The sequence below is a fragment of the Cupressus sempervirens genome, chromosome 7 (assembly GCF_028749045.1).
Source record: "Cupressus sempervirens isolate cs-2001-9-10 chromosome 7, ASM2874904v1, whole genome shotgun sequence".
NCBI classification, from domain to species: domain Eukaryota; kingdom Viridiplantae; phylum Streptophyta; class Pinopsida; order Cupressales; family Cupressaceae; genus Cupressus; species Cupressus sempervirens.
In genome coordinates, this window is record NC_143124.1 from 378,384,540 (window position 1) to 378,456,628 (window position 72,089).

Here is a 72,089-nt window from a genome sequence, read left to right on the forward strand (position 1 = left end):
CTACAGAGGAGACTCAAGCTACATTCTAGGGAGTGTCATCACATGGCTGCTTGAGTTACCCTAGACTGGTCTCTCATTAGACCCCAGACCCTCAAGCATTGAGTTACCCTAGACTGGTTACTCTGAACTCTGAGCCCTCTCATGAAGATGAGGCAATGATCCCATTCCCATCCTTAGTCTATACAAGTACTTAAGGCATGGGTGGGTCAAATATCTCTAACTTATCTTTTTAGTGTGTTTCTCCAAAATTATTAATTACTAGATTATCACTTATTACATAACTTGCAATAGGTTACCCTAGTATTGACCACTTTGGGCCCCGGACCCCTACTGCAAGCCACTCCCAAAGACATGTACCTAGACAACCTCTTTTAAGAACATAAAACACAGTTGTTTCCCATACCACAACATTCACAATAATCAAACTCGGTTATTTAACAAGCAACTTGAAAATATGCTAGTACTTCTACCCAAGTACACATAAATGCTCCACAAAGTAAACCTCGTAGATATAATTTCCAATTTGAATCACAGGACATATCATGACATCCAACCACATAAACAGTATAAAGGATATCTCACAAAACCTCAGGTGTATACCCTAGTTTGGCCAAGTTTCATAAAAATCACAAATCAAAGAGCCATATAAAATCATCTCAGTTCTAAAAAAATGACTGGAAAACATCAAAAGATAATCCACAATATTCACATAAGCTCTCCATGAGTAACTAAAATGCAACAAAACACAATCATAATTCTCACAACAGTTCTTTACAAGCAACTGAAAGGCATTAAATGATAATCCATAATATTCATCGGTTCTTCACGAGCAACCAAAAAATATCTCAAAATAATACTGATTGAAAACTCCACAATGGTCAAGTCAAACATGTCATAACATGACATCATCAAGATAAAAAACAAACACTTTAGTCCCATCAAGGCGACCGAAAAGTAATCCAAGTACAACTGATTGATGACTCAAAAATGGTTAAGTCATGCATCTCAAATACATACACCTTAGCTTCACACAAGAAGACTAGAAAGCAATAACAATCAGTAAATACAAACATCTCATAGAGCACACCATCACATTACCATGGTTGGATTTAGAAAGATCGAGATCAAATAACATCAACATGCCATCACTAACACATAACCCCCGAGCCTTTGGTAACAACCTAAGATTAGTCAATAATCTAGTCAACCCCAAAATCCCAAAACACAAACAATATACCTACCATAATGTAAGTTTCATGTTTGGGTTTAGCTCTAAACACACAATGTCAATTTACGGTAAAGTTCCAATTTTCACTTCAGTGTGAGCTTTCAAATTTAAAGAGGTACATCTTACTCAATATGGCTTAACTCATTCGATTGCTCAAATATAATACAAATTACCCCATTCAATTTCCAAAGATAATCAAGATGAAAATACATGGTTATGACAAGTAAGAGGTTTCAATTTTCATTTCAAAGTATATTCTAGGTAAAAGTATTCTTCATTCACCCCAATAATTAAACCCATCTGGATATTCAACTAACAAACATCATAGAGGAACAAACACATGCTTTAGTTTGCTTTTGCAATCACATGGTTAAGCCAAACATGAGGTTTTTAGATTTTATTTCAAGCATATAAGATTCTCCATTTAATCTGCAAGTCAACCCATTTATCTTTTCGAATAAAACATAGAATTATCCCTCCATTATTTTAAACAATTGTCTAAAATAGTCAAAAGATAATTATTTACTTATTTAAATCATTAAACTAATTCCCATTGAATTTTAATAAAATTATTGCATTATTTTACTAAAATCAATGTTACTAATAATTAAATGAAACTCCCTTAATTTCAAGAGCATCTCCTATTATTCAAATCTCTAGAATAATACTTATCTTCTTTTAAATAATTGATTTGCAAATTCCTTAAAACACTCCAAGGCAATCATTTATTTAAAATAATCTTCATTGATTTTTAAGTAAAATCAATCTCATTAATAATTCAATTATTTAATTCCACTAAACACTTATTAATTTTTCTTTTAATTTGCCCTCATTTAAAAAATCCATTTATTTAAATTGACTAATAATTAATTACACTTCTTCTACTATTAACTAATCTTAATTAAATTAAATTAAATTAGATTAGTTAATAAATCATAAAACTAATGCATAATAATAAGATTCTATTTTAATTTGAACCCAAACCCGAATCAATTTCCAAATCTTGATTCTACTAGGGGAGATTGCAATAATATTTTTAATTCCTATAACTGGATGAAACAATATGCATGCCCAAATTCCAATTTACAAAATTAAAGATTCATTCATAGAGAATTATTCAGACACGATGAAGATAGGAAGGGAAAGAGCGTAATAAAATATGTGAAATAATCATGAGTACCTACCTGGACACTGATGCTAATTTGCTATGCCTCAAAAAATTGTAGAGAAGCTCCTCCTTTTAGAACCTTCTCCTTTCTAAAAAATCTTTCCTTCTCCAACATTCGCAATTCCTCCAAGAACCAAAACCTCATCCAAGTGACTAGGAGTGCTTGTAGAAGCATATGAGGATGTCCATACACACTAGGAGAGCCTCTATATAAAGGCTTCTAAGATGCATCTAGAATGTGTCTAGAAAGAACTAAAAGATAAGCATGACAACTAAGCACATAACTTACATGATAAGAAGATAAATATGATGAGGTGTCTAGAATGTTGTAGACACCATGTGCTCAAATAATGTGCTAACTCCTAGGTGTAGACAACATGTGCATAATTAGAGTGCAAACCCTTGTGTTGTCAACATGACAACTCACAAGAGTTTGCATACTCCTATGTGGATAAGTAATGCACATTAATTTATTTAATATTCACTTGACTCCTTTTTAAATTAATTTATTAATTTTAAATCTCATGCACTCACTTTATTAAATCCACTTGTTTTATCTTAATATATTTTAATCACATGCACACATCATGCAATCTAGAATCTTTTAATAATTTTAATATCTTTTCCACTTTTAAATTTACTTTTTAAACTTAATTGATAAAATATTTATTAACTTAAATAATAATATTATTTAACATTTATTTTAAAATGTACTCTAAATATATTAGTATTAAATTAAATAAATATTATCACGTTCCAAATTTAAACTTATAACTTTTATCTTCAAATTTAATTATTTTTATTTAATTAATTTCTCAATTAATTAAATAAAAATAAATATTAAAATATCATATTAATTTTCATTTAATTACATCATTAGTTAAATCTTTTAATTAGACTTAATTAATAGAAAATACACCAAGAAAGAGTTCGGCAACAATAACAAAATGCAAACTAGGGTAGGCACTATACTAGAAAATAAATGTGGGCCTAGTACTAAAAATAATGTTTGGTGGTCATAAATGAGTGTCAACCCAAAAAAAAAACCTTAGGATTTTATGCAAAAACCACTAAAATCCAAAAAATACCTCCCTTTTGCCTAAAAACCACCATAGATGTTTGGAAAAGGTGCCTAGATGTGCTAAAAAAATGGTGGGTTTTAATGACAAAGTTGCCCATGTAATCCAAAAAAAATTCCAATACATTGAAGAAATTGTTGATCAATAACAATCAAGTGGCTGAAGAGATGCCAATATGGCCCAAAAATAACTAACACATTCCACAAAAATGGGTTTATTCTAAGGAGTTGATTTGGCACTTTGGAAAAATTGTGAGGCTGAAGATATAAGCACCTACAAGGGCTGACAATGGGTGAGCACACCTAAGTTTCAAATTCTAAGCTTTCAACCTATTGAGGTCAATACACTATAACGTTCACCTTAGGAGTAACACACTCATCCCATCAACATGGGAGACTAACCTACACATGCAAGTACTAGGGCTACTCCCTTAATAAACTACGATCAACAAAATAAACACTTCAGTGCATGCCCATCAATAAAATATTTGAGAAATTAAATGTTTACATTATTTAGCAATAATTAAAGAAGCACCCTGAGTTGGGCATACCTCTAGTATTCGATATCTCTTTTCACCAAGCTTGATTGTGACATTGCATGGTTTGGATTCATACACTCCATGTCTTTGATACATGTATGGTTGTCCTAGAAAAACATCACATACATCTAAAGGTGGTACATCACAGATTATTTCATCCTTGAATGGTTTGATTGAGTATGATAGCCGACACTACTAATTTACTTATATATTTTCTCCTTCACTAACCCATCCCATAAAGTATGGTTGCGGGTGTCTTGTCATTTTTAAACTTAATCTCTTGATTGTCTCCATAGAAATTAAGTTCTTTTGGCTCCCACTATCAACAATAAAATGTAGAGGCTTCCAATCAACCCCCATCTGTGAATGAAAAAATCTCTCCTCATCTTCTCGTGGAACTCCTTTAGTTGTTGCAACAATGGCATATGGGTCTTCTTCTATTACTGAATTAGTTTAAGAAGTTTCCATTAGGGTGGATTCAAGCTTAACTTCCTCTCCTCATATTTCTGTCATCAAATTCTTAGTTCTTCAATAGTCATTTTTGTTATGAGTTGGATTATTATGTATCTCACACCACATGCCTATATCTAGTTGTGTCTTTTTGGTAGCCCACTATGTATTCTTGGGTGGATTTGAAGGAGGGTCCTTCCCCACTAGTTTTCCCTTGAATTTATTACTACCTTCACCCCTTGGCTTATTATTTGAAAAGTAATCCCTTTTTCCTTTCTATTTTAACTCAATTTTTGTCACATATTTGTAAGCAGTTACCAATGTTTCAATATTCAAGAATTCCATTCTAGTTCGAATGTATCTATGAAGCTCACTACGATATTTTAGAACTCGATGCTTCTCTAAATCTTCTATACCAAGTTTTGCAGAGAGTGCATGGAATGTATTGGTGTAGTCTTGCACAGATTGGTCCCTCTTTTGTCAAAGCAATTGTCATTCTATATATTTCTATTCATATACATCTTTAGGCAAGTATGCTTCTTTTATGTATTCCAAAAATCCCCCCCAAGTGGGTTTGTTATCAAAGAGTATTTCCAACTCTTCTCCTGCCTCACTTTCTTTATTTGATACTCTGATTTCCAATGCTAGTTTAACATGAATTTCAACTTTCAAGAGGGAAAATGTTATTTTTTCCACATTAGAAAATTTATTTATAGAGAAATATCATTCTAACTTGGATAGCCAATTATCAATAGCATTAGCATTGACTTTTCCTTCAAAATTTGGGATATCAAAGTTTGCTTGTACTTTAAAAGGGATATTCCCATGAAACGGTGCAACTGAATTCAGCACTTGTTGGGTCTTCAAAATTTCTAAAAACTTACTCATCATATCTTCTCGCTATCTGGCCAAAGCCTCTTCCACCATCTTCTTCACATAGTCTACCAAAGTATCTGACATCTTTGGTTTTGTGTGCCACAGAGGAAGGTATTCCAATATATTTCTTATAGCCAATCCCAGTCTTTGATATGAGGTTCTTGTATTAGTTGACAAATATGAGTGTTACTACTGTAATACCACTAATTTGAATTAATGAAGTGGACTATAAACATGATATTTGGTGAATCAATTACTTGCAATACCAATGAAAAATCTTACAAAACTCAAAAGAGTTGTATGCAAACCAAAAGCCATCTTATTCATTAAGATTGAAAGAATATATACAATAATGGAATATCAACAACCACCATAACAATGAATTTGAAATGTTTAAGTGGCTAAAATAAAATAAATAAAAACTTAAACTAAACTATTCAAAACTAGGTGTCTAATTACCCCAACTTGTCAGAGTCATAACTTTTGACTCAGCTTAGAATTTTCTAACTACCCCAACTTATTGAGGTAATAACTTTTTATTCGTAGCTTGGAATTTGAAACCACTTACGTCATTGGAAACAAGAACTAAAAGTCTAATGCAATCCCTAAAATAGGGAGCCTATTGCTGATAGATTATAGTTTTGGCTTGAAATTTTGAGCAGAAGACCTTCAAAAAAACCAAACAAAAAGATATATAAAAACTTTTTAAAAAAATATGGAAAGTACTTTTAAAAAGATTAAATATTTTATATAATTTGGATCAAATGTTGAATGCTACTATTGTCATAAGTATGGGCATTATGCTAGTGAATGCTAAAAGAAGCAAGGTGATTAGCTAAAGTAGAGTGCAAATGTGGTTGATGTGAATATGAGAAATGCACAACCTTCATCATGTGTAACATTGGGGAAGAATGCAGCCCTAAGGTATGGTACTGAGACAATGGTTGTAGCAACCACATGAGTGGTAATGAAATTTTTTTTTTTTTCATTGATAAGACTTTCAAGTCTAAAATTAAGATGGGAAATAATGGAACCATTCCCATAGTGGGAAAAGTTCTTATATCTATCATGGTTTGCACCAAGCAAGGTGAGAAGAAGGAGATACAGAATATATATTTTTCCCCTCGTATGAACCATAATTTGCAGTAATCCAAATGACAAAAAACTAGATGTTCCCTTTGAGGATAGAGATATGATTCTCTTCTCAAGTCATTGTTACACCTCCCAAGCATGCATGTACATTAGTACATCAGCAATAAACTCTTAGGAGCATGATTGAAGACCCCTCCAAGATTTGGAATCTTAGGTATGGACATCTCACCCTTGCTGGTTTAAATTTGTTGTCCAAGAAAAGAATGGTAGATGGTTTTCCAAGCATAGTAGATTCATATGACAAGTGTGAGGCTTTTATTTTGGGTAAGCAACATAGGCTTCCCTTTAATTTTGGAAATTCTAAAAGGGTTAAAGCACCATTAGAATTGGTGCATTATTATTTAATAGGCCCTATGCAAACTACTTCTATTGGGGGAGTACATATTTCATGACATTCATAGATGATTTTAGTGGTAGGACATTGGTGTATTTTTTGAAGAACAAATCTGAGGCATTTGATAAATTTGTTGAATTTGAAGCCCTAGCTGAAAGGGAATGTGGACACTATGTAAAAGTCCTTAGATCAGATAGAGGAGGGGAGTATACCTCCAATTTGTTTATAATTTTTTCTAGGCAGAATGACATAAAGAAAGAGCTTACAACCAATTATACTCCACAACAAAATGGATTGGCTAAGAGGAAGAACATGACCATTGTTGAAATGGCTAGAAGCATGTTGAAAGAAAAAGGGCTCCAACTGAATATTGGGGAGAGGTTGTAGCAACATTAGTGTACTTGATCAATAAGTGTCCTACAAAGTTACTTCATGACAAGATTCCTCTTGAGGATTGTTCAAAGAATAGATGGATAGCTGAATACTTGAGAGTGTTTAGATGTGTAGCATATGCACATGTGCATAAGGAAAAAAGGTACAAGCTATATGAAAAAAGTGTGAAATGTATCTTCATGTGCTATAGCTCATAATCAAAGACTTATAGATTGTATGATCCAATCACCAAGAAGATCATCATTTTGAAAGAGATGTAGAGTTTCTTGAAAATCAGTCATGGGATGGCTCAGTTGATGAATCTTCAAGCACTGAACAAGAAAAGTTTTGAGTATTGATGAGGAAGAGGAAGACATTGGTGATGAGTAAGAAGACGAAGCAACAAACATGGATTGTAGAAAAAGGCAAAAAGGAAAGCAACCCCTTACATGCTGAGTGATAGCCCCAACACCTTCTAGACATTTTTGAGCTAGTATGCAAAATAGTAGCATCAACAATACTCATAATTTAGATCCTACTATCACCTCCCTATTGCTAAGAAAGACTAAAAGTCTAAGCAAGATATACCAAGAATAAAGGTATGAGAAAGATTATGATGAGAGTGTTAATTTTGTATTATTTTTTCATAGTGATCTAATTTACTTTGAAGAAGCTATAAAGGGAGAGAAAATGTGTAATGTCATGGATGAGGAAATAGATGCCATTGAAAGAAATGAGACATGGGAGTTGAGTACTTTTCCTCCCAAGAAGCAAGTAATTGGAGTGAAATGGGTTTACAAGATCAAGTGCAATGATAAAGGAAAAATAGATAGGCATAAGGCACATTTAGTGGTCAAGGGGTACAAGTAGTAGTATGGCAGATATTATGATGAGACATATGCCCCAATTGCAAGAATGAAAATATTGTGTACTATCATAGTAATTGTAGCCCAACACAAATGGAAGGTATATCAAATAGATGTGAAGTCTACCTTCTTGAATGGTGTATTGAAGGAAGAATTTTATGTCAAGTACCCACTTGGTTATGAAGTTGCAAGTGAAGAACACAAATTGTATAGATTAAAGAGAGCCTTATATGGACTCAAGCAAGCTCCACAAATATGGTACAACATGATTCACTCATATTTGATGAGCAATGACTTTAGAAAAAGTATTGTGAGCCCACTCTTTACATCAAGGCAACAAATGGTAAAGTGTTGATTGTTTTCTTGTATGTTGATGACTTAATCTTCACTGGAAATGACAATTTTCTAATTGATGAGTTCAAATAGGCCATGAAGAATAAATTTGAAATGACATATCTAGGTCTCTTGAAGTACTTTCTAGGCATAGAAATTAAAAAATGCATGATGGCATCTTCATCTCTCAAGAAAAATATGCAAGACAGATCTTGGAGAGATTCAAAATGTAGAATAGTAAGGCAGCCCCTACACCAATAGAAATAGGTCTAAAGTTGAGCAAGGAAGATTGCAACAAAGCGGTGAATCCAACATTAAAAAAGAGTATGGTTGGAAGCTTGATGTATTTGATAGAAACTCAACCTGATATGATGCATGCAGTAAGTCTAATTTCTAGATTTATGGAAACACCAAATATTCCAATTGCCAAGTGGGAAAGAGGATCCTAAGGTATGTGAATGGTATCTAGGGATTTGAAATTTTGTATACTACAGATAATGATTTTAAATTGGTTGGTTACACTAATAGTTATTGGGTTAGAAGTTTAGATTATAGGAAGGGCACTTCCAAATCTAGATGTTTTATATGGGATTGGGTGCAATTTCATGGGCATCCAACAAGCAACCTATTATTTCTCAATCTATAGCAGAGGTTGAATATATAGCAGTGAATGTGACAACATGTCAAGCTATTTGGTTAAGAACGATCTTGACAGGTTTGAATGAAAGGCAAGAGGATGAAATCACAATATTCTGTGACAACATCTCCTCAACTACATTGTCTAAGAATCCAATCTTCCATGGGAGAAGCAAGAACACTAAGATCAGATATCAACTGATTAAAGAGTTGGCAAAGAATGGATATATCAAAATGGAATTTTGTAAGTTTGAGTAGTAGCTAGCGAACATTTTTACAAAGACCTTGGCCATTGGAACATTTGTACAACTAAGAACAAGTCTTGGTGTAGTTGATTTCGATCAGGAGTGATCCTTCTTTTATTTGGCTCAAGACAAAGAGGGAGTGTCAAAAATTTAATGTGTTTGGTTGGTTTCCCTTGGAGCCAAACACACACCTACCTACCTAACAACATTCAACTTGGTAGATGAATTCAAATTCGAAAATGAGCAGGAACATTTTTTGTTGGAAAACAAAAGAAATGAATCTAATTTATGTGATGAGTTAGAGAGACCAAAGATCAAAAGAAAAATGCAAAGCAAAGCATAGAGAAAAGAAGGAAGATGATCAGCAAATCAAGTCAAAAGTCAAAGAATAGAAGGAAGGTTTAGGAAGAAGACAGTGTTTGCAATAGCATAGATCTTGACTACCTTGTTCTCTTTGAGTTTGTATTATTTTGTCTTGTGAAGTAGTGATTGCTCCAAGCTCATTGTATGTAACCTTTATTGTTGTAGGTTTAAGTTTGAGTTTAGTTTTATTAGTTTGAAGTTTCTAGTAGTTTTTGGTTGAAGCCGAATGCTCCCAAATTTTGTAATAGTTTAACCTAGTTGAATAGAAAATAAGCAAGAAAGTAAGCATACAGATCATTGTTGTCCCCTCTCTATTTCTTATTGTATGGTATTTTGTATTTTAGAAGTTCATACTTGGAAGCTTCATTGAACTATGCTCTCTATGCTTAAATGGTGGAAATGTTTAGACAAGAAGTTTGTTAAAAGATCACTCAGTTTGTGTAAGATGTGTTGTCTTTACCAAGTCCACCAAGTTTATCTCTATAGTATGTACTGAGTTCACTCGATTCTCTTGTTAATTGAGCTCACTCAACATCCTCTATGTTGAGCTCCACTTTGGAATAGTGACCAAGCTCACTTGGCATACACTATGGAGTAAAAGTACAAAGTTGTGTCACCTTTTGAGTTGACTTATCAAAATGACTGAATTTGATGTTTTCTATCTAAAAAACAATGTTTTTTAAACATATGATCTTGATAAATTTTTTCTAGCTAAGTTATATATGGTCTCAAACTTTTCCAATTGGAAATGTCTATTAAATCCATGTTTTATACTAGTTAGTATCCAATTACTAAAGAAATACAATTATTGTAGAAAATTGATGTTTCACTAACTCTTACTATTTGTCATGATATTTTTTTAATAACATATTAACACCATTTTATAGAGCTCAAACTTAAGAATATTCTCATATAGAGTTCATAGTGTTTTAATTAGATATAGTATATTATAATTAAAAAATTCTATATGTATTTTAACACTCAAGAACATGTCAATTTTGAGATAGAAAAAAATACTAAATCATTTTTTAAAAAATTAAAATTTATGACATTCTAGAGGAGAGAGTCCTCTTCTAGAATCTATAATTTTTCTTTTGGTTGGAATAGATTTATTTTGAAAAATGTGATGGGAGATGAAAACTATTGATTTGAATAAGTTGGAATTTGAATCATTATAAAAGAAAAAATATAGATCTAAAGCTAATTTTTATTTTTTATTGTTCTAGCTACATATGTTATCTATAACATAATCTAAGATCAAAGGGAAATAAGTGTATTTCCATGTAGTTTTGTGCTGGGAACTAGACCCCTAATTTATAGCATTTTTTAGCAACTAAAAGTTATCTTTAAAACATAGAAATATATATAATTTCTTATTCCAAATAATTATTAAAAATTATAATCCTAAACTTCATCCATTTCTACACATTTCATTCATTTACTTTATTTTCAAATTCTAAATAATAATGCCAATTTTATGTCATTTAAGGGGAACAACTATACTTTTGTTAGCCTTTTCCTTTGTAAGAGGGTGACTCGGGTTTGTGCTTTTACCCTATGTTGAGTTGCCCCCATTGCTGTGAAGCTCACTTGGCTCCTTCACATGCCAAATAACTCGACAACATCTCCCTGTCACTCGGCACCCTCTTGTGTCAAGCAAAACTATCACTCGGTACTTTTCGTTGACAAGAGAAATTTGTGAAGTTTGTGATTTATTATTCATAGGAAAACCATTCCATGCTCATACTCCTTTCGAAGTGCAAATAGATTTTGACATTTCAAAAATTTGATAGTAAAATTAATGAAGATCATTGAAAACCATTTACAACTCTTTATTCAAATTAAGAATAGAAGGCAGATCCTTAACTTCTCTAATTCCAATTGTAATTGAAATTGTTAAAATCTCTTGATCCTTCTCTAATTACAATTATAATTGTAAATGTTACAATCTTTTGATCATTTAACTTCTCTAATTTCAAAAGTTGTTAAATTTGTAATCTGATATTTGTATGTTTCAATAAAGAAAGTGTCCATTTAAACAATATTATAATCATTTTCAATTATTTAAATTACTAACCAATCTATGTATAAGAAAAATTTATTTGTGGAATACGGTGTTTTTAGCAATACGTGTTATGGACCAGAATTATCGCAATAGAAATTCTAAAGAATTTTGGATAGAAATTAGAGTGCAAATCAGTAATATAACAATGGGTACTATTTACTTTCTAGTTTTATGTGGTAATACTGAAGGACTTCTATTTAACTTCTTTAGTGTCCCTCGGAGGGAGTTGGGTTGTATAATTTTTTTAATTTCAATATTGCTTTTGACTTCGACCTTTTGACTTCTTGTTTATAAATAACAAAAAAATAGAACATATATAAAAAAAAAATTTATAAAGCTTAGTTATTTTATCTTTTTATTTTAAGATGTATAAACTACATTTTCCTTGATTATGAGTTATTATTGAATTTGATATGAAATAGTAAGTTATGTTTTTCTCAAATAACTATAATAGACTTACTATAAACAATGAAAATATTTTATTTAGTCATTATGTAATTGGCCATGTTGGATACAACACATTATTACATCCTAGTCATACTAGTTTTATAGTTTATCTTGATTATTCTATTTAGATAAGTTAAAACAATAATTGTGGCATCATACCAGCCTCACACTCTAAATCTATGTTTCATTATTGAGTTTTTTAATAAAATTAATCTATTTACAAAAAATTATCACTAATGAATGTAGTTTATATAACTTATGATTCTGTACTTTCTAAGATATTATTCAAATTATATAAGATTATTTGTGTAACTATTGCACTTTTGAAATCCAACTACTAGTTTTTAGATTATATTATGTAGTATATTTCAATTAGATTTATGAAAATAAGAGAAGATAATATATTACATCTTGATAATGAACAATAGTAGACATTACTTTCAAAATATAGATTTCATTAAGAACTCACAACAAATTATATATTTAGATTTAAGTCTTAGTAGATAACATGTGCATGGAAATGAATATAAGATGATAAACAAGTGAATAGTGTGAAAGAAGGATGTGACTATCCTTCATCCAAACTCTATAGTTGACCAATTTTTAAAAGATCGAAAACTTCATGGATTTTTCTTTAAAAATTAGCATTTGATCTTCATGATTTGCATAGTTTGTATTCGAAAACAACAAAAAAATTGGAAAAAAAATTACATTTTAGTGAATCTGGAAGGAAAAAAGTGTTTGACATTATTTTGTCTTTAATACTTTTTGGATGGAGATTAGCATGTCCCATGAAAATATGAGGATGAGTGAAGGTACATTCTTTGACAAGCAGATCACTGAATATTAACTTAACAACTTTACATCTGTACTTGTGATAAAGAAGAGCTGTCAAGCATACATCAAATACAACAAAGTAATTTACTATAGATGCTCTAGAGCATAGTCCAAAGAAAGGAAAAAAAAGAAATTTGACTTTATTTTGTCTTTAATACATTTTGGATGGAGATTAGCATGTCTTATAAAAATATGAGGATGAGTGAAGGTACATTCTTTGACAATAGAGTTACCACCTTACATATTTACATGCAATAAAGAAGAGATGTCGAGCATACATCAAATATGAAAAAATAATTTACTATAGATGCTCTAGAGCATAGTCCAGAGAAAGGAAATTAAGTTACAATCGATGCGAAAATAATATAACAAGTAGTCATGATGATAATAAAAAAAAATTATTTCTTCAAATTACTTGAAGAGAGACATTGATTGCAACGTAAAGTCATTGTCATAAAGAAAATGATATGTTTAGAGACGTTGTCCATATGAAAGAAGACGTGATTAGGGCACGTGCACAACGCTATTATTCCCAACAACCATCAGTGTTCCACATTTGTCCTCCTCCACTATTTAGGACATCTTGAAAATTATGCCAGAATTCAAGGTGGAAAGAGGCCAAATTTATTCGTACTGACAAAAGTAAATCAAAGTAAAATTGCTCAAGTATGTCTTATTTCTTTACCACTTGCACCAGTATTCTTATTCCCATAGCTTATGCTATTGTGCGAAATTGGTACGATTCATGCGGATCATAAAGTAATTTTTTTTTAATGGAAATATCTATGAATGATAATGGGTTTGTACTTTGGTTTTAGGTTGAAAACTATATTGATTTTCATTAGTGGTGGTATGTGTAAGGGGCTGGTGATTCATAAATGAGACCGAGAGGCCAGATGGGCTTGTGCTGCAAAGTTGGGTGCACACAGGTGTGGTGTAGGCAAGACATGGGTCAAGCCGAGGTGTAAATGGGAATATATCGTGTGCTGGGTAGACATGGTTGTGGTGTGGGATCTTGTCCTAGACATGATCTGAGGTGTATGCTTGGGACTGTGTTGCGAGTTGTTCCCTCCAACATAGTTGTGGTGTAGGCACAGTGTTTGATCTAGGCCGAGGTGTGATCTTGGGGCTGTGCTACAAGATGTTCCCTCTAGCATAGTTGTGGTGTAGGCGAGGCTTGGAGCCGAGCTGAGGTGTATCCGTGGAGGGTAGTGCCAGTGTGCATGATGGGTGACTTGGAGAGTTGACCTCCCTCAAGAGAGATGAAATAGAGTAGTCTCTCCCTCTAGTCTCAGGATGAGATAGAGGTGACACATAGTCATTAGGAGTGAAGTAGAGTAGCTCTGCCATTCTATAAATTGGTAAGGTTTGGTGTATTGGCTAGGTGGTGTGCCAACAGTTGGGTGTCGCACCGAGTGCACATCCAGGGTGCTTGGTTGAGTGGGTTTGCATTGAGATTGGATCTCAATGGCCAAGGTGGTTCAGTGTGGCAAATGGGATGAAGTGTTCCAGGTTAGGTTCATGGTGAGCCGAGTCATGAGGAAGATCCATATCAAGTATCAAAAGAGGTAGTCTTTGGGTATGGCTTAGAGAGGTGAGTCATGTTGGAAGGCTAGGAACAAGGTTTGTGGTGCATGATTGAAACGGGTGACATAGATGGGTGAAATGGTTCAGAGGTGAAGCTACAGAGTGGTAACTGAGTTGGCTTAAGAAGTCCAGCGTCCAACAAGGTTGGGTGGATCATGGAGCTATGGTGTTGAAGTGGTTCAGAGGTGCTAGCTGAGTTGGCCTTGATAGCCAGCATCCAACAGGGTTGATTGGATCATGGAGCTAGGGTGTGGAACTCAAGTAGGTTGTGCAATGCAAAAGGGATCTGGAGTGAGTTAGGTGATTGCATGGATGCATGAAGGGGTTGGTTTGAGTGCACTGGGTGTACGAGAGCAAGAGAGCCACCAACAAGGCATGTAGACATAGAATTGGGTGTCGAAGAACTTAGGGCTCAGTGTGAGGATCCAGAGTTGGCTAAGGTAGTTAGTTGTTCCGTGGGGAAAAAGGGTTGGGCTTCAGTGGTTCAATGGGGAGCTAGGGAGACCAACAAGAGGTGGAATTTCGTGGAGACATAGTCATGTTGAGATAGCATGAGGAGTTGGACTAGAGGACTCTAGGAAGTTCAGAGAGGTGCCATAAGGGTGTCGAGTACACTGTGGAGGTGTGCGTATTAGCCAGGAAGTTTAGAGAGGTGCCATGGAGGTGTTGAGTATGCTCTGAGAGTATGTGTATTGATCTAGGATGTTCAAAGAGGTGTTGAAGTGGTGTCGAGTGTTCTTGAGAAGGATGCGTATGAGCTAGGGAGTACTCATGGGGGTCTAAGTTAGCCAGTGTGGATGCAGTGTTCAGCAAGGGAGTCTAGGTGGTTCTCGATGCATGGTTGCAGTGGTGCAGCGTGGGGCTTGGGGAGCCAGGTGAGTTGAACAAGGGGAGCTCTGGGAGCTCAATGCATTCCAAGAGTGGCGTAGGTGATCATAGAGGATCTGGAGGTGGTCAAGAGGCTCGGGGAGTTGAGATCACATATAGCTGATGTTGGAGCATGGTGGTCTTATTGGAGACACCATGGCGAAGATATCAGAAGGGCTAAGTAGGGGTTCAGCGTGGAGGTTGAACAGGAGTAGAGCTAGAAGCTCGAGGATGCGTGCGTGGGGCACCTAAGGAAGAGAGAACCAAGAGTAAGGATGGTTTGGCATGTGCTTCTATTTTGTAGGAGTGTGTGTTTAGGCAGTTAGGTGTGGAGGTACTTGATGAAGAAAGGGGAGGCGTAGTTTGGGTGAACGAAAATGGTCGCATCTTACAGTGGATCAGAAGTAGGGATCACCAGTGCCGCGCGAAGTTTGGAGATTCTCAAGGAGAAGGCTTAACCTAGACATAAGCATAAAATCCAACCCCGTGACAGTATACATGTTGGCTTAACAGTTTCCTTCAAGACCAAGAAAGCTACGCAATCATAAAGCTTTTAATATAATACTTTTAGAAGGGATAGGGTAGAAGGATGAGGATAAATTCTTCTCATATATCCTTCAATAGGCTTTTCTAAAATAGGCTATACTACTTAATTATATTAGCATGCCTCAAATGTACATGCAGTGAGAAAAGAAAGGTACATCTAATGCTTGGTCGATAATTCGTTTTAACATGTTAAAAGCCACATAATCTTTTTATCAGCTCCAAAATTTACAGCTGCTACACTTCAAAGGGTCCAGAGGATGACAATTGGGCTACAAACGATGTGCATTCCACCTTGAATGCATTCCCACACAATCTCTCCGGACTCCCCATCTTCTTTCTCTTTCACTTTTCTTTCGAATGTCACATTATAACTTGCCTGCTCATTCCTTTTCTCGAACACCAATGTATCTAGCTCCACGCTTACCTTAACGTTTGGACTGCTTTTCACCCGCACTTTGTACACCGCATTGTCACTGCTCACGTTGGTCACCGTCCTCCTCCTCACCTGAGCACGCTCTCCGTACTCCAATATCATAGAGAAAGATGGGTAATTAAGATCGGCACCTGATGCGATCGATTTGGGGCAAGGGGGCCATTTGTGGGTGAGTAGTGCTATTTGCTTATTGGTGTACATGTTCTGTCCGCACAGATAGTTGATGTAGTCCTAAGGCCCCAAATTGTACTTGAGCCCCGACTCCAATGTCGCCCTTGGATTTAACGGCACTGGCTACGTAGGGACGAAAATGCACCCGGCCGTTTGGTTGCCATCAGTGCATTTTCGTCAGCCTCGTCAATCATCATGAAAAGAAATCACAAATTTCAAAGCAGTTGAACAGTGGAGGAAAGGTGTCAGTGTCTTGAAATCACCGTCACATTGCAGTCAATTGCTCTTTGTATTTAATGTGTGATGTGACTAAGAGCCAGCCATTGTTGAATCTTCTCCCATGTTGCCCATTGGTTAGAGAACTAGTTTCTCTACCAAAGATCCACAATTTTTAAGTCAATTAGAGTGTTTTCGATTCGATTCAATAATGGAATTTCTTTTAAATGTGACCAATTTAATGATAATAGTTGAACATATAAATTTTTTTTATTTTCTTTAAATGAATATTGACTTTGTAAGTCATTTGAGTTGTTTATTTGTAGGATTCATTAATGTAAATTTTTCTTTAACATATAGAGATTTGAGCGGACATTTTATTACTATTATTATAATGTGATGTATAATGTCTTATAAATATTTATCCATTAATTATTATTATATGTACAAAATTTTATATGTATGCTTTTTTTTTTTAGTTTTATGCATTATATCAATTGTTATGTCTTTGCCATTTACCAATGAACATGATTCTATAGATGTATTTTGGTTTCAAGTCTTGATAGTCTTGTCTTAGGTTATTATCAGGACATATAAAAAATATTTATAAATGATGTAAATCTAACTCAAAATTGTGTCAATTCTCACCATTTCCTAAGGGTGTAGTATTTTGATTAGATCTTTGGATGGAGATGTGTAGTGATTCTTGTAATTGGATTGATATCCACGCATTCCAGTGTCAATGCTCTAGTAATTTTCAAAGTAGTTGCAACTTAGTTGGGGACTCCCAACCTTTTATTCCAATTTTTGTTTTTCATACTACATTTGCGGGTACATATATACCTTCAAAGATTCTTATTAATCTCCTTGATCTTGTTCATATTTGTTGTCCTCCTTACTATGGCCACTTGTTCTACATCTAGGGTTGATCATTATGTATATCTTCGTCTCCTCCTTTTCTAGGATCAACGAGGTTTTATTCAAGTAGAACTTTGTGCATTGGTGTGATTTTGACATAGTGGTGCCCATTCAATTTTAATACAATGGTGCTTATTTGGTGCATATTCATTTTTAGGATGGCAAGCTTATTTGGTATTACATGTGATTTCTAATAAGAGTATATTGATAAAAGTGTCACCAACTCTTCAAGTTAGATGACGAAGAAGTATGGTAGGTCATTTCCTATGTAGTGCAATATTTAGTGTTGGTGATTCTCATACTCATGATGGGTTAATTTATGAGCTTTTAATTAAACAGAAATAAAATAATCTTATTTAATATTCATAAATTTAATTTCATATATAACATCATTTTAGTCTTATAAGAAATAATAATTGATTTCATTAGTTTTAGTTTAAAAAATAATATTATTAAATATTATAGATAGCAAAAAAAATTATTATTCTTAAATAAATAAGATAAAAAATATTTTGACAAATTTATAAAAATTTTAAATTATTTAGATAAAAATATTAATTAATATATTTATCAAAAATTTAAATTATATATAATATTACTTTAATATAAAAGGAATAATAATTAATTTTATTAGTTTTAATTTTAAAAATATAATTCTAAAGTATTTATTAAACTTATTTAATGACAACAAACTAAGCAAGTATCAATTTCTGATATTCCTCTCAAGATTTAAGTGTGTGATTTTGAGTCAAACTCATTGACCCATGTTTCATGAGTAGTGATTCAACATGAATCCATCTCTCATGAGTATAAATGTAACACTTAGCACTCATTGGATCTAGGTGATGCTCATAGGGGTGAAGCACCAAGACTTTCTGAGAGATCACCCATCCTAGTACTACTCCAGCTTGAGTGCACTTAATTACAGAGTTTCCTCGATCGAAATGATCTCCTACTTATCAAGTATCAATTTTTTGTACAAAATAATTCATAAGAAAACCATGTTGAATATAATTTCTTAGACAGTTAACCTACTTAATCATTTCATTTTATATATTCTATATCTTGTCATCTTATTTTCTTCTAAGTAAGAATGAGAAAAATTACGTGATTCTTAACCATATAAAATGTTACAAAAAAATTTCTTAATTTGACCATGTTATTCATAACCATACACATATATGTTATTTCAACATTTGTGTTATTGCAATACTAAAGTTGGATCAAACGTTACATGCTAACTTTAATCAAATAACACATGCAAAGTTCAAGACAACATAAATATATGAAGATGATGAACAACTATTTTACCAAAATATAACTCAAAGCATCATAATGCTTTCACTACGAGACAAAATCAAATCCCTTGTAAAAGCACAAAATCAAGGATGTAATATTTGGATGATAAAATAATACAATATGTTTTGAAAATCCTTCATAATGAAGCTCTTAGTCTTGACTTATATTGACCTCTCTTCTAATTAGAACCAATTTTATCACTTTGATAAATTTACAAAAAAGTGTTGATCACCATCCTCCATATAAACATCATCAACACCTGCAAATATATTGTGTTAATAATAAAATTCATTTTCAAACTAAAGACACAATTGATTGAAGTTCATTTCTTATTTTCCTTACCATCTCTACTTTGCATTGTGTTCGTTCTTGCTATTGTTTGATTAAGATCAATAAAGTATGGTTGCATGCTTTTTTGAATTTTTTGTTGATCATCTAATTCAAAAAAAGCATTAACATTTAATATATATCATCAACAAATTTAAAATATAGTTGTCAATTTAATACTCATAATTATGTTTATTTCATAACTTCATTACCATATCTGGCTTCTGTTGCATCATTTTTTGTTGATGCCTGATTAGATTCAATGGAATCTAGTTGCATGTATTCTTGATTTTTTTGTTCATCATCTAATCCTGCAATAATATGAACATTTCGTATGTAAACTTTGGCAAAATAAATTTACAAACTAAAGACTCATAATTCATTGATTTATATAATGTCATTACCTTGTCTAGTATTTATCACATCCATTTTTTTTAATGTTTGGTTAAGATCAATAGAGAAGGGCAACGTAAGTTGTTGAACATCTTGTTGATCGTCCAAATCTACATAAAAACTTATATTTAACATTTTAACTTATATAAAATGTTCAAGTATAAAATTAATTTATGTAAATAATCTAAACAATATTAAAATTACTATCTACCTACAATAACTTGTTCAAAGGTATGGACAGGGATACTATTGGTCATTGACGGTTGATCTCTAATAATTGTATATTGTACATAAAGAAGTGGTTAGAACTACGAACCAAGTATTTTATTATAAAAGTAACAAAGACACTTAATAGCTAAAAGCTTACCATTTGGAAACTTCACTTCACCAATTGTTTTATGGTTTAGATCAATGGAGAAAGGTAATTGACGTCGTGGAATACTTTCTCGATCACCCAAACCTACAATGACATATGATTAATACATGAAATGAAAATAAGAATTATTGCTATGTAATTACAAAAATACTTTTTCTTAAAAATACACTCACCTTGTTGCCTGATAATATCTCTTTCTTCTTGAATAGCTATATTTGAGCGATTTGTGACCTTTTTCTTTTTCTTTTTCTTTTTGCATCCTATAGAGGGGAACTAGAAATTTTCATTCTCCTCAACTCTACTATTTAAGTTTCTAGAGAGGGATTTACGTTTTTTGTGAATGGAACGACTTTTTTTCATTTTACTTGGACTAAACCATGGTCTTATTCGTCTCATAGATATGTTATCTGAGCCAGGGATTGGTTTAAATTTGGAAGATGAAGCAAGAGATGAATGAATTTCTCTAAATTTGTCAACAGATTGACTAAAGATGTCTTTGTCATAATCACTAGTTGGTAAATTTTTCAGCAATGAATTTAAATAATCAACAGATTTTTGAAACTTATCATTGATAGTAGTAGATAAATTCCAACTATCTGCAATACAAATGTAATGACAAAGTCAAAATTACTGATAAATATTGAAATTTCATTAAAAATGATAGTTTTGAAATTTACCAGTTTTGTCACCTTCACCAACATTAACCTCAAGCACATCTTGATTTCCAGAAAGTATACATCCATCTACAATTGAAATATTATGTAATTAATGTTGAGAATCATAAAATCATTTAATATTTAACTATAGAGATCATATTGATTATTACCAATGACATTAATGTCATGACTCGATCTTTCTATGACTTCCTCATCATCAACGACCAATGGAGTAGAAGCTTCTGTAATTTTAAATGAGACTAATATAGTTAACATAGATTTTTTTTAATAAAATGTAAATAAATTAATGCTAGATTTTAAATGATACTTACCAACAACTTTATCGTGTGTGTTTCTCTTTAGAATATATAAGATCTTCAACACATGCTTGCATGTGTTTCCTCTTTTTGCCCATTCACAATCACATACATGCAAATTTTGTCCAAAATTCCTTACGAAATACCATTTTGCTGGAATAGTTTGACTTCTAACTTTATATGTGTTTGGTAGCTGGTCATCTTGATAGCAATCAGCATCTGGTATTAATTTTGATCTTTCTAATGCAGTTATGTAATATATTTCCTTTTTGAAGTTGGTTAAAAATCCAGATTGTTGCAAATATCTTTTATTTTTATAGAATGGCTCTACCCTATGAAGAAGTGTATAGATGAGCCAATCCATTCTTCTTGTGCCTTTCCTAGAACGATCACTTAGATGTTGACTCTTGATGTGGGAGTGATATGACTCTATCGAAGCATTAGTTTCTTGATTTGCATGAGGGAAGCTTCGAAAGTTTTTTGCCCACATCGCTAGAAAAACAAACATGACATCTTAGCATATAGAATAATTAATTTAAATTATATAAATTCATAATAAAATATAAAAGATAATCTTGATGGTCGTACCAACGCAACTCTCATCATGGCACCAATAATTCTGAAAGTAATTAATGAATTCCTTCTCTTCTTTGAATTCCTCTATGAACTTCATTGTCAAATCAGTAATGGCATCTTCATTTTCATGCATTGCATACATTATCTCACCCAGTCTACCAAATATTCTTGTTCCAACATCTTGATTTTTAACAAATCTGGATTATATACAACAATATAGAGTTATGATGTTATGTATGTGATTTTTCATATATTTTAATAAAATATGTACTTACTTGTACACATTCTTCAGCCACACCCTACGCACATGCCAAATGCATAACAAGACTCGACACTTAAAGGATAATCTACAAGATAATTTATTATCAAAGTTCATAAGTAGTATTCTAAAAAAAAATTCTTAAATTGAAACTTTTTTATGCTAAAAATTGGAAAACATATATCTGTATAAACTAAACATTAAAAATTTTCATTCTTCTAACTATAAACTAAGGTTGGAGAAAACCTTATTGCTTCAATCTCGGCACTAGCATCATCTGTCATGAATGCGTTGACATGCCAATCTTCTCTATATTGTTTTCCTCTTTTATAAATCTCTATTAGCCATTCATTTATATCCTCAACTTTATTTCTTGAGGATATGGCCCATGCAACCGGTACACCGGCTTCTTGTTCATCAAATACAAGCAAAGTATAAAGTTGATAGTACGCATGAAAAAAACAACGATATATTAATTTTTTAGACAAATAAAACTAATGGCTAAATTAAAATCCATAAATAAAATTAAAATCGTTCTACTCACACAGTATTTGTTTGTTGAGAATGTGGAGTCCATCGCAATAATTGAATCATGTGAATGTTTCACCATCATCTCTTGCATCCATGGTGTTTGGATGCCTATGATAAATGGAATATTTTCTTTATTTTTTGGTGTTTTATAAAAAAATTTCTCTTTCTCCTCTATATGCCACAAACATACACTTTTTGCATCATCCTCATTTTTTTGTGAATGTAGGGAACTTACTCTTTTCCATGCATTTAACACATCCTTTCTTAGCAAACAAGTATCCCTCTTATTCATCAACTTTGTCAAACCAGAATCTAAGTAATGTCATTCACATATTGTGTCAATCCCCATGCCCATCAATAGTAAGGATTCAATATATGATTTACATTCAGTTGATAACCTTGGTGCAAAACTACTCCTTGGATCACTAGAAGAGTCATTTTTTCCATGACAAAATTCACCATTGGCATCTTGATGACTAAATTCATTATATATACTTATTGCAACATCTGGTCTACCATACATAACCTTAACAATAAAATGAGTTTGACAACCCCTTTTTTGAGTAAAATTGTGACTTCTTTCCTTGCTTTTTGGTGCATTTCTTTTATCTTCTGGCCCAAAAGCACAATGATAACTGTTTAAACATGTGAAAAAATATAAGTTAATGGATATAAAAAAAAAGTGACATGCTTAATCAATTTATAAAGCTAGACAAACCTTGAATACATCTTTGTGGCTTGATTAGTAGGTTCTATCAAATTATTCTCCAAAATCCTTTTACATATAAATGTTATTTCAGTACTATCCAATAAACCTTCCCCTTTGACAAAGTGAGGAAGCCTCTCAAGAGGGATAGCAGCACACCGATCATCTCCAGTAAGTTTCCATTCAAGTTCACAACTTGAGAAATGACTTCCTTCATTTGGGATGTCTTTCACATCTAACTTGATAACTGATTCCCACTTATTCTTTCTACCCATCCTGAAATTTTTTAATATTGTTAGTGACAACCTATCAACAAAAAAATAGAATGACATATCCCATGATTGAAATGTTTTTTTATTGTTATTGCAAGAGATATATGAAGATGTTATGATGGCATAAGTGATTCCCTAATGTATGACATAAATATTTTTGTAGATGCCATATGAGTATGGATACTATATGTGATGGTGCCCAAGAGATATAAATGTTCATAAAAGCATGTTAATATAGATCGTAGACAAAAGAATAATTTTCTTAGTATAAGTGTGGACTAAAAAGAGAGACGACATTGGCCCCACTAGGCAAAGCTAATACCTTTTTCAAGTATAAGTTAAAATAAATAAATAGTTATTGTATTTTTCACAAAATTTTGAACTTTTTAAAATTAATACATGACTTTTTTGAAGTACGCAAAAGTAAATGTAATTTGAAGATTTAAAAAAAATACCAAGATGAGTCTAAATAAAACAAAAACTTTATGAAAACAGAGGTATTCAATTCCATTTCTTACTTCAAGGAAGTACAAATTTATGAAAGTAGAATGGATGTAAAATTTATATATATCTTAAGTATCTTAGTAATTCTACATGGATGTAAATATACCAACATGTGTCAAAATGAAATAGTTAAAAAGCTTTTGGAATAAACTTTGTATATATTTTCATTTGTCATGTTTTATTATGCTCTAATTATTTTCATTTGGCAACCCCTTTTTTGTATAAACTTTTGTATCATTTTCATCTTTTTAATGTCTTTAGGTTTTTTTCTATTATCCTTGGGCCCAAAAGCACAATGATATCTATTTAAGGACATGTAGAAAACAATATATTAATCAACATGATAAATTGTGTGTGTGTGTGTGTGTGTGTGTGTGTGTGTGTGTGTGACATGCTTAATTATATGGAAAATGTTAAGCATACTTTGAAATCATTATGGTACTATGGTCAGTAGGGTTTTCAAATTTGGGCTCTCTATGAGCTTTACATAGAAATGTTGTCTCTATGCCATCCTGCAATATACCTTCTCCTTTGATAAAGTGAGCAAGTCTCCCAAGAGGGATAGCAACACATAAGTCAAGCTCTTGGATATTTTCATTTCCGATAGGTGTCCATTCAAGATCATTCATTGAAAAAAGATTTTCTTTTTTTGGAATGTCTTGGACATCTAATCGAATGAGTGATTCCCATTTCAATACCCTACTCATTCTGTACAATATTTGGCTAATTACTTCAAAGATTTCAGGTATTTCTGTAACTAGAAATGTCCCTAATATAACTCATCAACAGTATGCAGATGATACCATCCTACCAGGTAAAAGTTCAATCTAAGAGGCTGTGGGATATAAATATATCTTGCAAACCTATATGGATGCATCTGGACAAAAAGTGAACAAAGAAAAATCAGAGATTTTCTTTTCAAATACCAGTACAGAAATGGAAAATTCGATATGTAGGATCATGGGTTTTAAAAAGGGCCTGTTTCCTTGCAAATATCTAGGAATCTCTTTAGAGAAAGGCACAAAACACTGCAAAATTTGGAAGGACATAATTGAAAAAATAGATAAACGGATTGGGAATTGGAAAAATAAATGGCTATCTAAGGTAGGTAAAATCACTAAGATAAGATCAGTTCTCTCAGCCATTCCAATATTTCCTATGGCCTATTTGCCCCTTTCTAATTGGATGTCTTCGTCATTTGAATCCAAATTGAGGAACTTCTTATGGAAAGATAAAGAAGATAAGAAGCTAGCACTTATAAAATGGGATAACATATGTAAATCCAAAGAATATGGGGGCTTAGGTATTAAAAAACCTCAATGGAAAAATGACGCCTCTGGGGCAAAATTAATTCGGAGATTATACAAAGAATCTAATAAAAAATGGGCTAAAATCTTATTTAACAAATACCTCAACCCTTCAGACCTGAAATCCCTGTTCAGAATGGATAGTCTCCCTAAAGGATCGAAATGTTGGAACTTTATGACTAAATGTTGGAGTCTTATCAGCAAATTATGAAGAAAAGGTGTAGATACGTGTTCTAGCATCATATGGTGGTTAGTTGTTGGATAGTTTCTGTGGTAGGGATATTGTGTTGTAGGTTGCAGGTTACTGATCATTCTGAAGACAGAAGCATTGATATGGAACTGGAAGTAAAGAGGTGGACCTCTTTCATAAAATAACTATTTCCTGTAAAATGGTTGGTATAAATTGTAAAGAGTTCTACCTGTATTGATATTAATGATATTAAATAGCTAGTACGTAGGTCACTGGGGTATGTCTCTTTTATAAGATGTAATAATATAGGACTTTTGTCCCGAGCAAGAGTGGAGGTTTTCTTCTTCGTTCTTTCCTACCAGTGCTCGTTTGAATGGAGAAAGTTGTATTTACTTATGTTATTAATAGAAATATCATGGCCTTGGCCGTTTATCGATATAAAAAAAAACTAAGATCAATTTCAGATTTATAAATAATAATCAGGCACATATAACAATAATCAGGGATTTCAAGCAAACGTCTACAAGCAATGGGCAAGGGACAAAGCAACCTTGCGCATGAACAAAAATAGTGTCGTAGTATGAATCTAATCCCTAAAACCACTACTATGTATGTTCTCAAAATATTTTTCAATCACGCACATAGTCTTAAAAAAGAAAATTTGGCAGCACTAAGGTTCTTAGTAATGGTCAACTGTACAGCTTTTGCAATCTAGAGTGGGTGAAATCCAATCCTGGTGTACCAGGGTTTTGACATATTCTGAGAATTTAATCAATCAGAGATGCTGAGGAGATCCGACAACCCAACAAAAGACTACACCCGTGAGGATTTCCCCCACAAGGACATTTATATAGTGGTTGCTACTACCATGTCAAAAATGGCTATTACCGCTTGAGGTACCATCCACATGGTTGACCCAATAAAGGGAATGTCCATTATGGTTTAACCCTCTCTAATCAAGAAAGACTCACAAAATCTTACCACATGGGGACTTGGTTTGGATTCAAGGGTTCCAAGTTTCTGATGTGCCCAAAAGGGAACAGAGCATACTCCTCTAGCCTCTTCACCTTACCCAAACATAGCAAACACAATTTTTTGACACACTAATTTGAAATCACCCCACTAACTTTTTGAAAAATCCAACAACAAACACCACTAGTCTCAAAAGAGAAAGTACTAATGGATGTTGAGGACAAACCCAACCAGAATAGTGAGACAATGACAAATATCCTTCCCTACCTACAAGGGGATCCATTATCAAGAGGAGCTTCACATGTAAAGCAAGCGAATGAAGCTCAATCTCTCAAGATCTCCCAAATAGTGTTCATAGGGCCTAATTACTATGTGAAACATATATGCGTGAAAGAAAATCTAGATCCAATTTAAGCACCAAATGAAGTGTGAATCTATGAAAGCATGTAAAAACACTCAAGCCAAACACATGAGATGTTCATTTTAGTTCCAAATCCAAATGTTATAGAGATCCAGCAAAATACCTAGTAATCCTTGCAACGCATTTTTCTCTGTTGTACCTTTCGTTTATGCTTGAACGCTCGCTCGCAATGAAAAAAGCAACAAGAAAAACAAACAAACACAAGATATGTAATATATATACCAAAGCCAAGAGGCATTTCCAAATTAGAGAAAATTTAAACCTTATTATAGCACTAAAATTTAAACTTTATATGCACTAAATATTTAATTTGAATTAATCTAACTATTACATTAAATAGTATACAATAGATCTAAACTATAAATCATGTATAATTAAAATTTAATATTATTTATAAAATAAAAATAAAAATTATTTAAATGTATATTGTATGATTCAATGTATGATTTGCACTCATTTGATAACCTTGGTGCAACACTAGTTCTTGGATTACCAGAAAGGTCATCCTTTCCATGACAAAATTCACCATGAACATCCTGATGGCTAAATTCATTATATGTAATTATTGCAACATTAGGTCTACCATACATTAACCTAACATTAAAGTGGGTTTGACAACCCCTTTTTTGAGTAAACCTATGTATTATTTCTTTAGTTTTTGGTGCATTTCTTCTATCCACTAGTCCAAAAGCACATTGATAACTGTTTATACATGTACAAAAATATATATATTAATCAATAAAATAAATGAATAAATTGACATTCTTAAAAAAATTATTAAATCTAGGCAAACCTTGAATACATCTTTGTGTCATGGTCATTAGATTCTGTCAAATTATTCTCCATAAATTTTCTACGGCTAAATAAATATTGTTTCTGTACTATCCAATAAACCTTCTCCTTTCACAAAGTGAGGCAATCTCTCAAGAGGGATAGCAGCACACCGGTCTATCTGTTGGCTACTATCATCTCCAATAGGTGTCCATTCAAGTTCAAAACTTGAGAAATGACTTCCTTCGTTCGGGAGATCTTGCACTTCTAACTTGAAAAGTGATTCCCATTTATTCTTTCTACCCATCCTAAATAATATTAATATTGTTAGTCAAATATTATTTAAATATGTACAATTTTTTTTATAGTGATACCATTATATCTATATCTTAATATCCTCAACAAAATATTTGGCTAGTATCAAAATCATATAAACACCATCATATCAAGAATAAAATAGAATGACATATTCCATGGTTGAAATGTTTGTTTGATGTTATTGCAAGAGGATCTATATGAGGATTTTATGGTGATATAAGTGATTCAATAATGTAGGACAAGGATGCATTTGAATGTGTTATGTGACTATGGATACTATTGTGGTGGTGTAGACCTAGGATCAAGTCCCTATTTGGCTTCGAGTGGGGTGGTTGCAATCTAACATGACCAATGCATATATGAAACAAAAACAACCCTATAATTATTCAAGTGGGAGTGACTCCTAATATGGGCCCACTAGGTGAAGCTAATACCCTTTTCAAGTATACTAAAATACTTAATAAAATATTCAAGTAAAATACTTAATAAAAAAAGGCCAATCAACATCAAATACCTATGCAAATACTTCAACACATTAATTAACTATTTAAGTGCTTTGTTATGTGCTAGATTATCTAATTTTTAAAGGTTGACCTTCTATAGTAAAATTTTCTAGTGCAACACCTAAATTAATTTGGAACTAGATTTATGTATGGATGATAGGACCCACTTTAATTGTTCTAGATAAATAGAACACAAGTCTAATGAAGTTCCATAATAATAGAAGAACATAAATTAATATGATCATTTTATTATTATTATTTAGAATGGTTTGATTTTAGATATTGTGGGTGACATAACAACACAATTTAGAATCAGTCAATATATACCTACAATAAAAATGAAAGGAAAATGGGGAGATAATTGTACTTGAAATTTGAAGTTAAGTATTATCTAAATTTCAAGAATTGATTGTGAAGTAGTCATCTTAAAATCATACTCATGATAGAAAAGTCTATGAAAGTAAAATAGATGTATAAATTATATACATCTTAAATATCTTAAAAATCGTATAGGAATGTAAGACATCATGTGACAAAATGGATAATTAAATCAAACTTTTGGAAGGTATATAAACAAAGATGAGTTTTGTAATAGATAATTAAAAATTACATTAAATAAAAGTATCCAATGGATTTTTTGTTTATTATTTGGAAGAATTTGATTAAGATATGTGGATAACATGACACAATTTAATTAGGTAGTTTTCAAAATTTAGTCAACTCAAGATTAGTGATTCTATAAATTTTAGAATATATTTTTTATTTTCCAATTCATATCGCACTCTAATTACCCTAAAAATTAATTTAGTTAAGTTATATACGAAAAATACGACTTTCATAATAAGAAAAATTAAAGATTAAAACAAATAAAGGTATTTGATAGTTTTTGTTTATAATTTAGAATAGTTTGCTTTTAGATGTATGTTAGTGACATAATGACATATTTTACATTTTGTTGTTCTAAAATTTTGTTAACTCAAACTTAAGAAAAATGGTGGGATAGTTATACTTGAAATTACAAGTTAGGTATTATTTAAATTCAAATTGATTGTGACATAACCATAATAATAGAAGAATATAAATTAAAATGATCAATTTATTATTATTATTTAGAATGGTTTGGTTTTAGATATTATGGGTAACATAATAACACAATTTAGATTTAGTCATATGTGGGTAGCATAATGGAGGAAATTTTAATTTGTTTCAAAAGGTTATTTGTAAGATTGTATATTTTTACATTGATATAGAAATTGATTTCTAAAAGATAATTTTATAAAGATAGTAAAGTGTATGTGATATTAATATTTTTATCAACATAATATAAATAGAATTATATCCTCAATACAATAGAAATAGAATTACAAGTAGATCTAATAAGTTTTGTTCTATTTTTCTAATCTTGTGATCTAATAATGAGTGACATGTAATGTAAGCCTAGGACAGATGATGTATATGGTAAGATTGCAAGTTATGGTATATCATTAAGCTTCAAAATTTATTGTGTCCTTAGATCTAATTTTTTTAAAATTAAATTTAATATAAAGGTAATTAAGAAATATTGTAATATATCTTTACATTAAATTGAAATAATAAATATTCATTAAATTATTTATTTCAAATTATTTTAAATACAATATTGAAATTTATATTAATACATTAATTTATAAGCAATTATAAATTTGATATATAATATAATATAATAAAAGTATTTAAATAAAAGTTGTAATTCAGAAATAATATTAATATATGTATACATTTAATTTAAATTATATGTCAAGAATTTTATAGAGGATAATCTTAAAATTAAATTAGTTGGTAATCAATTTATTTAATTTATAAAAAAAATAGAATAAATAGGTTGTCAATTTTTATGTTGATATTCTTTATTTAAATATATATATATAATGGGTTTCTTTATGCACGGGTTCGAATCTCTACATTAGGATTTTTAATTACAGTCTCCACAAATTTTCTATGGCTAAATATTGTTTCTATAGTATAAATATTGTTTCTACAGCTAAAAAATTTGGAGGCTACTGAGAGGCATTATTTACATTGCAGAAACAATATTTAGCCGTAGAAAATTTGTGGATTTTTCAATCTGCATTAGTCTATGGTTTATCTGCATTAGGTTGCTAAAAAAAATTTGGTTTACAACGACAGATAACCAAGATTGTGTGGTTTTCCATAAAACAATATGCATTTTACATTTGTAAAACCTACAATTATTTTATGTAACAATTCCATAATTTAAATACACTAGCAAACAACTAGATGTGCATATGTGCAATCCTATTAATCCTCTGAAGAAAATATTTTGTACTAACCTGTGTGTGTGCTACTGAAATTTTGCTCACAAAAAATTGATAGTTTCTCTCTGACGAAGCTTGAAGATTGCAGTTGCAGATGTGCTTTTCCACACTCCAGATTGCCACCAAATTCATTACAGACAGCAACATCAGTTTCACCCGCCAAGAATAAATAGATTGTTTCTCCCGCCATAAAAAAAAATTGTTTCTCCCGCTGTAAATAAAGATAGGTGAAGTGTTTAATGGAACATTAATTTGGAGAGCACATAAGGCAGGCACGGCAAATTTGATAACTCTGTCCAAAGATTTGACTTTCGCAGCACATAACGCACGGCAAATAAACTTCGGCGCTGACATTGCAGTGATTTGACGTTGATTGACTGCCATTGCCATGATTGACAAGGCTGACGGAAATGCACTGACGGCAACCAAACGGCCGGGTGCATTTTCGTCCCTGCGTAGCCAGTGCCGGATTTAACTGACCTGCACCCATCGCAAAGGGGTCCGCGGCTCGCAGGGTGAGCGCATCTTTGATGGGCTGCTTTGCATTGTCAAGCGTAGAGGCCGTCGTGAGGAAAGCCGATTTCATAGCCGTAGGACTCCACATTGGATGCGCAGCTCGGATGAGCGCAGCAGTGCTGCTGACGTGGGGGCACGCCATTGAAGTCCCAGAAAGTATCTTGAAGGCACCGTCAACAGCCGCGAAGATATTAACACCGGCGCAATTATATCGGGCTTAAGAACTTCCGGGAAATTAAGGCTCGGACCTCTCAAAGTAAACACGGGCACGATAGAAGCCATCTTTTTTCCCACGGAGGTCAACCCCGTGGGATTGATCATGGCCGTGGGCGCAGCGGTGCTGTTGACATATGCTTTTATCTTTTTCGCCGCTGTAGAACTCACCTTCGTAGCCGACAAATATGGCTGATCGATGGGCTTATCATTGTCGCCCACAGCGATCAATGCTGCTGCACCCGCCTTCTTCACAAGCCTCACTTTTTCCGTCGAATTATCGCTTTGCAAAGTACAGAGCACAAGTTTACCTTTGAAAATGTGAGGATCGAGACCTCGGTCACCGTAGAAATCGTAGAGTAGAGACAAATTTTGAGTCCCAGGTCCTCTGTTAAAAGACAACCCCTTGAAGTGCTCCCCGTTGCCGAGGCTTAGAAAAGAGAGAAACTCTTGGTCCATACTGCTGGCGCCCACTGTGGTCATCCACGATGCCGTGTTTTTAACAGAAGATGAATTTGGCCCATCATTTCCAGCAGAGGCGAAAAGGAATGCACCCTTCTTCATCGCCCCGAATGCTGCCAGCGCAGTGTGATCCGCGTAAAATGGTTTCTCCAACAGGGGGCCAATCGACAGAGAAATAATGTCAACACCATCTTGGACAGCTTTTTCCATTGCAGCAACTATGTTGCTCGCATCGCACTGGCCCTTCTCTCCCCAGCAGACCTTATAAACAGCCAGTCTCGCCGTAGGAGCGATCCCCATAGCCGTTCCCTTGCCAAAGCCATTGTAGTTGGCTCCCCTTACAGCGGAACCCACAGTAGTAGAAGCAGTACGTGTGCCGTGGCCTTGCCTGTCTCTTGGAGATATGAAATTCTTGCCCACATGCGATTTGTAGCCCACCGAGAAATTGAATCTTGCTCCGATGAGTTTTCTGTTGCACATGGACGAATCGAATCGATCTCCGCTTTCACACTCGCGCTTCCATCTAGAGGGAACGGGGCCGAGACCCTCGTCATGGAAGATCTCACTCTCCGGCCATATTCCCGTGTCCAACACGCCCACTATCACATCTTCACCCCGATTCAAATGCTTCGCCCACAGTCCTCTATCATCGGCAAGGCCGAGAAAGTGAGGTGAGTGTGGTATGAAGTTTAATTAGAGCTGATGGAATCACTGCGAGACAGCCATTAACGCTCTCCAAAGCTGCTGCCTCCGCACTGGTCAGTTTGGCCGCAAAGCCATGAAGGACTGTGTGATAGGTGTACAAGAGCACACCTGGATCTAATTTGGAGGCATTGGAAGTGGCCTGGGTGAGGATTGAATGGTACCAGTGCTCGTGCAAACTGAAGTGCGGGGGTTTCATGGATTTCAACATATGGACGATGTATGGCTTTTTTCCGTTGACACTTGTTGCGATGGATAGGAAGAGCAGCAGAAACGCTAGAAGCGCGGAGAGGGGGGAGGTCGGGCTACTCATTTTGAGTATTGAAGAAAAACGTTGGGTGTAGGGAATTAACAGGAGTAGCAGGCTCTAGTGGGCCGAAGCAAAGTCTTGGTGGAGAAGAAAATGTGGAGATAATTGTACTCTCCTTTTTCTCTTTTTTTTTCCTATTTTTTTTAAAGGTTGAGTGGACAGTCTGACGATAACAAATGAGCTGCAAATTGAGCATCCGAGAAAATGATAAAGTCTACAATCTGACAGTAAGGAACGAGGAAATTGAGCATCCGACGAAAGCGGGAAGCAAATAATTAATATACTGTCAGTGCGAAATAAGATATATTGCAAACGCGCAAGGCAGAAGTCGAGAATTTTCAAAAATTAGACGAACGCGGAATCATGGATTATTTTGCTTCGACTTTCAAAGAGAAACTTCGTGATGATGAAAAGTGAGAAAAATCACGATAGAAAAACCAGGGCAACGTAATAAGACTTCTTCGCCTCGAGGTTTCCGAGAAAAGATGGAAAAGAGTTCGAATCTTAGCGCTCAAAAAATGGTTTCTTTTAAGTAATTTTGTTTAAAGTAAATAAAAGTGAGTCAAGTGTGATGCATGTAAAGCATATTTGGTTTTGCGGAAAGTTCATGTTGGGGTGTAAGCATCAAAGTTCGTGCTTCTAGTCTGAGGTAAGATTCAAGTGAAAATTTCATTATAATTTTTTTTAAACGAGTAAAGATTATTTTCTCTGTGGTAGAAAGAGGGTTCTTCATGTTGAATTAGCTATAGTAATACAAGAGGAATAGAAGCTCTTGTTCCAATATATTATTTTATTAAATTTTGGTGAAGCCAAATAGCTATAGAAACTACATGGAACCATTTGAAATGTATAAAAGAGGTACACACATAACACTTCTGTATAAGAGAGATAAATTACAATAAGAACACTACTTTGCTCTGCAATGACAATTATTCAGCATACTTGCATTGGTATGTGCACTAGAGGTACTTGTTCTCACTAGCCTTTTTATATAACTTGTGGATTACTTGTGTGCAGATGAACCTTAATGCTTCCTCAACACTCTAATCCTAGCATACAACATAACTTTCCTTCAGCTCCTAACTATTTGAAACTACCATATTTTCTTAAATGGCATGTAAAACTCATTCTATAGCAGGTTTGCATGAAATTTAACACAACCCATACGATATTTATTTTTTGCTAAGTTGGATGATTAGAGTGCCATTTCCAACTCCAATCCCCTATTTCACCATTACACAACATTCCATGCACCATTAAGACTCACAGGTATGAAAATGGACAAGCAATGATTAGGTATGAAAATGGACAGGGAGTGATTTTCTCACAGATGTTTGTCATTCCCAAAGAGACAATTCTCATACAAAACATATAAGACAATGAGAACTATGGTATGATCAATCTCCACACAATGTTTCTCTTCACAAACTGATTTTCCTAGCAACCAATCTAATTTACTAGCTTCTCAAACAATATGTGGAGAGGCCCAAAATTCCATATTCCTTGGAGCCATTTTCTTAGACAATCCATGTGTCATGCTTGTGCTTCCAATGTTTCAAACGTTTCAAACATGTAAATGCAAATCTGGAATGAGAAAACAAGTAGGTAGAAAATATTTGTGTTGTTTGTTAGAAACATAAAAACAACTTGAGCAATGAAAAGTTGTCTATTTCCTCATTAGAATATGGATTTGAAACAAGATGGAGTCTTTAGGGCAACTTGTGACATATTTAAGTAGAATGCAAAAATTTACAAAATAGACAAATAAGAATGTAAAGCTTGTGATAAAATGATTAATATTTGTTTGTATTTTGACAAAAATTTATATCTGTCATATTATTTTTGAATTGTCTTCATCCATTTCACCAAAATTAATATTCAACCCCACTCTAATCATCTAGGATAGTTGAAACCAAACCTTATTATGATTTTTGATGAATAGTTAAGGCAAAGGGGACATCTAACGGAAATAGATATATTTTAGTACATTTTTTTTGAAAATTTTATATCTTAATATACAGTTATGAAAAGAGTGAAAAGATATATATCCATGCACAGTTTTAAGTTAGTTATATATCTCTCCTTCCTTCATATTTCTCTTTCCTCTAATTTTCTCTCCTATCATCATTTTTTCCTCTCCTCCCTTCCTCTTCCTCTCTCCTCAATTTCTCTCTCCTACAGGTCATCTTTCTCACTCCTCCCTTCCTCTTTCTCTCTCATACCATCATCTTTCTCACTCCTCCCTCTCTTTTTTCTCTCCCTTTCTCTTTCCTCCCTCTCTTTTCTCTATATACTCCCTCTCTCTCCCATCCTTTTTTCTTTCTCTCTCCTCCCTACCTAGGACCTATTATTAGTGATGAACTTCTCACATAAGTCCATGTATAGAAATGAATAAATTCACTTGTCATAACCATTCATTAAGATGAATTTATCTTACAATCTCGTTGCTTTTAAATTAAATAGTATGTTAATGCTTCTTTAAACAATATAGATCAATAAACATATAAGATTGATGTTCATTTAATTATATAGTTAATCATAGTTTAATCTCTCTTCTGCCCTTTTTGACATATTTGCAGTTAAAGACATATTAGATGTTTAATGGTTTTAAAGATGTAATTATATTTATATTTTAGATTTAGAGATGAATTAAATATAACTTAATCCTAGTTTGGACCCTAAGTAATACATAATCCCAAACTTTACCCTAATTCTAAAACTAACCCTAAACCTTAAATGCATAGAACTAGATAATAATCCTACCATCATCTTTCTCTCTCCTCCCATCCTCTTTCTCTTTCCTCTATTTCTCTATCCTGCCATCATCTTTCTCTCTCCTACCATCATCTTTCTCACTCCTCCCTTCCTCTTTCTCTCTCCAAACATCTTCTTTCTCTCTACTCCCTCTCTTTTTCTCTCTGTCTCCTTTTTTTTGTCTCCTCCCTTTCTCTCTTCTCCCCATATTCTTTTTCTCTTTTTTCTCTCTCCTCCCTCCCTATCTCCTACCTTCATCTTTATCTCTCCTACCATCGTCTTTCTCTCTAGAATATATGCAAGATCATGGTGTGCCAAAAAGTGGTGATGTGAAAAAAATAGAGTTTGAAAACGTCTAAAAGCGTTTCAAAATCTGCTCTAACTTTTTTTCACCTATCCAGGTACCAAACCTGGAAAGTAAGGCCCAACCCTTATTGGGTATCCGATTTAATATCGGATACTTGATATTATATCAGATACCCAATATCTGCCAGTGTTATTAAGAAAAAAAACACAACCCGTGGGTTGTTTTCACAGTCTTATTTCGTGAACAACCCACAGGTTATCTCTCTTTTTTTTTAATAGCCACAAATATCAAATATCTAATATTATATCAGATACTCAATATTTGACAATGTTAATAAATAAATAAAAAGACAACCCACAGGTTGTTTTCACAGTGTTATTTCATGCTCAGTGGCTCGGATAGCAGGTTTTATATCGGATACACGATATAAGGTAGGTTTTATTTTTATTTTAAAAAAACCAATTTTAATATAAATTTAACAAATTTTATCATAAATTTGTTAGTTTTAGTTGAATTTGTTAGAATTTAGGGTTTTTTTGATAGAAATTGTAAAAATTTTGGTTTTTTAAAATATAAATTATGTTTTGCAAATTAATAAGAATGGCTAATCAAAATGATGACCATGAGGCAAGGAATACTATTACTGGTAACCCCCCACCAAACAATCCAGTGCCCTTGCAAAATCGTCCACCAAATGATCCTTTACCCCCTCAAAACCCTCCTCGAATCGAGGATTTGATAATTGAAAATCTCACCCAATTAAGGGCTTTGTGAAGAACATGTAATAATGTACCTGTATTGGCTCCTATATTATCTATGTTAAACAGCATAGTGGATAACATTGAAACCCTTACCAACCAACAAAATGTTGCTCTTCATTGGCATGACTAAATGCAGGAGATGTTTGATAATGGCTTGGACTAAGATGAGGTTGCAACCCTCAATATAACCAAAGATGATTTGGCTAGCCTTTTTGCAAACCCAAAAGGTGGCATACAAGTTGACCGCAAAAAACCCAAATTATCGACTAAATGGTGCACAAATGATGCCATACGTACAAACTTTTGGGATCGTTGGTGGATAGTTTTTGATATCCCTCCACATAGCAATTTAGAGGTGCCATTTTATTTCCTTAGAAAACTACATGCAGAATTTGTGTTGAAACTCAAAGTGAACTATTGGAGCATGAAGCCCAACTTGGGTGTAGGACTAGGAGCTCCTTAGGATAGACCCCCTTCCTAGTGGAAGAAAGCTGGCACTTTTCCCCCCCTACTAATATCTCCCCCCCTCCTTGAGTGCAACATCCTTATATTATGGTAGAGGCTAGCTCTTAGACCATTAGAGCCATTCATAGACTAAGTAGCCTATTGATATCTTAGACTAGGTCAATCTGACCTACCCATGTTGATGATGCTAGTGCCAGTTTATCATCGGCTAGCTCATCACATGTTTGTGTGCCTCACAGTTGCATTACATGCAATAATATTTTCCTAGGTCCCATAGGTGATCTTCCTGAGTATCATTTTGTATTAGACAAGGATACACCAGACACACATGCAGAGGCTACAAAGCCTAATGTGAGAGAGGAGGGGAATGCAGAGGCATGGACTCCTTCTGTGTCGGTATGTGTATACATTTTTTAGTTATGAAATATAAGATTTAAAGTTAATTTTTATAATAGAATAATTTTAATTTTAAAGCCATACTAACTTATACATTTATGTGATCTTCATTCATGTTTAGTTGATGACCAAGGAGGAGCTTAGACAGGTTGATGATGCCATGTTCTCGGCCATTTCATTTGGCCTTGAGACATCTACGGCACATTATGTTGTGTTCTCATTATTTTTTCTATTTGATATTGTAGCATATATGGTTGCTAATCTTGATTTTATCTTGTAGGTACCACCTGTCCCTAGGGGACAAAGTGCAGGGGATGAGCCAACACCCATTGACAAAGGAAAGGTAATTAGGTGCTTTCTATTTGATTAAATATCGATGCATTCTTGTAAAATGTTTGAGGTAATAAAATTTAATTACAGTCTTTATTGTATATAGGGTGTGACTACTGCCGATGAGCCCATACAGATTTTGCGTCGTAGATTCTTAAGCATTTCCATTCACACAGAGAGCCCCATTGTATGTATAAGTATCATTTATTTTTTTGTGAGGCCTCACTCCGACCCATCCTAGCACTGAGGATACATTATTATTTTGATGCTCATGCTTTGTTATGTCAGAACATTATTGGATACATTGAACATTGTTAAGCTATTTTTATGAAGTGTGATGCTTACTTCAGTTATTTGATTTTGTCATTTAATACTTAAAAATATGTATAACGATGAGGAAAATGTATGCAACACTAATACATTTGGTTATGCAAGTCGAAAGGTTAGGAATATGAGTAGAATTAGATAAAAAACTATTTAATTGAGAAATGGATGCTTTAATTTATATAATTCCTCTAATATGTAATTCACATTATGCATGTGGTTTTGGACCTACTGATGTGTGAAATGAGTGTGCAGGAAAATTAGCCAAGACAACTCAACGGAAAAGCAGAGCTAAACTACTTGTGAATTTTGTGCTAATCTTATATTGTAATTCTTTAAAGGTTGTAATTTGATCTTACTATTCTCCTAACTTTTAATTGTTCCTAATAAGCCTTTAAAGGCTTAGAGACATTAAATTTAAGTACCCCTATGGGTAAGGGTATGGGTGGGCGTACTTTCCAACCCTTTAGCCTCCTAGGTTGACTCTTAGGGTCTCTTAAAAACCCTGTTATAGGCTGATTTCGAAAATGGGTTGCTCTTTACTTGGGTTAGTGAAACCAAACCTCCATCTTGAGTTACTTGAAGCTTGGTGGAGTCAAGGACCATACTTAGAGGCTTTTTGGGGGGGAGTTTAGTTTTTTCACCCAATCCTCTAGTTTTGGAGAAAGTCTTGAAGATTGAAGGAAGAAAAAGGGAAGCTCTTCTCAAACCACCATTACCATAACTCTTTTAAGAAGGTAGGAGTTCTTCACTCCATGAATGGTTCTTCATGTGTGTTCATATTTGAATCTTGCTTGAATCATGTTGGAGACATTATATAGTTTTGCATTTCTTGTTGTATGTTGGGGGTGGATTTGGGAGGGATTTTATCTTGTTTTCTTTTGAGGTTTTTCATATGCCTTCTTGGTGTGTTGATTGTTTTTGAGAGATTTTCATGGGGATATTTTTTGGCAACACTCACCCTTGGATAGGGAAGAAGTGGCCATGCTTGGGGAAAGGGCATTAGTTGGACCTCAATAGTGTAGAGTCTCCTCTCATGGAGAGAGGAGGGAGAAAGGGTAGGGCCCCTACTTGTCATCCCATACCTTGTTGTTATTGAGAATTTTTGAATTTGGAATAGAATGAAAATCCTTGTGGATATAGCCTCAAAAGGGCCTTGTGAAAGAATGGAAGTTCTTGAAGTTTTAGCCCCGAAAGGGCTAAGTGAAGGTATGGTGATTGACTTCTCCTATTGAGAAAATCTACCTTTCCCCTATATTGGTCCATTGTTGGACCTATTGTGCAACCAGGTGGGAATGCATGTGCAATTTGCTTATCTCCTTGTGTTGTTATCTCCATGTTGGTTCTTGTCTCTTTCATATTTTTCCTTGTTGCAATGAAGACATTTGATAAAAGATTTCTTGTGAAAGGTTTGAAGAATACTCAATGAATTGTAATATTATGCAAATTGTAATTGGATTTGATGTAGTGGCAGAGACATCCGGTTTTCTTACTAGTTCTTTCCCGATGGAGCCTTGAACCAGGATGAATAATAGAGAAAAGAAAAGATTATGAAATTTTCCTTGCAATGCTCTCATGAGGTTCCAAATTTTGGCATATGTATGTGAGAAATTAGAATGATAGATAATGTCTTGAATTGGGAAATTTTAAGTTTCAATTATGATAGTGAAAGACAATTTATGTTTCGAAGTTTTCAATTTGATGTTTTGAATATTAGCATGTAATAATAATCCTACATGGCGATCACCAAGTTATCACATTCATTGTTAAGTTTCATTAGTAATACAATTAAATTTGATAAAAATTATTCATCACCTTTTTGAATTTTGAATATAGGATCATAATTCCTTGTTAAGTTTCATAAAGAACAAAATCAATATGATTAAGAGGATTATATTACTTTGCATGCTTTTGTATCAATTTGATTAAGAAGATTATAATCCTTTGCATGCTTTTGTATCAATTTGATTAAGAAGACTATAATCCTTTTCATGCTTTTGTATCAATTTGATTAAGAAGATTATAATCCTTTGCATGCTTTTGTATCAATTTGATTAAGAGGATTATCACTCCATAATGCCTCTAGAAATGTTTAAACTCATCTTGCATATCAAAGAACTTAAGCAAGAAAGCATGCCAACACTTAGTCAAAATTGGCTTTAAAAAAACAAATGTGCACCTCCAGGTCTAAAAGGGCCCTCTGGAAAATGTATGGAAGAAATTCTAATTTCCCCTAGTCACAGAGAATATTCTCTGTATTATTCTCTTAGATTTCAAATAAACATCATTATTAAATCTTTAAAATATATATATATCAACTACCTTTGAAATTTAAAATATTATTTAGAAAATCTTAGTGACATTTTTTTTCACCAATAAAACTTTTGCATTAAACTCTTAGTGGCTAAGGAGTCAGAGTACTTGCTTAGGCTATCATCTCCATTGTTTTATAAATAAATAAAAAAATCCAAACTTAACCTCCAATTCAAGTCCCCCTACACCAAGTACAAAGGTCAAATCGCATGGGAGGGCAAGCAAGTGTTTTTAATATTAAATAAACCTAACTCATTGCACCCCCATTTATTTTTCCTCCCCCAACTCCATGCGTTGACCTTGCAATGTTTTTGGAAAGGGGCAAGTGAAAACTTTACACAAAACACATTTAATACTCTTTTCCCCACACCATATATGTTCCCAAATGCATGTCTTGCGTTTCATCTCGCCCACGCAAGGACAGGGACAAGCCTGCCACGTGCAGGGTTTGGTCCGCACGAGGGGCAGGCCTAGGGAGGGGTCGGTGTTGTTGGTAGTTGTAGGGGGTAGGTGTAGGTAGTGTATAATTTTTTTTTTATATATTGTTTTTTTTGTTGTTTAGTATGTAAGTTGCAGTTTAGGTTAGTAAGATTAGTTAGTATGTAGTTAGGTGTTATTCAATTTAGTTAGTTTTGTTTAACTAGTATTAGTTAATATTTCTTTTATTATTGGGTCAATTAGAATTAATTGTATTAGTAGAATGAGCTAAGATTCTTAGTCTAAGTTAGTTGGTTTATTTATCAATTAGTGAATTTCAGTTTAGCATATTATTGATTTATATTATCATCATTTGTTTGTAATTTATTTAGGTGGTAAGAACGAATATAATAAATTTGGTTAAATTAATGTTAGGATTATAGTTCCTATTTTAATCAATTATATTGATTATTTAATTATAGTTTTATCAAAAAGATGTCTTTTAGGTTAGATTTAATAAAGTTTAGTTATGTGAATGTTTGATGATTATATTATTTAGTTAAGTCCTTTGGACTTCTAATTTAAAAAGGTTTTAACGTAAAATAATTTTAAGTGTGTTACTAATTAGTTTTATACCATTGTGAACATTGTTAGATTGAGTTACTGGGCTTATTAATGTAGATTTACATTTATGATAGTTTCAATTGAAGTGTAGATTAAATTATAGATTTTGAATTTAATTTAAACTTCATTTTCAAATGTAAGTGGTAAGATAATGAGTTAGTTTAGGTTTTGATCAAATTATATTCGTAGTTAGCTTGGTGGTATAGTAAAATTTTATTCGGCCTTCCTTAGTTTCGGATTCTTTTTTTGTTTAGTGGGTTAGATTGTAATGTTGATCAAGTTATTAAGTTAATTAGAGGGGCTAGCCAATTAAACCATCTTTAGGGTTAGGGGTTTTATTCTCGTAATTAAATTGTATCATTAAAATTAATTGATGGATTATGACTTTAGTTTAATGGAATTATTTGTTTTATTTAATTAATTGATTTATTAGAAACTTTCAGTTCAGGCTAAATATAACCCTCTTATGTAGCATTCACTGAGTTGTAACCTTCTAGGGAACTTGTATCTATCTCCAAAGTATCTATGGTAATCCAAATTTTAAGCTTCTCGAACAATTGTTTCCATTATAGTTAAACTGTAAAATCTCTTGTGACCATTGTTATCTTATCTAATCATTGTTCCTTAAAAAAAAATTTGTGTGTGTTTATGCCCTTATATTTTGGGCATGACATTTTTATTTTCCTTATCTTCATAAATAAATTTAAAACTGATTTCCGTGATATTGACTACTATTTTGTATAGGAGACTCCTAGTGCACACGAGGTTCGACAGGAGAGTTTTATAGATTTGATGATGCACCCACTATATCCTAAGGAGGAGCCTACACTAGTAAGTTGTAGTTTGAATTCATAATTAAATATGTTATAAATTTAGCATGATATGAATCATAATGTTATATTTTAAGTTGTAGATTCATCTGACAAACATATTTGAACATACACAGGCCACAATCAACGATGTACAAGCATTGCCAAGGGCATACAATAGGACTCCTAACCGATGCAGGAGGTCGATAAGAGAAGTATTTATTATAAAATTTTAATAGTATAAATCTTCATAAAAAAAAAAGGATCATTATGCATTTGAGTAATTCAATATAAGATACAAAGAATCATATAAATTTAGTAGTCTCAGTTCAATAGGTTTTCCTTTTTTGTTTATGTAGAAGGCATCCAATCCACCTAGGGTAGCGAAGAGGCTACATTTTGATCATCCACCAACAGCCTAAGATAGTATAGTTTTCATAGGATGCATCATGAGACATTTTTAGATGGCATATGCCACATTGTTTACAGAAGCATTGATATTATACACATTTTGATGGCATGATCAACCACATCTTGTATATGTATCTATGTATTTTGATATATATTTGTGTATTTTGTCTATGGGTACATGATCTTTGATATATATTTGTGTTATTTGTCTATGAATACATGTTTTTTGGTATATATTTTTTTCATTTATGTGCACAATGATATACATATTAATTTAGTATCTATTATTGTTCAATTTATCATGGATCATGTGTATTGTTCATGTTTATGGAATATCATTAATTTTGATTATGTTTGTTACATTTGATTCAAATGCAATAATTTTTGAATAACATTTTAACAACTTTTATTATCAAATTTGGATGCAATGTTTAATTTGAAGTACTATCATGACATAAACACACTTGTTAATCTCCTAAACAAGGTTCACATAACCCTGAATCTGATTTTAAACTACACTTTCAACCTTGAAACTAGATCTTGGCTTCAAATCTAATCTCAACACACTTAAGGACTCCACTCCTCAACCATGGATTCTATTCCCAACCACGAACTCATTCTTAGACTCATAATCTTTGATAACTAGCACTTCACTTTGTTACTATCCTCATACTACAACTTTTTAATTTCAACATAACCTCAAAATATCCCAACTTAAGAGACTTGATTGGATCAAACCTTTTTAACTTGGTTCCCCAATACCATATCCATATGAATAACATCTATACATTTCTCACATTGATCATATTACCCATACTGATCAACTTAACAAAACTAGCCTCGTTAATGCATGTTATCATTTCACACCTTATATAGGTGTTTCTAATTTTGTATGGTCATGCTCAAACCCCTAACTGACTCTTTGTACTCATTTTCACTTTGCAAGAAAAATTTATGGCTCATTTTCCTTTAGCATTCGACGGTTCATTGATAGCCCTCATGAGCTTCAAGTTACGACCCTCGGAAGATCAAACTTAAAACACACTTAGAGTACCTTGGAGTCTCCTCGGTACGAGGTGGCCGTGGATGATGGATGATCTCCATGGCTAGAATAATTGTGTCACTAGGGTTCACCCACCCATCTGGAGCTAATGGCCTTGATGATTCGATGCCAAGATCAATGGTTTCAAAGTTATGCTATGGTGCATCTATGAACTAAGGCACACTACGAGTTTTGGCATCGAGTGAGATCACTGTGCCGAATCCAAATAGAATGTGATCTCTCAAAAATGAGATAGGTTATTTTAGGCCTTGGCATCATCATGATATAACATTTGATGGTTCATCGATAGCCCTCATGAGCTCTGAGTTATGACCCTCAAAAGATCGAACTCAAAATGCACTTAGAGCACCTTGGAGACTCCTCGGTATGGAGTGGCCGCAGATGATGGAGGGCCTCCATGGTTAGAGCAAGGGTGTCACTAGGGTTCACCCACCCATCCAAAGCTAATGGCACTGACGATTCAATGCCAAGATCAGCAGTTTCAAAGTTACGTTGTGGTGCACCTATGAACTGAGGCACACTACAAGTTTTGGCATTGAGCAAGATCGCTATGCCAAATCCAAACAGAATATGATTTCTCAAGAATGACATACATTATTTTAAGCCTTAGCATCATTATCCTATAGCATTCAACTATTCATTGATAGCCGTCACGAGCTCCAAGTTACGACCCTCAGAAGATCGACCTCAAAATGCACTTACAACACATTGGAGACTCATCGATACAGGGTGGCTACAAATGATGGAGGATCTTTGCAATTGAAACACAGGTGTCACTAAGATTCACTCACCCATTTGAAGCTAATAGCACTAATGATTCGATGCCAAGATCAACGATTTCAAAGTTATGTTGTGGTGCACCTATGAACAAGGCACACTATGAGTTTTGGCATTAAGCAAGATCACTGTGCCGAATCCAAATAGAATGTGATCTCTTGAAAATGAGATAGGTTATTTTATGGCTTGAAATCATTGTCCTATAGCATTTGATGGTTCATTGATAGCCCTCAAGAGCTCTGAGTTATAACCCTTAGAAGATTGACCTCAAAATGCACTTAGAGCACCTTGGAGACTCCTTGATATAGGATGCCCGAAGATGATCGAGGGTCTCTGCTACTAGAACAAGGGTTTCACTAGGGTTCACCCACCCATCTGGAGCTAATAGCACTAATGATTCAATGCCAAGATCAATGGTTTTAAAGTTACACTGTGGTGCACCTATGAATTGAGACACGCTATGAGTTTTGGCATCGAGCAAGATCGTTGTGCTGGATCCAAATAGAATGTGATCTCTCAAAAATGAGATAGTATATTTTAGGCCTCGGCATCATTATCCTATAGCATTCAATAGTTCATCGATAGCCCTCACTAGCTCCGAGTTACGATCCTTGAAAGATTGACCTCGAAATGCTCTTAGAGCACCTTGGAGACTCCTTGGTACGAGGTGGCCATGGATGATGGATGGTCTCCATGGCTAGAAAAAGGGTGCCACTAGGGCTCACCCACCCAATCAAAGCTAACGGTGCTGACAATTTGATGCCAAGATCAACGGTTTCAAAGTTACATTGTGGTGCACCTATGAATTGAGGCACACTACAAGTTTTGGCATCGAGCAAGATCGATGTGCCAAATCTAAATGGAAGGTGATTTCTTAAAAATGAGATAGTTTATCTTAGGCATTGGCATCACCTTCCTATAGCATTTGATAGTTCATTGATAGCCATCACTAGCTCTGAGTTACGACCCTCAAAAGATTGACCTAGAAATGCACTTAGAGCACCTTGGAGACTCCTTAGTATGGGGTGGCTGCAAATAATGGTTGGTCTCTATGGCTAGAACAAGGGTGTCACTAGGGTTTACCCACCCATTTGGAGCTAATGGTGCTGATGATTCAATGCCAAGATCAACGGTTTCAAAGTTATGTTGTGGTGCACCTATGAACTAAGGCACACTACGAGTTTTGGCATCAAGCGAGATCGCTTTGCCAAATCCAAACAGAATGTGACCTCTCAAAAATGAGATAGGTTATTTTAGGCCTCAACATCACCATCCTATAGCTCGATAGCCCTCACGAGATTCGAGTTATGACCCTTGAAAGATTGACCTCAAAATGCACTTAGAGCACCTTGGAGACTCCTTAGTACAGAGTGGCCACGAATAATGGATGGTCTCCGCAATCGAAACAAGGGTGTTAGTAGGGTTCACCTGCCCACCCAAAGCTAATGGCACTGATGATTTGATGCCAAGATCAACAATTTTAAAGTTACACTGTGGTGATCCTTTAATGTCATAGAATGTTATTTTTATGCACTTTTATGGATGTGTATTTGGAAATTGAATAACTTTTGCAAAATGATTGATAGGGACTTCAAACCAATACCAAAATCTTATAAATAAATAGTCCCAACTTATCAATGCAAAAAGTTCACCCTTCAACTATTTGGTTCTGTATTGCACGTGGAAAATCAGAAAAATGCACTAGAAACAACAAGTTCTTTATTGATTTGAGAGCAAGTACAATGCTTTTCTTCAATCTATCTCCTTCTTCAAATTATTAGAACCTATATAGGCTATTTACAACTAATTCAACCAACCTATGGATAGTTCTAGCCGTTACAAGTTACATTTTGAAAAGTTGTCAAGAAAATTGCAAAAGTTGCTAAGCAAATTTTTGCAATTTTTCTCTAAGACAAGTTTTATTGAAAATTTGTTTGCAAATGGACTCTACAAACTCCTAGGGACCCTAATAATGTTCTAAACACCTAGAATTGCCTAGAAAACATGGAATTTACCAAAAATCCACTTTATTGGACCATTTGTTTCCCAAGGCTTATAGTTGCACCATGGGGTCTTGTGTCCATTACTAATGTGGATGGTCATAGGGAGATCATTAAATCTATCCCTAGAACTTAATATATCAAGAAAAGAAATAAGATTAGGTGCTTTGCACTAGTGTTCCATGTATTGATGTGATAAAAAAGTGCATGGAATGGTTAGTGATTATGCATAGCTCATGTATGTGTTACTTGATTTTATGATGAGATGTGGTTGGTATGTGATTGATTAACAAGCTTTCTTAGCATGAGCATTGTTGGATAACCAATCAATTTTCCTACTAATTCAAATGGGTGGGCCTAAGAACTCAACATGTTTGGGTGATATTGAATCCACATGGAAATCACTAGCTCTTCTAGAGATGCTAAAGGGTGTGTGCAAAGGGACTAGCATCCTTTAATATTGTAGAATTTCATTGCAAATTTTCTTGTAAATGGATTCCACCTAGGGACCCAACTAGTGTTCTAAACACCTAGACTGCCTAGAAAACATAGAAATAACCAAAAATCCACTTTATTGGACCAATTAATGCCCAGGGCTTATAGTTGCACCATGGGGTCTTATGTCCATTGAAAAAGTGGATGGTCATAGGGATATCATTAGATCTATCCCTAGACCTTATTACATCAAGAAAAGAAAACAAAAAACTAGGTGCTCTACACCATTCTCCCCTACATAAAAGAAACTCTAGTCTTTTGAGAGTTCATAAGTGAAGGTTCAATGCCATTGGCCTTAAGAGCCTTGTCAGTCAACCATGTGGAATTTGCTATTGTTTGCCCCTTCCAGTGTATTAGATACTCATAATATGTTTTCCTCCTTGTTTTCTTACTGATCCTCTTGTCCAAAATAGTTTCCACCATTGGTTTATGCATAGGGGGTATGGCTTTCTTTAACTCCTCCTTGGGTTCTTCAAGTGTACTTGCATCCACATTAGTTGAAAAATTACCTTTGAAAGAAAACAAGTTAGAAACATTAAATATAGGAGACAAGTTAATATTAGGGGGCAAATCAATTTGGTAAGCATTGTTGCCACACTTTTTGCCAATGGAGGAAGAGTTGGCATGGTTGTAATAATGCATGGTAACCATGATGAACCAACAAAAAGGAGAAACACTATAGAAACCAGAAAATCAAGCTTAAAGTTTGTGCTTTCAAGAGGCTATGAAATTAGGTATTTTTCCTAGCTCAAGTCAAGGGAGGAGTCACCATTCAAACCAGCACTTGAACATGAATATGATTATGGAGAAGATCAAATGCAACATGTTGATTCAGTCCAAAATGTTGACAATATACAAGGGTTTAACTTTGAAAATATACAAGATCATATTATTAGAATAAAATAATGAGTAAAATATACAATGGAAACCTCACACCATAAAAAAAATGAAATGCATTGATAAGACTTGTAGTAAAAGGCTTACACAATATTAGCATCATAAAATCACTTCTTGTTTCAATGCCTCATTGCGAATGAGTATTCAAACTTATTGACACCTTCCCCAAGTTGTTGTTTAAGGAATAAAGTATTCTAATTGTTTAGTCATATTTTCTAGATTTGTCTTATTTGATTAGTTTGATAAAAATGGTTTTAATAATCATAATTTCAGCTCTATGTCAAATAATAAAAAAGTCAAACTTGTAATAAGATATCCACAAACAATTATCTTTCATTGTCTCCTTGCTTCAATACTCATATAGCTATAAATTCTCTTAAAATTGTCCTTATAGTATCACATGCAAATATGATTTGCAAGAACTTGTTCAATATCTTTCTCTTATAATTCCTTACAAAGAACCTACCAAAATACAAATCAGGATATGCAATTAATTTAACCTATCTTTTTCATTATTACAAAAACCATATATAAAATAACTTCACACTTTACATCATAATACATCATAAATCTTAGGAATTCTCCACAACACCCCGCCTCCCCTACTCTTCATGATGTACCTACATTCCAATATCATAAAAAATATTAGTAACTTATTGTATTAAACAAGATAATCATCGGTTTATTGAATCATTATGAAGAAAATAACATAAAAAGTAAATATACCTAGTCGAGTGTTCCAGTAGGGTCCTCTCTCTATTTTAGGGTCTCCAATAGGGCTTCATGATCAACATTAGTAATAGTAAAAATTTCTTTTACTTTTGGTGTTCCTTGATGCTTCAACAACTTTACATTTGTTGCAATAATAAGATGTGAATATATGAGAATTACTTTTGGTCCCCTCTCTATGTGCATCCTACACAACCAATAAAACATGCAAGTACTCTTGAATTGACCTGTACAATTATCTGACCAAATGATATGTCTATCCATAGCAATTGCATGCTCCTGTAAGAAATCAAAATAATTTTTGAAATAATGTTGCACAAACTCATGAGAGTGAGATCTATCATCACTCATATAAAAATGATACTCTCTAATAATCTTCTGATTATCTTCTACACTATCAAGGGCATGTCTATATGTTATGTGGATGAAAATAGCAATCTGAATGGATTTTTAATGCTAAGATTATGTCTTATTTTGATGTTGCAATATGTAGTTGTCAGCAAAATCAATAACTAAGATAATAGTGCCAATGGGAAAAGTATCCTTACACATTCTAAACTGTTGATCGAACCACTGAGATGTGTGACTATGTCTTGCATACTTGTAGAAATGATTTTCCTTGAAATCTAAAATAAAACTAGCCACATTGATTTATTTTGCAACCAATTCACATCTAGAGCCCTCACCCCCACTCTTCAATGTGTATTTCACCATTTCATATACCTTTCTTTTTACTATTGTCTTTCCAAGATCTTGTTCGCACCCCTCATGGAAACATGTGTCAAACTTGGATAAGCCACCACATTCTAAACACTTATCATTTAAGTAAGCATTTCTATAAAAGAAACAACCATCAACTCTATGACATAAAAATTGATCTAGCAAGTCTTTTGATTATTTTGGAAGCCCACTACCACCACAATTCTCCAACATTTCTTTATTATGCAAAGTAGAATGGATGGAGTGTAATAGTTCATGGTGCATAGAAAACTCGACATGATATTTGCAACAACATGTATTTCGAATTTTAAGTGGTACACAATAAAATGGCTTCAAAGATTCAAAAGCCCTTTGTGATATATGAAGACTTGGAAGACTCTCTCTAAATTATTTGAACAACATAGTTTGAATTAGCTCCAAATAGTGTTTAGGATGTGGCGTGCAGTCTCTGATGCCAATTCTCAACTTTAACACATCTTTAGCATTGGGTGATACTTGTGAGCTAGAGTACCAAAATTGTGTAATTTCTTCCTTCACATCATTGGATAGCTTCTTATCAAAATGTGGAAGTCTCCTACCAAAATATTATGTTTCATTTTGAAGAGGATCATCAATTCTCTCTCATCAACTAGGTGCTCTTCTCAAAGAAGTACAATTTAGGTTCAAATCAATACAAGTTTGTCAAATATATCTACCCTTTCTCAAATGATGACTTACCAAAGAGGTTCTAATAACCCTTCGAACAGCTCTCTTATCCTTCTCCCTGCTATTTTCTCCAATGTTATTGAGAGCACTGAAAAGATTCTTCACAATAATGGCATTTCTTTCCAATTTTTTATTGACATGAATCTTCAATTTGGAAAGTATAGGTCTCATCTTTTGCATCTTTAATAAGTGCATAAAAAGTTGACATTGCTCCACCACTGTCTTGTTGCCAGAAAACATCTTATATAGTCTTGAAGCCCATAACCAAATGGTTCTTTCTAGTTTTTTTTCCTTCCAAATTGCTAATAATCATTTCATCAATTTCAGTTATCCATTTTGGTGTTCTACAACCTTAATACTGATTATAATTAGGAGATACGTAAGGTTCCTGTGCATTGTCATGTCCAGCATGGTCAATCATGTAATTTACATTATGACCTGGTAGCATTTCATCCTCCAAATTTTCATTCTCTAAATTTTCAATCTCAATATTATTATTTTCAATTAGTACATTTTCATTCCCCAACTGCACATATTCATTATTTGACTCTATGATTTCACCTTTGACTAATTCATCTTCAACTTGACTCACATTTAACATACCTTGTATTTTCCTTTAGTGTTCTACTTTATCCCTTTCCCTATATGCCACAATGTCTTCATTGGATACCTTCCTTTTGCATTTAGCCTTTCGACAACTACTACTCGCCATTCAAATGACAATATTGGACACCTAGGGATATATTATCAAACTTTTTTCGATTGTTTGGGCCCCAAAATGTTACTTTTCCTAAAACCCATGAAAAAGGCCCAAAAAAAGAAATGTTGTTAGGTCTACAATGATAGGGAATATTTTGAGAAAATAATGCCAATAAAATTGGGTATCCGATTTCAGATCAGATACTTGATTTGAAATCAGTTATCTAATATGAAATTAGATATCCGATATTGAACCAAAACATTGGAGGGAAAAATGAATTACTATAATGTATTAGCTTATAATATTATTAAATGAGTTATGAGTTATGTATTAGCTTATAATGTATTATTATATTATATTATTATTATGACCTATGTTAACTATTAATATATAATAATATATTATGTTATTATTATTATTAGGTAAGTGCACCAAGTTGTGGTGCCAAAAGGGGGTATAAGTGGACACATTTTTCCTGAAATTAGTAATTTTTGAACTTCAACAAGAATTTGAAGATAGTTACACTCAAAATTTTAAGATATAACAAAAAAAAAGTCATAGTCCTTTGAATCTAGTTTATAAACTACTATTTTTTTTTCAAAATGGTTTAGTTTTAGGTCCTCAAAAAAGGGGGCCACAGAAAGTGGTGCTATTTATTCTAAAAAGACATAACATAGTACAAAGAGTGGCCTCCCTAAAATTTTAACTTTTTTTTTTGAAATTCTTTAATTGCTCTAGTCAAAATTTGCTTAACACTATGTAGTTTATCTCAAATTTTTTGGATAATTTTATAATGTGTATTTTTTTAATGAATTTTTTAACTAGACACATACCAAAAATGTGAAATACTTGTGTGCTCCCCCTAGAAATAATTGAAAACTAATCTAAAATAATAATGATAAAAATTCAAAGCTTGTAGAATGGAGTCTAGTTTCTAAAAAACTAAGTTGTTGCGAAATTCGATGAACGAGCTAAAATCTACAACCCAATTAGTACATGGTGGTTTTTGACAAAAAATGGACATACATTCAAAAGAAATTATAGATGAAAGACTTGAAATAGTTCAAATTAAAAATAAATTATATGGTTATATAGCTAACACAAAGACCTACAATGTCATGTAACTTGATCTTTTTGATACCCAACCACAAGGAATCTTGAAGGAGAGCACACAAGAAAAATCAATCATTTTTTGTATATTTGCAGCAAAACACATTTTAGACTTTTTTATAAACTCCAAACCTTTGGCTTGGATCTCCAAGGTAAAACCAAGTCTTAGGCTTGGTTTTAATGCAAAACTTTCAATAGTGTGTATGCCCTATAGCACATGCATGCTATTTAAAGCTTTTGAATTTGGGTCTCAATAGGGTGTGTGTGCTATAGTGCACACGCACTATTAAGACCTGAATAATTGATAGAGAAGAAAGAAGAGATGCAAAGAAAGATCAAGATAAAGGGGGGGATCACTATTTATGTGTGTGTGTGTGTGTGTGTGTGTGTGTGTGTGTGTGTGTGAGAGAGAGAGAGAGAGAGAGAGAGAGAGTAGGGGATGGGAGAGGGGAGAGAGAGAGTAGGGGATGGGGGAGAGAGAGAGAGGAAGTGAAAGAGAGTAGCCCAGGTGATAGAGAGAGTATGGAATGGAAGAGAGAGGAAGTGTGAGAGAGAGTATGGGATGGGGGAGAGAGATTGAGAGTAGGGGATGGGAGAGAGAGGAAGTGTGAGAGAGTGAGTAGGGGTGGTAGAGAGAGTACAAGATGGTAGAGAGAGATTAGGTAGTGGGAGAGGGAGCGAGAGAGGGAGAGAGAGAGAGAGAGGAGGATGTGAGTGTGTGTGTGAGAGAGAGTAGGGCATGAGAGAGAGTGTGAGAGTGTGAGAGAAAGTAGGGGATGGGAGAGGGGAGAGAGAGAAAGAGTAGGGGATAAGGGAGAGAGAGTAGAGAGGGAGAAAGTGAGAGAGATAGAGAGAGATAGTAGGTAGTGGAAGAGGGAGTGGGAGAGGGAGAGAGAGGGGGGATGGGAGTGTGTGAGAGATCTAGAGAGTATGGGATGAGAGAGGAGAGATAGAGGGGGGATGGGAGTGTATGGTGTGTGTGAAAGAGAGAGAGTAGGAGACGGGAGAGGGGAGAGAGAGTAGGGGATGGGAGAGAGAGAGAGTAGGTGGTGAGAGAGGGAGTGGGAGAGGGAGAGAGAGGGGGGAATGGGAATTGTGTAAGAGAGAGTAGGGGATGGGAGAGAGAGGAAGTGTCAGAGAGAGTAGGGGTGACAGAGAGAGAGTAGGTAGTGGGAGACAGAGTGGGAGAGGGAGAGTGAGAGTGAGAGAGAGCAGGATGGGAGCGCATGTGTGTGAAAAAGAGAAAGGAATGGGAGAGAGGGGAGAGAGAGAGTAGCTCAAGAGAGAGTAGGGAATGGGAGAGAGAGAGAGAGTAGGTGGTGGGAGAGGGAGTGGGAGGGGGAGAGAGAGGGGAGATGGAAATGTGTGTAAGAGAGAGAAGGAGGGAGAGTAGGGGATGGGAGAGAGTGTGAAAATGTGAGAGAGAGAAGGGGGTGGTAGAGAGAGAGTAGAGAGGGAGAGAGTGAGAGTGAGAGAGAGAGAGTGAGAGTGAGAGTGAGAGAGAGTAGGTGGGGAGAGAGGGAGTAGGAGAGGGAGAGAAAGTGAGAGATAGAGGAGGGGATGAGAGAGGAGAGAGAGGGGGGATGGGTGTGTGTGTGAAAGAGAGAGTAGGGAATGGGAGAGGGGAGAGAGAGAGAGGTAAAGAGAGAATAGGGGATGGGAGAAAAAGAGAGTAGGCAATGGGAGAGGGAGTGGGAGAGGGAGAGAGAGGGGGGATGGGAGTGTGTGTGTAAGAGAGAGGGTAGGGGATGGGAGAGAGTGTGAGAGTGTAAGAGAGAGTAGGGGTGGCAGAGAGAGAGTGAGAGTAGGGGATGAGAGAGAGAGTAGAGAGGAAGAGAGTGAGAGAGAGACTAGGCAGTGGGAAAGGGAGTGAGAGGGAGAGAGAGGGGGAATGAGAGTTTGTGTGTATAAGAGAGACAGAATAGCAAATAGGAGAGAGAGAGAGAGAGTAGGCATTGGGAGAGGGAGTGGGAGAGGGAGAGAGAGGGGGAAATGGGAATGTTTGTAAGAGAGAGAGAGTAGGGGATGGGAGAGAGAGGAAGTGTGAGAGAGATTAGGGGTGGCAGAGAGAGACTACAGGGTGGGAGAGAGAGTGCTTGAGAGTAGGGGATGGGGGGAGAGAGAGAGAGAGAGAGAGAGAGAGAGAGAGAGAGAGAGAGAGTATAGGATGGGGGAGAGAGATTGAGAGTAGGGGATGGGGGTAGAGAGAGTAGGTGGTGTGAGATAGAGTGGGAGAGGGAGAGCGATAGAGAGAAGGATGGAAATGCATGTGTGTGAAAGAGAGTAGAGAATGGGAGAGGGGAGAGAGAGAGAGTAGCTCAAGAGAGAGTAGGGGATGGGAGAGAGAGTAGGTGATGGGAGAGGGAGTGGGAGAGGGAGAGAGAGGGGGAACGAAAACGTGCATAAGAGAGAGAGAGTAGGGGATGGGAGAGAGTTTTAAAAAGTGAGAAAGAGTAGGGGGTGGCAGAGAGAGTAGAGAGGGAGAGAGTGAGATTGACAAAGAGAGAGTGAGAGTGAGAGTGAGAGAGAGAGTAGACAGTAGGAGAGGGGAGAGAGAGAGAGAGTAGCGAGAGAGAGAGAGAGAGAGAGAGAGTAGCAAATGGGAGATAGAAACTACGTGGTGGGAGAGGGAGTGGGAGAGGGAGAGACGGGGGATGGGAGTGTGTGTAAGAGAGAGTAAGAGATTTCAAAGAGAGAGAACAAGATGGGAGAGAGAGTGAGAGTAGGGGATGAGAGAGAGTGTGAGAGAGAGTAGGGGGTAGGAGAGAGAGTGACAGTAGGGGATGAGAGAGAGAGAGTGAGAGAGAGATAGTAGGTAGTGAGAGAGGGAGTGGGAGAAAGAGGGGCAATGGGAGTGTGTGTGAGAGATCTAGAGAGTAGGGGATGGAAGAGGAGAGAGGGTGAGAGAGAGTAGGAAATGGGAGAGGGAGAGAGAGAGTAGGCAATGGGAGAGGGAGAGTGTGAGAGAGAGTAGGGTATGGGAGAGGGGAGAGAGAGAGAGAGAGAGAGAGAGAGAGAGAGAAGGGGATGGGAGAGGGGAGAGAGAGTAGGGAGGGATAGAGAGAGAGAGAGAGAGTAGGGGATGGGGGAGAGAGTAGCCCAAGAGAGAGGGGGTGGGATGGGAGTCAGAGAGAGAGAGAGTACTAGGGGATGGGAGAGGAGAGAGAGTAGGGGATGGGGGAGAGAGAGTAGGTGATGGGAGAGGGAGTAGGAGAGGGAGAGTGAGAGAGAGAGTAGGTGATGGGAGAGGGAGTAGGAGAGGGAGAGTATGGGATGGGGGATGGTGGGATAGGGATAGATGTGTTTTGACATAGTGCGTATGTGCTTTTGGACTATGTCAAATCACCCAAAAATGGTGAAAAAGAAAGTTTGAGTCCCATTTCATCCATTCTCTACTTTTGGTCTATTTTTCATTCTATTGTTCCAATAGAAAATATAGGTTTCAACATAGCGAACACTATTTGAAGACTTTTTGAATATTCTTTGTATAAAAAAGATTAGTGCAATCTTTTTTAAATATTGTTTGTTGATACATAGATACATATTTGATTATAATTTAACATGTTGTTTAATATATAGTGAATTCATTAAAATTTGTATGTTTGAATGAAATATTATTTCGAAATGGTTAGAAATTTGACAAGTTGTTTGATATATATTGTGTATTTATTCAAATAATTGTAATTTTTATATGTATTTGAATGATTTGCAATTTACACATTGTAAGTAATTCAGATGTTTGAATAATTTGACATGTAGAAATCATCATCATGCCAAGGAAGAAACCAAAAACTCAAACAAGCAAAGAAAGGGAGAGAGATTTGGAAATTAAAAGAGATAAAATGAAACTACTATGTGAACAAAGAAAATTGCAAAGAAATAATGAAGAATTGACTTTCGAAGAGGATCAAGAACCACTGATACAAAGAAACAAAGAGAAATAATTGGAAAGAGAAAGAGAACGAATGAGACTATTACACTCAAGAAGACAATTGAATTGTGAAGCTACACCATCTTCCAATGTTGGAGTCATATCATCCTCTCATGTTAAAGAGACACTAATTTGTAGATTCAACAATGTACACACTCCATCATTTCATGGTAAAGACACAACATCAACACATCAAGTAGGTGATATTCCATCTTTTGCATTTTATTGACAAGGCACGTCATCTTCAATTCAAGGTACATAACACACTCAACCTTATGTTGATGTTCAAAATGTTGAGGGAATGGAAGAGATTAGAACACCTTCTAAAATTCATTTTAGAAGACCAAAATATTTTATTAATATTGATACTAACATTTTGAAATCAATGCTTGACAAGATTTGGAAGTGTACTTGTCAAAGAAAAGTCAATTGTATGTGGAGATTATTTTTTGAAGAATTAAATATTATAGGTCAATGTCAATTATTTTTTGAAATGATAAATAATTTGAAATTTAGGCCTATCATGAAGATTCTTGGGCTAAGAACAATGGATGATTCAAATGAAAAAAATATTGTAAAGAATCTATTGAGCGGTTATGACAAAGTGGGTTCTAAATCATGCACCAAAGATAGTAATATCACAAGATGAGTACTTACATCGATAATAGTAAGTAGCCAAATGAAGAAAGCTTGACTCATGATAAAGATAAGAAAAATATTAAAAATTGGTACAGGTACTCTAAGGAGAGCCATGCTAAGGCATGAGAGATTGGAAGATCCAACAAAAAATGAGTTATGAACATTTAGCGGTAGACTACCGCGAAAGGATAAAGAAATTAGTAAAGCTTTGAAATCATTGATCAAAGATTTTTGGAAAGATAACGCACATGTTTCCCCTAATCAAAAAGATCGTGTAAGAAGGAGGATTAATAGCCAAAATCATGACCCACATGCGGAACATTTTTTGGACTCAACTCAGACACAATTTTTTGAAAAATTTATTAGTATGTATCCTCAAATTCGAATAAGTCTAAGATTTTTTGAGATGGTTAAACCTTTTTATGTCAAGATAAATTACACACATACACAACTTGTTGTTGTAGGATACATATTGAATTTTCTAACCATTTTGATGTTTTTAGGCATATATATGTGTGTTTTGCGTTCTAAGTTTGTTTTGTAGGATTGTGACATGAATGAGCCACCAAGATCTTCTAGGGAATTCATATCCAACATTTTATGGGAAATAAGGGACGGTCAAAATTTTACAAGACATCATGCTTGGATGGTACATGCTTATTTTGTGGTTCTTTGCAACTTTTATCAACTTGTCAACATATCGATAGTACACATACAATTGGAAATGAAATAGTAGATTATAGAAAATTTAAGACAGTGACATATGCTCTAAAAGATGGAAAATAGGGTAAAACATGTGATTTAGTCATTGAACAACTTCTAGTGTATGAGTTCATGAAGATTTTTCATGAAAAGGTTATTTACAAGTATGCAAGGCATACACATAGAGCTCGATGACTAGATTTGCAATTCAAGTTGTACAAGGATATGTTTGCACTAGATACCATTGTTTTGGTTGTAGAATTCATAGAGAACTACACACTACAACCACAAAATGAGGTGCAAGAAAAGTATTATACTTCTCAATAGGTTTCTATATTTGCTCACATAACATTCATCCATTCACCTACAAGTATAGAGGATGACAAGAAGATTCTGAGGGAGTATCATTTTTACATTAGCAATCATCAATCACATTCTACAGAGTTTCTATAGGGTTGTTTTCAACTATTTTATGGAGATTTGGCTAACAAGGGCATAACATATCGTTAGCACATTATTTCATTGGATAATTGCACATCTCAATTCAAGAATACACTAACGTTCTATTGGTTGAGTAGGATGCACAAGTTGTGTAGAATTTAATATATGTGGAATTTAATACGATGGTTCAGGTGCATGCATCAAAAGAGCCTTAGCTCATGAAGAACTAAAGTATCAAGATGGAGCAATATTAATAGATGAAAAATCTATCATCTAGTGGTGTAATGTTACATTGGGTCCAGGTAAGGAAGGTGAGTCTACAGTTCATATATTTTTTTCATTGATAGATAATACTAACATTGCACCATATGAGGATTGTTGCACACTAACAGGATCCAGTGAGTTGTACTCTTTTAGAAGCTCTAATGCAGGTTCATGGAGTATCCACACACAAAAAATGGCATGCTATTGTCCATCATGTGCAGAGGAAAGTTGGGATGAGTGTGAGTTGACTGAATGGGTGGACAAATGGGATATACGGATTTTGGACCCAATCTACACCTATCATCCCCCACAAGCACTAGAAATGGCACAGATGGATTTGTTTGTTGACTTTGACTACTTGTTTGATCTAGTGCAACCTGGTAATATATATATTTATATATCTTTTTAATTTCAATATGTAACTTTATAACTTTTACATAAGTATTTTATGAATTAATGATTGCATTTTGTACATTTGTCACTATAGGCCATATTTTTTGCTATTATTGCACCTAAAGACAATGAAGAAGGGACAAATTATTATTTGTGTCATTGTGTCCAAGTCAAACAAAAATTGGATCACTCAGTTATAGATGGTGAAGGTTTGAAGTACCATATCAGCGTAGTGGTTGCAATCAACACATGGCTTAGATGACATTCTATGAAGAACCCTAACTTGTGGTTATTCAAGGATTGGCAAACAGAGAGGAAGATTCTTCATTATTCAAACCTTGTTGTCACATCAAATGTCCACTTGATAAAATATAGTAGAAAACCACATAATAAGATTCTTTGAAAAGTTCGCGAGTTAGACCACGAGGAAATACTTGAGATATTAAAATGTAGAGAAAATCTAGTTGACTCATTAGATTGAATAGGGAGAGAGGGAGAGAGAGAAAGAGTGATCAATTGGATCCAAATACAATGTTGCAACCTCTCCCCCAAGACTATCTACATGACAAGGTGGACCATATTGTTATGATGTGTAAGTGATGAGATAAGTTTAAATGATAGATTTTATGTTTTGATTTGTTTAGAATCTAGATACATTATTTTAATTTATATTAGATTCTTTAATTAGACCCATTTTCATATTAGTCATTTGAATAAGTGAAAGTTTAGAATTTGTTGTTTAGATCAAAATGTAATGAAAGAGCATGAATTTTTTAAGAATGTGAATGCTTTGTGATGTAAATTCATGATTGTGTGCATGTAACCAAAAACTTCAAACTGGCGAAAGCAAGGATACAATGGGAGAAGTTTCCAAGACTCATCAAGCCATTTAGCAAGCCGCTTGATCATTGCTAGAAGCTCAAACAAATAATTCTTTGCATTTGGAACATTGTTACCAATAATGATATTATGACTAACATGCTTTTATCTTTTAATAAAAATCAAGAGGAATCTAGTGGTTCAAATGCTAAAAGTGAGTTTGCTAATAGAGGGACATTTAGGGGTAGAAGATCCAATGGCAAAGGAAGGTCTAATGGAAGAGGGCCTAGTTTGTTCACTGGTAAGTGCTTTACTTGTAACCAAGTAGGACATAAATCCTTTAGATGTCTTGAAAAGAACAAACAATGATATTACATTTATTTGGTTCTATTCCTTCTTTTAATTTTTATTGCCTTATGTGTTTTGGGTTAAAATTTGAAAACAAGACACTCTCATGTGTCCTTTCTTAAATTATTGATGTAGTGTCAGAGAAAATAATCCTTTTCAAATCAGTTTCTTTCTAGAGTTGATCAATATGAAATATAGCTAGTATATTCTAAAACAAGTAAGAGAACCTAGAAATGATTTATCCATGATCATCACGAGATGACCATCTCAAAAGTGTTTATTGAACTTATTTTCCTGACTACAAGACTAATACTTCCTTATCCTTATAAATATTGGATTTGAGTGTAGTTTCAATATTTGGTAGCTCATTACCAAGGTATTAGAATAAGGGTTCAATATCAAATTAAAGCCATTTTGTTATTTATAAAATTCAAATTTTAAAAAACAAACGGCTATGATTACTTCTTTTATTAAAATTCAAATATTTAAATGCAAATTTTCATCATATTGATTACTTCTTGGGGGGCCTTTTCGAATCTTCTAAGTTGAGAAGCATTTCAAATGGATTGAGTAAGACCTAGCAGCAATTTCCAATTCTTTTGAATGTTTTAAAACTTAATCAAAGTCATTGTTTTGCACATCCACATAACAGTCACAGTTTTCAATACTTTTACCTAATAGTTATATTAATCTCTTTAATGTAGAGGATCCATTTCATCAAATCAAGGGCCCTGAGACAATTGATTTAACCAAACCTTGGTCAGTTTTAGCCTTTGGAAGTTGTATTTTTAAAAGTTGTCAAGAAAATTCGAAAAGTTGCTAAGCAACTTTTTTGCAATTTTGCAATTTTTGTGCTAAGACAACTTTTATTGCAAATATTTTTGCAAATGGACTCAAATAAACAATAATCAACAAGAACACTAATCAACACTAACACTAGTCATTTTCAATATTAATCAACACTAACACTAGTCATTTTCAATATCAATCAACAAGAACACTAAAATACTGAACTCAATCATAACAAAAGATATATTATTATACTTGAACTCATGAAAAACACTAGCTCATTGGTCAAATTGACTACATATAAGTATAGATATCTAGCATGGTTGGATAGTTTTATGAATCTTATTTCTATTTCACTTAGAATGAGGTTCTAATTTTCTCAACAACTCAAGATATTCCCATTTTACTAACTATTGTCCCCATTTTGTGCCATTACCTAGGGTTTCATCTATTTTCCCTCATATCTTGAGATTCCACCATGGGAAATTAATGACCCTCAGTGGAATCCAATTTAAGAAAATGCATTTTATGTTCCTTTTGTTTTTAGGTCAAAAGAATGAGGCTGGAGAGAGAAAATTGATGCCCTAGGCATGCAAAATCCATGTGCATGCTAGAAATTTGTAGCAACATCTTCCATAACTTGCTATAGAGAAGGTTTCGAGGCTTGAAAATTGGTATGTGATCATCTTACATGATCTCTCTCATGTTCCAATTTCTAAATTGAATTTTTTCTCAAGGGTTAGGGTACTTCCTTTGTTAATGGATGCCTAATTGCCTACATTCCTAAGTGAGCCTTAAAAAATTCAGTTGCTGCATACTTCTCTTGAGATCCCAAGGCTTTAGTATATTGTATAAAATCCAAAAGGGTATCGAAATCAGTGATTCTTTTCTTTGGATTGTGAGGAGATGTTTGTGATTTTCCATGTTCAAGGCTACAAGCCTAGTCTTGAGTTTGTGAAGCAACTAGTCAATGAAAGTTGCATAGTTTGAATCTAATGTTGGATTCATATTAGTTTGGACTTAAATAGACCCTTTCCATACTTGGAAGTCACCCCTGGTCCATATTTGTATTTGTGGGGTTTTGCGTCAAATAAGCCTTGTGATACCCTTAAGAGCAACTGGTGATTTGTTGTCTTTCTGCTAGGTTTTCCTTGTGATTGGGGATTCCTAGGAGTAGTTGGGTTGTCATAACCATACCATCTTATCAAGAACTTGTGATAGGTGTTTTGGGGCCTATTGGATTAACAATGACACTCATTGTTACTTAACCTTCAATGAAGAGGATTCTAGGAAACTTGTCCATTCCCACTACCCATTCCATTGCATCAAAGTGGCATTAGAGCCATGTCTCTTACTAAAGAGGAAGAAATACCTTTAAGGAGGAGTAATTTGAGGCTATAGACCTTTATCTATTTGTGATGATATAAAAAGAGAAAAAATGCATAAAATGTTGTCCTCTTGCATTTTTCTCTACATTATTCCATAACATCAAGAAAATAAATTCAAGATTTAGATACCCATTTTTCTCCTCTATAACATATCAAAATATGAGGTATGGTTGTTTTCGACCAAGTCTCTACTGTTACACTATAGGCCACTTTTTAGGTATAAAAATGAGCAATATAGGTGATTTTTCAAGGAATTTTTTTTTTAATGTCTTTTAGAAGGTTATAAAGGTTCTTAGGGTCATTAAGTGAAGTTTTAGGTGTCTAGGAGTTAAGATGTCAAAAATTGCAAAAAATTACAAAAGTTGTCAAAATAAAATTGCTAAAATGCTAACAACTTTGCAGGAGTTTGGGAATTGGTGAAGGGCTGAGCATTTGGAAATAAGTTATTTTATTATTTTTGAACCTTTTCCAAGTTGTAGGATTGGAATCAAGTGAAAAATGTAAAAATTTCACTTTTTGTGCAAAGTTACATTGTTAAAAGTTGTAAAAGTTGCTCAAATTTGCAACTTAGTGGAAAAAGGGTTGTGGGATCGAACTGTTTATTCTTTTAGCTTCAAGTGGTTAGGTAAACCCTATCCCCAACCTCATCCCATCCTATTTAGTGCTCAAACATTCTCAGGCACAATGAACCAGAATGTCCCTAAGGGTCACTAAATGCCATATGGTTGTAATCTTTGATGGGGCATATCTCAAAGCTCGTGCGAGGTGTGGATGTGATTCTAGATCCTATAGGACCATGTTGTATAGACCTACAATAACCTCTCTCTCTTTTTGGAGATCATACTCCATTTTGATTTTGCAACACCATCTCGAGTGATGCGAATACTTGTAGTGTTGGTCAGTACAAAGTTGCCAACTGCCAAATCTCTCTCACCTTTTGTTGTCGAATTGAATACTCTACTCTGTTAGCTCTAGGCGGCCAGGTAAACCCTATTCCCAAATTCATTCCATCTTGTTTAGCACTCAAACATTCTCAGGCATGCTGAACTGAAATGTCCCTAAGGGTCACTAAATGCCATAGGGTTGTGATCTTTGATGGGGCATATCTCGGAGCTTGTGTGAGATATGGATGAAATTCTAGTTCCTATAAGACTATGTGTTAGACACCTACAATTTTTTAGAGATCATACTCCATTTTGATTTTGTGATGCCATCTGGATGATGTTGAAACTTGTAGTGTTGGCTAGTACAAAGTTGCCAACTGCCAAATCTCTCTCACCTTTCATCGTGGGATTGAACTATCTACTCTATTAGCTTCGAGTGGCTGGGTAAACCTTATCCTCAACCTTGTCCCATCCTATTCAGCATTGAAACATTCTTGGCCATGCCAAACCAAAACATCCCTAAGGGTCACTAAATGCCATAGAGCTACTATGTATGACGGGGCATATCTCAGAGCTCATGTGAGGTATGGATGTGATTCTAGTTCCTATAGGACTGTGTTGTGGAGACCTAAAATAACCTCTCTCACTTTTTAGATATCATACTCCATTTTTATTTTGCAATGCCATCTTGGGTGATGTTGAAACTTATAGTGTTGGTCAGTACAAAGTTTCCAACTACCAAATCTCTCTCACTTTTCATTGTGGGATTGAATTGTCTACTTTGTTAGCTCCATGTGGCCATTAAACCCTATCCCCAACCTCTTCCAATCCTATTTAGCACTCAAACATTCTTGAGCATGCCAAACCAGAACATCCCTAAGGTTTACTAAATGCCATAGGGTTGTGATCTTTGATAGGTCATATCTCAAAGCTCACATGAGGTATGGATGTGATTCTAGTTCCTATGGGACCATGTTGTGGAGACCTACAATAAACTCTCTAACTTTTTGGAGATCATACTTTGTTTTGATTTTGTGATGCCATCTTGGGTGATGTTGAAACTTGTAGTGTTGGCCAGTACAATGTTGCCAACTACCAAATCTCTCTCACCTTTCATCATAGGATCGAACTGTCTACTCTGTAGCTCTAAGTGTCTAGGTAAACCCTATCCCCAATTTCATCTTGTCCTATTCAATGCTCGAATGTTCTCAAGCATGTAAAAATTGAAACATCCCTAAGATTCACTAAATGCCATAGGCCAGCAATATTTGACATGACATATCTTAGAGCTCATGTAAGATATGGATGCAATTCTAGTTCCTATAGGACCGTGTTGTGGAGATCTATAGTAAACTCTTTCACTTTTTGGAGATCTTACTCTATTTTAATTTTGTGATGCGATCTCGGGTGATGCTAAAACTTGTAGTGTTGGCCAATACAAAGTTGTCAACTGCCAAATCTCTCTCACCTTTCTTCCTGGGATGAAACTATCTATTTTGTTAGCTCTAGGTGGGTAGGTAAACACTAGCCCTAGCCTCTTCATATCATGTTGAGCACTCGAACGTTCTCGAGAATGTCGAACTAAAATGTCCCTAATAAAGATAATGACACATTAAGGGGCTTACAAGAGTTCATAAGTTTTTATTTATCTCCCCCACATTAAAAATATCATGGAGAAAACATGGTGTGATGTGTAGAAGGATACGATTACAAAGGACTCATAACTTTTCCTCCTCATCATAACACACAATCTTAAGGGTTTATTAGAGGTAGGCTTAATATGGCACATATTCTAATGTGCCATAGGTTTATAAGATTATGTCAAAACTATCAAAGGAATGATGAAGATCACTATTTTGCATCATTATGAGGTTTTACAAAGGAATAATCAATGCATCACTATTTTGCATCACTATAGAGACAATGTTAATGATAAGCAATGCATAAGGTAAGGGCATTACAAAGGAATGAGATCAAAGGAAAATATTCAAGGCAACAATACTGAGTGTGACGAACAAATTTTTAAACCTTTTTAGTAGCTAAATATTTGCTTCATTAATGTTTCATTAAATCTTGAGAATCCTATTACATATACCCTATTTTTCAAAGTGCTAGGATCAACATAAGTGTAGCATTAAAAATATTCGTCCAATTTTGGGGTGGAAGTTGGGGAATTTTGTGGGAGCATGTTTGTCCAATTCTCATTAAAAAAATGTGATGTCATCTTTTCCACTCACATTAGGGCTAAAGGTGGGTTGTATTTAACACAAGTGAAATGCCAAGATAGTGTAGATTCAAAGAACTAGGAACTAGTTGCATCATAATTGTCTCAACATGATGCTATAATAGTATTCCTCTTCAAAGTTTATCTCCTCCTTAATTGCAAAAAGTCTAAGTCAATAAGTTGCTATGTGATGGATCATATTGTTGTTTCTGGGATAATATTTTGATATGCCCAAACATAATGAATGAATGATAATAGCTCTTTGCATTTATATAGGGAATTAGAAGTTAAATTTCTTTGTCTTGCCTTTAAGTAGTTCAAAATTGATTTCATTTGTTTCTATTGATTTTGTAGCACATTTGAATTGTGGTTAACTTTTTCAAAGGTAATTCTTACCATTTGGCAACACATATAAATACTTTACAATTATCAAAAAAATGATGAAAAACTATTGATGACTAGACCTACCATATAAATTTTATATATTAGTTTGCTAACAACAAGGAATTATTTACTTTAATGTTTCATCCTAAGAAGTTGTTTTAGAAATCACATATTGTTGGATTGATTGCTTTATTAATTGTTTCACTGCAAATAATGTACAAAAAGTTGGTATCAATACTAAATAGAATAAAACTAAAACAAATACTTGTGTGTAATTTTAATCATTTTATAATCATAAGAAAGTGTTATCTGTATTTAGTCGATCAAATTCATTTGGATTGGTTGATGGATTCATGTCGAGCTTCCAATTGTTGATCGATAGCCATTAAATGAGACCAAGCTAGTTAAAATTTTGTTGGGGATACTTTTGGAGGACTTTATGACATTATTGGCACTCCCATCCGCAACTCATAAATATGGAAAAATATGGAAAAGATGACATGATCTTGGGATGAAGTAAAATCTCAAGAAGTGATGCACTTAATGAGCCATAAGAAACCTACATGTACATTCTCTAACTTATAATGAATGGTTGGATATAAAGGCTCCATACACTAGCCCAAAAATGGAAGTCAAGGATGTAACCATGCATGTATTAGCACAGTCTCCCTATGAGGATCTCAAGTATCTACTAATGTTATTAATTTGGGCATCACTATATGATCTAGAATGTTATGAAGTACTAAAGCATGTAGTAACTTCTCCTATGTCTCTAGAAAATATAGCATAGGTTCAAGGTCCCTTGGCTCCTAGGAATTTTTAGCAGCTCTTCTCAATACTATAAGATTAACTTCAATGAAGAGTTGAGTGTAAGGAGTTGAAGAAGTAAGTTCTGTTCTGTGTAAATGCAAAAATCACGAGGCATGTTCTCTTGCATAAGCCTTTGCCACAATGACATCACTTCTAAACCATGCAAAGGATGTCAAAGTGGTTCCCAACCTTGAAACACTCTTATAAACAATGCTAGAGCTAAACATTATGCATAATAGAGAACATCTTATCTAGTGTAGTACAAGATTGAGTAATTCTATGGTGCAGGAGCACCCCATCAAACCAAGGAGTCATAAGGTCTTCTCCCATCAAAATTAATAGTTTTTAATTCTTCTAGGCCTTTTCAAACTTGCTTTTAGCATGCTTCGTTGTTTTTAGGCTATCTTGCATTTAGACCCTATTGTGTGAACTCTTGAACAACTTTGATATTTCTATAAACCGGTTGATTCATAAGGTCACAGGGGTCTAGTAGTCTCCTAGGGTCTTGTTAGAAGTCATAGGAGGTGTTAGGATCTTTAGAACTCTTTATAAAGTCATAAAAAGCAAAATAAGTTGCATAACTAGGGTAATAATGCAACATTTATGCATTAATATGGATTTTTGTTTGTAATGACTTTCTCCATTGGTCACAACCTTTGAAAATTGGTTGGACCAGTTGGAGGAAGGTCTTTATAAGCCCTTAAAAGCAGGTGGAAGACATAGATTGTACTTTTTCTTTGAAATCAATAAAGAAATGATCATTTTTCTTGCAAAAAGAATACTTTTTTGTGCATTGTATGGACTATACAGATCAAGGGGCCTGGAGAGTTAGTTTTTATTGAAGCCTACAAAGTCACCTTTCCAATGAGCCTACTTTGAGCTCTTGATTCGCTAGGAGGTTGGAGAAATAAGGCTTTTTGTAAAAGTTGCTTTCAAACCCTAACCACATAGGGTTTTGGAAAAGAATGTTGATTTCTCCCATTTCTACCATTGGAAAATTCTAATTTTTTGTGGAATGGGAGGTTGTCAATTTTACATTAAGATTTTGGTGGTTTCTAGGCTAGAGCAGATGGTGGCTATACGAAATTTACACAAATGAGTTGGCATTACCATGTGACAATTCTACTGCATTATGGAATTTGCTAATTTACATGCCTTGGGGTTTGAACCAGTAAGTGAAACTTTGGAATTTGCTTCCCTTGTCCTAACCTAATCATTGGATGCATTGGTTTGGTCTTTCTCACTAGATTTTTGGTACTTCCTTTATTAAGGTGACCTAATTGGGGAAATTAGGCATGTATAACAATCCAATTTTGGAAGGCTTGTAAATGGCTTCAACACTTGCCCTTTTGAGATATAACAAACTCAATAAAGGGTACTTGGAATGCTTATTAGTTCTTGTGGTCTTTTGGAAGATATGGTACTTGTTGCCTAATTTTTCTTTGGAAGGGCTAGTAGCCTAGATGCTACATTATGAGGACAGAGTTATGAAATTCATGTTTGGGTTGCTATTTGGCCATGGTTCCTTGGTTTTAGTGTTGGGATGAACCCCTTAACATGCTGATCAACCTTATTTGTGAGAATCCACCATTCATGAGTGTGAAGCCAAGTTTGCTAGTGTAAAGTTGTATGAGTTAATGATGATCCCTTAGTGTTATTATTGTGTCAAGGTGTAGAAGTTTGGGTGTATAATCTATCTTGTTGGATTGACATCAGCATTGTACTTATTGTACCCTAACCTCTGCATCATTCTACCTATAAAATTATATATTATATAAGGTACAACATTGACCAATTGTGCATATAAGGAAATATATGCATTGGAATACATGTGAGTGCCCATTACAATTGGTATTCTATGATGGCAGATCTAACATATGGAATTAATGAAACCTTGAGAATCCTATTAGGCTCTACATCATAACTAAACTTTGGAATTAATGTACTATATTGTTTTTAGTTTTAGATTTGTTATATGTTTGTAATAATGATTTATGATAAATGTTTAGATGCATAACATAGAAGGCTGGATTTAAACATGAACAAGAAGATCATAAATCAATATGACAATGACATAAATTGCAAATGATAAATTTTTGGCTTTAACACTAATAAAGTTTATTGCTGATCAATATTTTATCAAAAATTCAAACTAATTAGGTATTGAATTAATCTTGATAAACAAATGACAGAGAAGGAAAACTTTAAACATGAACAAGATCATAAATCATATGATGGTGACATATTGAAAATGATAAACTTATGCTTAAACAGTGATAAGGTTTATTGTTAATCAATATTCTATCAAAGTTTTGAACTGATTAGGTATTGAATTTAATGTCATACATGAACAAACATATCACATATTAACCAATAATGTCATAAGTCTAATAATGTCATGCATCAAATAAATATCATACATCAAATATAAAATGTCATATATACATCAAATGCATATCGAATATGTCCACTGACATAAAATCCAACATATATGTCTGTTGATGCCTATACATGTACATGTCAATCAACTATATCTTCTCCTTCCCATGAGGGGAAGGAAACAAATCTCTAGAGGCCTTCGGTCATCATTTGGAGAGAGATGGTGATGATGATGGGGTCCTCCTTACACACTTGCTTGTCCTCTTGTTGAGGCTCTTCTCTAACTCAAGCTGATACAAACAAAGTAGATATGAATCAATAATTATTATATATTGAAATCAAATATATGTATGCACAAAATTAATTATTTTCTTACCCCCATCATATAGTCGCTCTACTAATCCACCTCAAAGCCTCATGGATGATGAGTTGTGACAAGACCCTACAGCAATTGGATCAATATAATCACTTATAAATAACATTAGAAATTTTGATACTAACTATTATAAACAAAACGTAAAATCAAGAAAATTCTTTCATACCTCAGTCAATGGCTATGAACTAGCCATAGTTGCAGCCACTCCACGATCGACGGACTACTGGAGATGAGGAGGAGACTTTGATGTCAAGAGTTGCATGCCATACAATACAAATTAAATGTAACATGAAACATGAAACAAATATAATCAAATGAATTAAATTAACATGAAACAAATGTACCTCTATGAAGCTTGTGTCCCATCTAGGCTTGGAGTCTGTAGTGAATGTCGATGATCTTGTAGAGAACTAATGCATATGCATAAATTTTGTTGTCAATCCTTCATATGATTGCTTCATAAATATATGTATTCATTTAAATGATTAAATTGATACATACCTCTGGACTTGTCAAGGGGACGAAAAATGGGGCTGGAGGATTGCTACTAGGCCCTCCAACACTCTGACGCTGAATTTTGAACAATGTCAATACATGCTAATTAATTATTCATTCACTATACATATGAAATTTGATCAAATTAGTTTATTATAATTGTAATTTACCTGTGCTTCAATGCCAAATGTCTCATTTAGGAACTGATCAGTCATTAGCCCATCATCCACACCATCTTCAACATGATTGCTCAATGTGAATAAGGATCCCCATGATCTGTACATGTGACTCCAACATGCACAAGGTTCCTCCTCAACTAATGGGCTCGTGTAATGAATGAGGGTCTACGTCAAATCTCTAATAGTCACTAGAGTATTGGCCTCTACATGTTCCTTCACAACTAAAAGAATAGTCACCTGCTCACCTTGTGTCTTAACCACAGATGCTCTAACTACATTAGGGTCATGACATGCCCTCAACATCTCAAATGATGACCCCCCACCTCTACCCTGAGAGTCTAATATATCAAAATAATTGGAGATCTCCCCAAGGACAAACTCACAATACAATTTCCTTAACAAATACATGGGGACCTCGTGATTATTGCAAGGAGGGATATCAAAAACCATCCACCATCTATCTTAAAAATTATTTATAATAGGATCATGTATGCACCAATGGATGGGGAATCATTTAGTACCCTCTCTAATAATATTTTCTTCACCAGGTTTTCTAAATAAAGCACATATTTTACCTTTTGGTATATCTTTTTTTTTTAACATCTTGATATGATAATTTATTTGCATAATATCTTTTTTCTTCTTCCCTCTTAACCCACCAGACATCTAACTAACCACTAACAGAAGCTATGTGGGTCTTAATGGATTCGAGGGATGATGCCAAATGAGCTCTCATTGGATTGGTTTGTCCACATTATTTCAATTGACCAACGAGTCCTTCTAATTTAGTTTTGCATATTTTTATTTCATTTATTATATTTTCTTGTGTGCCAAGAGGAGGTCTTGCAATTGGTTTAGGCTGCGAAATTTGTTGTTATTCTTGTGGAGGGTTTTGGTTTTGATTTTTTTGTTGTTTTTGTTTTGATCTTGTTGAGGGTTTTGACTTTCTTGGGGATTTGCCAGTTCATTATTGACATTTCTTGATAAGAAATCAATTAAAATCTAAATAAATAAACAATTTTTTTTAAAAATTGTAAAAAACCTACAAAACAATATAAAAAAATATCAAGCAATACAAAAAGGAATTTAGATAACATATGGCATGGTCATGATCTCAAACTTCGACTACGAGGAGGCATATTGGCAAGGTGGGTGGTGAAATTTTTTTTTTGTTGCAATCCGCGTACATGCTACAGTGAGGAGAAGTAGCAAAAATGAGTGAAAATGAATGCCCTATGTGTATGCAACCCATTTATAATATTTTTTCTTTTTACAAAGCGCATATGCACTATGGCTCAAGTTACCTAAGCAATAGTGCGTGTGCACTATTAAAAATTGAAAAAAGAAAAACAACAATATGTCACCTTTTTGGCACCACAACTTGGTGCACTTACCCTATATATATATATATATATATATATATATATATATATATATATATATATATATATATATATATATATATATATATATATACACACACATATATGATTATTATATTATATTATTACTATTTTTACTATGTTATTATTAAATATAATAATGTAATATATTATATATGTTATTAATATTTATTATTATGATATATTATTATTATATTATATTATAATTATTTGTACTATATATTTTTTTATTTGTTACTATAACAACATATAATATTGTTGTTGTTGTTATTATTATTATTATGACCTATGACAGGTAGGAACATATTAGAATCATTTATATGGGTTGAAAGGGGCCATAGGATGACCTATGACACCTTTTGACACATTTTATTACAACATATGTCTCTAGGGGTCTTAGGACCCTTAGGGACATATTATAATTGTTTATATGTGTCGAAAGGGGCCATAGGATGACCTATGACCCCTTTCGACACGTTTCATGATGACATATGTCTCTAGGGTCCTAGGACCCCTAGGGACATATTAGAATCATTTATATGAGTCGAAAGTGGCCATACGATAACATATGACCCCTTTCGACACATGCCATGATAAAATATGTCTCTAGGGATCCTAGGACCCCTAGGGACATATTATAATAATTTATATGGGTCGAAAGGGGCCATAGGATGACCTATGACCCCTTTCGACACATTCCATGATAATATATGTCTCTAGGAATCCTAAGCCCCTAAGCACATATTATAATCATTTATATGAGTTGAAAGGGGCTATAGGATGACCTATGAACCCTTTCAACATATTCCATGATGACATATGTCTCTAGGGGTCCTAAGATCCCTAGAGACATATTAGAATCATTTATATGGGTCAAAAGAGGCCATAGGTCTTTTTGACACATTTTATTACAACATATGTCTCTAGAGGTCTTAGGACCCCTAGGGACATATTATAATTGTTTATATGGGTCTAAAGGGGTCATAGGTCATCCTATGATCCCTTTGGACACATTTTATTATAACATATGTCTCTAGGGGTCCTAAGACCCCTATGGACATATTAGAATCATTTATATGGGTTGAAATGGGTCATAGGATAACCTATGACCCTTTTTGACACATTCCATGATGACATATGTCTCTAGAGGTCCTAGGACCCCTAAGGACATATTAGAATCATTTATATGGA

General features: G+C 34.2%; 1 pseudogene; it reads right to left on the minus strand.

The window, feature by feature from the left end:
• Positions 1-16,230: 16,230 nt before the first annotated feature.
• On the minus strand, positions 16,231-32,946 carry LOC149547043 (subtilisin-like protease SBT1.7 pseudogene; annotated as a pseudogene).
• Between the last annotated feature and the right edge of the window lie 39,143 nt (positions 32,947-72,089).